General features: G+C 31.7%; 8 protein-coding genes across 8 annotated transcripts; 6 read left to right on the top strand and 2 right to left on the bottom strand.

The window, feature by feature from the left end:
- Window positions 1–2876: 2876 nt before the first annotated feature.
- On the bottom strand, window positions 2877–4785 carry LOTGIDRAFT_231221 (hypothetical protein). Its single transcript, XM_009052249.1, has 5 exons — window positions 4531–4785; window positions 4175–4325; window positions 3826–3935; window positions 3366–3469; window positions 2877–3083 (listed from the first exon to the last, which is right to left on the bottom strand). Exons 1-5 carry the CDS (start codon window positions 4538–4540, stop codon window positions 2970–2972), a joined length of 489 nt encoding a protein of 162 aa, XP_009050497.1. The 5' UTR covers window positions 4541–4785; the 3' UTR covers window positions 2877–2969.
- A 420-nt stretch (window positions 4786–5205) lies between these two features.
- Window positions 5206–12827, top strand: LOTGIDRAFT_187088 (hypothetical protein; the record flags this gene model as incomplete). Its single annotated transcript, XM_009052248.1, has 11 exons — window positions 5206–5228; window positions 8946–9047; window positions 9262–9333; window positions 9600–9698; window positions 10038–10136; window positions 10533–10605; window positions 10981–11060; window positions 11352–11569; window positions 11745–11823; window positions 12201–12340; window positions 12636–12827. Coding segments are annotated over exons 1-11 (1167 nt in total), but the record flags the coding sequence as incomplete, so codon positions are not given.
- A 1816-nt stretch (window positions 12828–14643) lies between these two features.
- Window positions 14644–20769, top strand: LOTGIDRAFT_187086 (hypothetical protein). Its single transcript, XM_009052247.1, has 10 exons — window positions 14644–14792; window positions 15489–15646; window positions 16805–16851; window positions 17168–17279; window positions 17558–17685; window positions 18172–18268; window positions 18392–18455; window positions 18814–18922; window positions 19377–19562; window positions 19921–20769. Exons 1-10 carry the CDS (start codon window positions 14755–14757, stop codon window positions 20008–20010), a joined length of 1029 nt encoding a protein of 342 aa, XP_009050495.1. The 5' UTR covers window positions 14644–14754; the 3' UTR covers window positions 20011–20769.
- Window positions 20770–29982: 9213 nt separating this feature from the next.
- Window positions 29983–31567, bottom strand: LOTGIDRAFT_231217 (hypothetical protein; the record flags this gene model as incomplete). The annotated part of the gene is made up of 4 exons (XM_009052246.1): window positions 29983–30223; window positions 30571–30646; window positions 30831–30996; window positions 31428–31567. The coding sequence occupies 4 exons, from the start codon at window positions 31562–31564 to the stop codon at window positions 30051–30053; spliced, it is 552 nt and encodes a 183-aa protein (XP_009050494.1). The 3' UTR covers window positions 29983–30050.
- Window positions 31568–34112: 2545 nt separating this feature from the next.
- LOTGIDRAFT_213657 (hypothetical protein) lies at window positions 34113–42694 on the top strand. The gene is made up of 7 exons (XM_009052245.1): window positions 34113–34188; window positions 37778–38249; window positions 39186–39329; window positions 39545–39780; window positions 39883–40669; window positions 41023–41148; window positions 41333–42694. The coding sequence occupies exons 2-7, from the start codon at window positions 37961–37963 to the stop codon at window positions 41551–41553; spliced, it is 1803 nt and encodes a 600-aa protein (XP_009050493.1). The 5' UTR covers window positions 34113–34188; window positions 37778–37960; the 3' UTR covers window positions 41554–42694.
- A 2953-nt stretch (window positions 42695–45647) lies between these two features.
- Window positions 45648–48837, top strand: LOTGIDRAFT_231215 (hypothetical protein). Its single transcript, XM_009052244.1, has 6 exons — window positions 45648–45813; window positions 46505–46612; window positions 46777–46891; window positions 47094–47157; window positions 47606–47727; window positions 48158–48837. Exons 1-6 carry the CDS (start codon window positions 45652–45654, stop codon window positions 48814–48816), a joined length of 1230 nt encoding a protein of 409 aa, XP_009050492.1. The 5' UTR covers window positions 45648–45651; the 3' UTR covers window positions 48817–48837.
- A 2197-nt stretch (window positions 48838–51034) lies between these two features.
- On the top strand, window positions 51035–53087 carry LOTGIDRAFT_113739 (hypothetical protein; the record flags this gene model as incomplete). The annotated part of the gene is made up of 4 exons (XM_009052243.1): window positions 51035–51173; window positions 52123–52329; window positions 52610–52774; window positions 52948–53087. The coding sequence occupies 4 exons, from the start codon at window positions 51035–51037 to the stop codon at window positions 53085–53087; spliced, it is 651 nt and encodes a 216-aa protein (XP_009050491.1).
- Window positions 53088–59186: 6099 nt separating this feature from the next.
- Window positions 59187–61886, top strand: LOTGIDRAFT_158812 (hypothetical protein; the record flags this gene model as incomplete). The annotated part of the gene is made up of 2 exons (XM_009052242.1): window positions 59187–59208; window positions 60646–61886. 2 exons carry the CDS (start codon window positions 59187–59189, stop codon window positions 61884–61886), a joined length of 1263 nt encoding a protein of 420 aa, XP_009050490.1.
- Window positions 61887–72089: the final 10203 nt, after the last annotated feature.

The raw sequence follows: 72089 nt of genomic DNA, 5'->3' as shown, positions 1-72089 counted from the left end.
ATTAGTCATAGTAATGTGGCCACAAGGTAAATTGGTCACAGTAATATGATAACTGTACTGTACTGGTCAAGATGGTGATGTAAGTAAGCATTCCAAATGCGTGATGCACATAATCATGAACCCCTACCACACATAAAATTCTATTTGTCCGAACAGGGATATTGGGCTTTTCCCAGTGACAAGATCAATTACTTTTAGCCTTTCTGTTTAAAATTATACAAAGCAGATATAACAAAAACACAAGACAATATTATGGAATATAACAAACTTCTTTAATAAGGTTTGGCACATAACGTTTCAACACAATATACACGTGTCGTCATCAGACCTTATGCCCAACATTATTAAAGAAGTTAGTTATATTCCATACTATTGTCTTGTGTTTTTGTTATATATGCGCTCCTCGCTTCTATATGTCGTTCAAATCTTGTATACAAAGCAGCTTTATAAACTGTTTAATACATAATAGATGTAGTCTAATTTCTATCTGAAAAACTGGAAACAAGTTATATCGGTCTTAAGATTATAATGTATTTTTTTACACAACAGTTCTACCCTAGATTTTCATTATTCATACCATACAATCATCGTATAATGTTTATTTTTCAAAGGTGTAGTATATGAATAAAACGTCGGATATGATTAAAATTTTGAGGTTCTTATTTTTTAGTTTTCATAAACAATGAACATTTCGTGTAAACTTTCTATTATGTGAATATGTGTTTTCTTATAACTGGGTGGTTTAATATTCATTAAAACTGCCTTTACTTGACCTTTCAGTATGGAACAGCTTTTTGTTTTGGCTGGCTCCAAACGACTCGCAAGCAAATAGTTTCGAGGGTGTCTGTGAAACTTCGAAGGATTGCGTTATAATCAATAAAATGAGAAATTGAAAGTCTGGAAAGGGGTACCAGGAGATAGTTATTGGGGCTGGCTAAAAAGTTTTTGCACCCATTTTGCAATAACTTTTGCCGTTCCCAATTTGTTGGTAATAATGTGCACAATCCTCTCATGAGAGATTACCACAACACGCAATATGTCGAGTAATCAATCGTCCATGCCATGCACTCGAGTTATGTTTTCCGGATTTAAAGGTTTTCTTGACCTCGGGTCATCGTCATGGCTCTCTCTGCATTATCCCCTAGAGTGGAGACCATGTCAGCATGTATCCTTGTTGGAGTTTCCCTGATAACTGTCCTATAGCCAGGTTTTGGCAATTTCTGGTGATTTCCATCGGTTGGTTCACAAGATGGTCTGGTACAAAGGCAATAATAACACTGCGGTGACTATGATTCATTAATTGATTGTTCTTGTTGGTGAAAACAGTTTGTGTCAATCAGATTGAGATATCCCATCCACCTCGTATTTACAGTAAGGTGCAGGAGGGTTTGAAAGGAATCCCATACTGAAGAAACCTACAACACCTGCATTTGAATTATAACTACATGAATACCACAAATTGAATTCAGGTCTTATAACTTTAGGCCTACATGTGTTCCCCCGCGAACAAGGAAATCTTACTATGTATGATGAAGACCACACAAGATGATATACAACATATGCAACCTAACCATATTCGTAACTAACAATGTAGAGTAGACTGGATATTTTACAATCCCTGCAATCTTTTTACCGAATCTATTACAGCCTTTCATCACATTATCTTCTGTGCCATCCATAACATGCCACTATTCTTCTGTCTCGTGATCCAAACTTGGGCATTTCCTCAGGAGGCCTACGATTACAACCACAGGTCGTCATCATGACAGCATACACTTATCGTACAATAACCATAAGGTCACTTACATCTACCACCCAACAACTTTATAAATATATACCTACAATTCGACAACCAAAGCACCACATACACTTACCACCCAGCAGCCATAACCCTTACTGTCTTAAGCCACACAGTCTTAGAACCGTGCAGACTGCAGACAATGAACAGCTTACCTGTACCACTCTACGACTAATAGATCTGACAGCCACAAGACCACTTCAACTTACCACCCAACAACATTTTAGCTGAATGTGGCTTTTTGGCTGTCGCCTGTGACTGATGACAATGTGGTAAGTGTATGTGACCTTATGGCTGTCGGGTGGTAAGTATTTGTGGTTGTAGGGCTGTTGGGTGGTAAGTGATTGTGACCTTATGGCTGTCAGGTGGTAAGTATTTGTGGTTGTAGGGCTGTTCGGTGGCAGGTGTATGTGGAGTTATTAATTATCGGATGACAAGTGTGTGTGTGACCTTATGCTTGTTGGGTGGTAGGTGTATGTGACCTTATGGCTGCTGGTTTGTAAGTGAATGTAGCGTTATGAGTTAACGGATGACAAGTATAATGTGACCTTATGGCTGTGAAGTAAGTGAATGTGACTTTTTGACTGTCGGGTGGTAATTGTTTGTGATATCTTGGCCGCTGGATGGTAAGTGTATGTAGCCTAATTGCTGTCTGGAGGTAAGTGTTTGTGGCATTATTTCTGACTAGTGGTAATAAGAGTATGTGACTGTCAGGTGGTAAGTGTATGTGGCTTTTATGGCCGTCGGGTGGTTAATGTATGTGACCTGATTGCTTTCACGTGTATGTAGTTTTATGGCTGTCAAGTGGATAAAGTGTATGTAGTTTTATGGCAGTCGAATGTCATGAGTATTTGACCTTACGACTGTCTTATGACTCTCGGATGATAAGTGCATTTGGCCTTATTGATGTTGGGTGGTAGGTGTATGTGGTTTTATGGCTGTCGGGTGGTAAGTGTATACAGGAATAAGCAGATATACTGTACATATACAGATTTGATAGACTGAAACAAGGTACCAATAGACAAAAATATACTGAAAAGACTCCTAGCATATAAAGGGAGGTAATAATAAGACAATATAAATATTGGACTTGTACTGATATAAACCACAAAATAGCTTGAATTTATAAAACTCCAAAGCTTTCTTCTTAAAACTCATGGTCACTTGTATTCTATTCCACACGTTTGTATCTAATTCGTAAATGTTCTGATAAAGGTGTATTGTTTGTTTCCATATAAACTATTTGTTCCAATTCATCTCCAACTTTCTTAATTACTCTTGATAACTGCAAAAAAAGAATATTTGAAATATTTCTCCCTTAGAAAAGAAAATGCAAGTTTTTAATGGTTCCAAGTTTTATGAACAATTTATTTCAGAAACATATGATAAAGATACATTTCAGATTACTAACATGGTCATCAACATTACTTACAATACTTATGGGATATAAAAAATTACTTAATGGCAGAATGGAAATCATAATTATTAGATGAAATTTCATTATAAAAAAAAATGCGTTTCCATAATTACTTGAAGATACTTTAAATCAAAGAAGAAAATCTTGTACCTTTTTAGTTTCTGGATCTGAACCAAATGTTAATCTACCAACTGTATGTGATTCAGTTTTTATTTCTTCATTGTTAACTTCTCCTTCTTCAACTGAGGTGACACCTGTAAGTTAATACAAGTATTTTATTGTCATGGCTCTGTTGTGGACAAAACAGTTCATGAGCTGATCTTCCACTTTAATGCAAATTTATTTGGAGCTTCAGCGCATAAAAAGTAAGTGCCATGTACAAATATATAATTGTTACATAATACAACATATATTTCTCTCCTACACCTTAATTTGTCTGAAATTCCTCATACTGCTCTGCATTTTGATGTTTCTTTAGGTGTTTTCAAAACAGACTGAAAATCTGTTGATGTTTTAAGGTGTCAGTTATATAGGTATCTCTATTCATGACACAAATTAAGCTATTATCATTCAATACAAACATAAACTTGCATTTAAATAAGATACTAACCATTGTTGTGTGCTGTTAAAAAACCTATTTTATTGGTACCTGGTTGAATACGAATAAATCCAATTTCTCTATGTAATGGCTTCTTCTTCTCTACATCATATGAATTATAGCTAGAAATAATAATAGAACTAGTAATAAAATTTATATACATATTCATGTCTAAAAACTAAACACATCCAGTCAAATCACAAAGTTTTTATGAGATTTGTCATCAGTGAATTAAAAAACTTTTTGTTCTTCTAATGTGTTTGAGCTCTAACAAGTACATATCCTATTTCAACTTTTAAATTGAAACTTCTAGACAATTGTTCATTATGAGTATTTTCTGGGAAAGATATTGTATTTTTACCTAAACTGTATGTTAGGCTGACCAACTTGAAAAAATTCAACATCCTCTGAATACTTGACCTCTTTCATAGTAGGAAATATACAAACACCATTCGTAGATGTCCATTTTCCTAATATCCATTTTAATGATTCTAACGTAGGGTGAACAGGAGCTGAAAAAAGAGTATTATCAAAGAGTCACAAGTGTGTTTCTTGTCCAGGCTCACGGCAAGGATTCACATTTTGGAAAGAATGATCAAAAGCCAAGTGGTTAAAACAAATTAATTTCACAGAAAAGACTGACAATTTTTACTTACTGATACAAGATGATAAGGTTGCTATTTAACTAACTATTTCAAGAAATAAACTTGAACAAACCTGAAGCCATGGTTGTATCAGAGCAGACCTGATGATAGAATATGTTTACAATTTGTGTCTTATATTTTTTTTACTTCTACTGAATCAATATCAATGAAATTCCTTTTCTGCTCAGCCACAATCATAAATGATAATGTTATTATCTATGTCAATGACAAATATTCAAGGATTAAGGTACTGCTATAATAGTTGGTATTGTTGCTGGCTAATGTTTTGTTTTCGTACCTTAATACTGATATCAACTGTGGTCAAATCGGGGGCACTGACACTTATAAGTGTCTGGTAAAAAATTTTGTCAATATCACATGCTCTGACAGTATCAATATGATGGAACAATCCATTCAATGTAGGTAAGATTTCTTCAATTGGAGCTTATTCCCCTTTCATTCTCACAAATGATTGATAATTTAGGGTATGTTTGGTCTGTCTGCACCTTATTATAGTCGAGAAATAATTATTACGACTTTGCTTTTAATTATGACAAAAAATAACCAGTAACAATAGTCTAGCATAACCCATCCAAGGACAATGGGATAATCCTTTCATGTTTACCGCAATGTTTTGGTTTGTAATGTTGGCATTTATTGGTTCAAAACTACTTCCGTTTAGAATTTCTACCAATCACTAAATCCGACAAAAACATTTTTTGGTCATGCGCAATCATATTGTTGTGATTCTGTAAGAAATGGAGTATGAAGGTAATCTTCGTTAATTTATTGGGAAATTTGGGCTTGTTTTATCTCTTGAACTCTGATATTTGAAAGATCAAATATTTAGTGACAGCATTTTATATTTAAAAAAAAAATAACACAGTCCGCTGAAAGAGAACAGAGATCTTAGCTCATTTTGCCTCGAAACCATTGTATTTCCTCAATAATTTGAATAGTTATCAGTTCTGTGACATATATGAGTAAAATCTTATGTCTTTTGTGGTATTTTACCTTTCCATACTCAAATAATGCCAAGATTTCAAGCTGTAAAGTGAGGAATGTAATTTGCTATCTGAAATATTGAAGCAGTCGACGTAATTTCATTTTACCGGAAGTAATATTTACGGAAGTAGAGTTACGTCCCCTTAGCTTTAACACCGCAAACACGAAATAAAAATTCTGAAGAAAAAACTTTGGTAAAACTAATGAAAAAAAGGTCGAAATGGCTGCTGCAGAAGGTTTGATACCTTCTTCAGATGCAATATTATCAAAAGGAGACGCTGGAAATGGACAGATCAAGTTAGAAAGCTCAGAAATTTCCAGACAAGTTTTGTCACAGCAACTTCAATATTCACAAGAGCCAGAGTGTGAAGGAGAGGCAGCAAATGAATCTCTTCAAGATGATCCAATTTTAGAAATCAATATAAACAATGTGGTGTGTTCATTCAGTACCAGATGCCATTTAAATCTTAGGAGAATTGCTTTAGAGGGATTTAATGTTGAATTTAAGAAAGAGAATGGAATGTGTAACATGAAATTAAGAGTTCCAAATGTTACAGCAAGCATTTGGTCATCGGGAAAAATCACATGTACTGGAGCAACAAGTGAAGAAGATTCTAAGATTGCTGCTCGCAGAATAGCAAGGCGTCTACAAGTCATGGGGTTTAATGTTCGTTTTTCAAACTTTCGTGTCGTTAATGTTTTGGGAACTTGTTCCCTTCCATTTGGAATAAAAATAACACTATTTTCTCGAGAACACAAAGATAAAGCCAGTTATGAGCCTGAACTTCATCCAGGAGTCACATATAGAATTAAAGATCCAAAGGCAACTTTGAAAATATTTTCTACAGGAAGTATTACTGTCACTGCTCCCTCTGTTTACAATGTCCAATGTGCTATAGAACATATTTACCCTCTTGTCAGTGAATTTAAAGCTGACAATATTGACAGAAAACAGCGTAAACTTGAACAAAAATATTTGAAGACTCATCATAATATAACGGACTCTCGTATTGTGATTCAAGATGAAGAAGAAGAGGCTGGAGTGTCTGAAGGAGATGACACTGATGAGGAGTCATTTGATAGTGATGAAAGTCAGGACTAAATTGTGTTATGAAAATGTTTGATTGGTTAAAACTGTAACTCAGAAAATGTTAAAACTTTCACTTTGTGTTACTTCTGAGTAGACTGATGACATTGTGTGTATTAAATGCAAAAGTGTGGTTCTAAAGTCAAAATTTATTCTATTATGCACATTAGTTTATAATATGTGTTTAGTAGATTTCTAGGTATAATTTGTTTGAAGGAAACTTACACTGGTATTTGATATTTTTGTATAAATTTAAGAAATTAAGACTATTGGTTTCAGGGTTTACTACTTAAAATAAACATTCAACCAACATAGGGTATCTTGGATTCGTATTTTGTAAGGATATAAGAATCTTTGATACATATGTGGATTTATAGTTATAAATGTTATGTGTTTGTGGTTCGTTTTTTTTTAACCAGTTCAAGTGCTATAATTGCTTATTTTTGAAATCCGTTTTTTCTTATAAGTTAAGCTTATGTGTGTTTAAAAGTTTAAATGTTAATGAAAGAACTTGAGTGAATATTAAATCATGGTGTGTACTAACTTTGATAACAATTATTTTCAAGCCTGAAACTAAAGTGCTACAAATGCTGTGCGACTGAACTTAGGCAGAAAAGGTCATAAGCTTAAACCTACATAGATATTAGTTAATGATTTGTTACATAACCTGCCACCTTGACACCAGCTTTAAGGATAGGTTAAGTAATGAAGGATTTGATACTGATATTTTGAACCATGTCACTTGTATTATGATTCTGTTTTGTTTAATTCTGTTGTAGTTTATTGAATAAAGATAAGTACTCTATTCTACTAGTGTTTTTTTGTGGTCCATTACACAAGGGCCAAGAAAGCATAGAGGGCCAATTCTTGAAAACACTAGCAATAATAAATCCATACAAGCAAGACAATTCCGTTAATGCCAAAGTATGGCAAAATCGAGAGTAAAAGTTGTGTATTAGTATCATGAGATACAACCATATCAATTCATGCTTGGTTTCCCTGAGAAACTGTTCATAATCAGTCAGAGGTTAATGATCTAAGTTGCTTCCAGTATACTGTCCCACTAAAATAACACTGATTAGGTTATTATGGCAAATAATTCATGGTTTCACATATACTACATACAAATTTGCCTTAATTTGGCATATATGTGCATCTTTGTTTAAATACAATATTTGGTTCAAGGAACGGTTCAGATATTCAAATAACACCTAGAGGTTCAAACAGCAAGTTATATTGAATGCTTTTTATGAAATATTTGAGAAGAGGCCATTTAAAGCAGAAACCTTAGATGAAACTCCAAAAAGATTATTAATTGAATTGACTAACACATATTATCACTTTAATTAGGATGTAAAACTTCACTTGATTCTTTTCCATTTCTATATTTATGGCCAATAATACTTTGGTCTCAGAAGCAGGAATTTTTTAGCTTGCCAGTCAATATGAGCCTTCATATCCATGAAAGTCAAGAATTATCCGCGTTTGAATAATGAAATGGCAACTCGTCATTTTAAGATACTCTGTGATAAATAGAAAAGGCATATATATATATATATAAATAATGAGTAAAATTTGTAATATATTTAAAGGAATTATGCTAGTTTCTAACATTTCTAGTACTTCTGAAGACTATTTACATATTCAAGACTAAAATCAACCCCCTTAAATGGCACATCTGTCCCTTTAAATGTACTCATATATGTATATTTCCAATTTGAACATTAATATTTAGACTTTCTATTGTGAATTGAATTTTAATATGAGATGATTAAGGGTGTATTATGTGTTCATTATTTCCCTCAAGCTGTTTCCCCTGTCTATTTTTTATCTGCATCCAATCATTTACAATGGTAATAAAATGATTCTTAATGTGTGTTTCAAGTATCACATTGTCTCAACATACACAAAATACATACATGAAGTTGAGACATAATCTAAAACATACAAGTTGTTGGGATGCATATTAAATCATTTCTTTGTCGATTTAAACAAAGAATACTGTCTGGTAAATCATAATTAGTGGACAAGAGTTTATTTTCTCATCAATTTGACCAGTTGACTAGTGATGATCAAGGCTGCTGCTTTGAACGTAAGGATTATGAATGCAGAATTTTGCTAGGAATAACAAACGTTATGCCTGTCTTACAGAACAGAACAATTGCATGAAGACTTGCAACTTGTCCCTCCTGGTAAAGGGATTGTAAAGAGGTTTTCTTGATTCTTTATGTGTAACTGGTACACTGATAGTATCAATTTGCACCATTCCAATTTTCAATCAAACATCTGCAGACCCTGCAGTTACACTAGAACTAAGTTTTTGATGATGTCACTAATCGCAAAATATGCTTTTTTACATAAAGCCCTTTGATATTATTGCATGATTATCTTTCCAGCAAGTTTAGGATCGTATGAAAATGGAGCATTATGTTATGAAGATTTTCCTACAACAAGTGAACCTCTCTATTTATTAGGTGAAAAATATAGTACCATATACGGTAAGATATATCATTTCTTATTAGAAAGTAATTTCATCAACAGGCTTTTAAAGAATGGCTATCCAATCCTAAAATAAGCAAGGAATAGTGTAATCAACAAGACCAAGACATACAGTTTGCACACATTTCAAATGGCAAAATCAAAACATATGATACAGAATGAGTCTGGTGATACCATTATAATTCTTACATGCTAAAAACTTATTATTTACAGATAGGGATGAGCTAAAACATGATATTTTATCAAGGATATGGTTCACTTATAGAAGAAACTATTCACATATAGGTATGAAATATTTTTTACAATTTTATTAAAGTCATCATTGTGAAAATTTGATTTGTGTGGTAATTACATGGAAGACTCTCTATAATACACCTTCATGCAAAGATCAAAGTTTCCTACTTGCATCAGTGTAGCTGCATAATTGCTTATGTTCTTATTTCCTTGATGACAATCTTAATAGTTGAAATTTTGTGTACATGTAAACCTAAAAACACTGTATGTTAAAATTATCACAATGTAAAAATTAATAGTCTAATTGCAATTTGCAGGTGGTTGTGGACCAAATAATGATACAGGATGGGGTTGTATGTTACGATGTGGACAGATGATGTTAGCTCAAGCTTTAGTGCTTAGACATCTTGGTAGAAGTAAGTAGTAATTTGAATATAGACAGTGGTGCATGTCCTTGACACCTGTATGAATTAGAATTAATATTAGATGTCAAATGCAGACAAACCACACTTGTAATTCAAAAATGATTTGGTAAACAATGTCTTGCATAATTTATATGAAATGGACCATTATTAGGAAATGGATACAAGAATTTTGAGTCATCTTGTTAATCACGTGAAACTTGTTTTGGGTTTGGAAATGTATGGACTCAATGGAAATATGAAAAGTTTTTTGCCCCACTTTGCTTGTTAGCAAGAATCAACCACATGAACCAACAAAATTTCAAAAGGTATTTTATTTGTCCTTTTCTACAGAATGGAGATGGAATCCTCAAGTATATGATCAAAATTATTGGAAGATATTAAAAATGTTTCAAGATAAAAAGACTAGTATTTATTCCATACATCAAATAGGTAGGTACCTAGTGAGTTTTTCTTTAAATATATTAGAAACACTATATTGCCCTTCCTTGAAAAAGATCATGTATATGCAGTACTATTTTTTGGTTTGAAATATAAGAATTATACGCAAAGAGATTGAAAGGCCCTATGTTGAGACGAAAAACCAGCAAAATTTGAAGAAACATTATATTGAATGAGTGTAAAATATGTATTATAATTTATATGTTAATCCTCGACATAGTTGCTTCATCAGACTGGTATAGAACTTTTTTTGTCTTTTAATATAAGTACTTAATACTTATTAAACATAGCAATACAGTGGATAAATATCTCCTAGGCTTATATCTCTTATGAATGTCCTTGTACAATATTTTGTTGTAATAATTTGTAACTTGACCCTATTTATAGCATCAATGGGTGATTCTGAAGGAAAAGCAGTAGGTCAGTGGTTTGGACCAAACACAATAGCTCAGGTTTTAAAGTAAGTAATGTCTGACAGAAAGATATCAATATTTTAAAACTAAGTTCCCAATGTTTTTAATCTAACATTTAGTACAATATAATTTAGAAAACCAACTCTGGTGATGCTTTATCACAAGGCTCAGAATCTGTCTTATACCTTGACTTCTATAGTCACTATTCTTGTATCACAAAATGGATTGATTTGATTGGATTGTATGCCAGCAAGTGCAGAAAAACATACTGTTTACAGATTTACTATTAAGGACTTTAATTTGCTGAATTTGCTAGAGTAAAATCCAATCAAATCAGATTTACAAATTTTCGTGTTAAAAGAATAGGACATTGGGTGAAACTGAAAAATAAATGTTATTCCCCATTCATTGTAATATTACAGAAAGATATCAATATATGATGGTTGGAGTAATTTAGTAGTACATGTAGCAATGGATAATACAGTAATAGAAAGTGATATACGTAAGTCAATTATACTTATCACTATTACATCACGGTGTTCTTTTTCACCGACATGAAGTAATGTATTATATGAAACTGATAATATGATATTAAATCTGTAGACAAAGCTAGTAAAAGAACCGTTTCTTCACTTTCTCCAATTAGATCTGAACGGAAGGCTTTATCATGTTTTGAATCTGACTGTTTAGCATGAAAATTGATATACGTAATATGACTACAGTATTCACTCATTTATAATTTCAACTTTCTATACATAAGATACCTGATGGAATTTATCATATATATTTGTAGGTGATCTATGCCAATGTGATAGTAAAAAATCAAAACAGTCAGATATTAATGGTACAGATAAAGAAGGTTTTACAAACTGTGATTTTGAATCCCACCCCTCAAGTTATATAGCACCTGACAGAATATTGAAATCAGAAAGATGGAAACCATTACTATTGATAATTCCACTGAGATTAGGATTAACTGATATAAATCCTGTTTATTTTGATAGTTTAAAGGTATGTCAAGTCTCTAGTTTAATCATTTTGTCTATTATGCTGTGAAATATCTTTCAAGAGATAACAAGTTTTGCACAACTAAATGAGTTGTATCAATTCGCACTTTTTATTATGTAATTGAAATTGATGAGGCATGTTTTATTTTAAACTATGTGAAATTATTATTGTTTTGTAGAGTTGTTTAGGATTAAAACAGTCAGTTGGTATTATTGGAGGTAAACCTAATCATGCCCATTATTTCGTAGGTTATTTAGGTAAGTATAATAGTAATTATCAGAGGTTTAGATACCCACATTACTATATATTTACAGTAAATACCACATTGTTTTACTGAACTCAATATCATCCAACCAAAATTCTAGTACACATATAATTATGTTCTTGTGTGGTTGAAACATAACTTTTGAGAAATATTTAAAGCATATCAATGCTAGATGTAGAATTTTTCAATAGCGCTACTGTAATAAATTAATCATTTATATCTTTTATTACCAGATATGTAAAAGGATGGATGGATGTTATTTGATGAGCTTATAGTATTATTATCATGATAATATTATTGTTTTATAGTTTAATAATTAAATATATAAGTATTGTTATTTAAGAAATAATTAAAGTTAATTTTTTGTAGGAGATGAACTAATATATTTAGATCCTCACACTACACAAGTTTATGTCGATTTAGAGGCCAAAAGTTCTACAGATGTAACGTATCATTGTCCTTTTCCTGGTCGAATGAAATTAACTCAATTAGATCCTTCAGTTGCTGTTGTAAGTGTTTGTATTATTAATTTCAGTCAGTACTGATAATTGTAGTGTTTCTGTAGTAAAGAGGTGTTTTGACTTTGAAATATTATAACTTATGCCTTCAAAAAACAATCTGTTTGTACACACAAACAAATTCGAACTTGACTGAGATCTTATCCATTCCAATGCTAACACCAAATCTCACATATATATTTCTTCAAATAAGTTATTTTAGTCATTTGTGTTTTGTGATAAAGGGGAGTCAATTTGTTCTCTTTGTTTTGTCTCATAGCTTACCTCATCAGTTTAATATTTCCAGGGTTTTTATTGTGGTACAGAAGAAGAATTTGATGATTTATGTTTAACTTTTAGTAAATTTATAATTGAAAAAAGTAAAAATCCTATGTTTGAATTACATAAAGTGCGACCAGCTCATCTTCCAGCTAGTGATAGTGATTTTTATACTCATTATTCTTCACATAGTACAGGTTTGTTTTCTTTTTATTCTTCAAGTTCCATTTTATTCAGTTTCTTTTTCACAGTAATCACATCAAGGGTAATATTTGCTTGTGAGACAAATCAATTTTGTAGGAATGTTGGTCCTGAATTGAAAGCGTTGGTGCTTGGTGGTTTATTGTAACAGAACCTGATGTCATATTTTTATCTGAATAGTGCTATAAATAGCTAACTCATAATACTTATAATTGTATCTATGTATGCTGCATTGTGATATTGAATGATTTCATTTTTTATATTGTAGAGTATACAGTGTTACAAGGAGCAGAAGGTGGAGGGTCCACTGATAGTGATGAAGAATTTGAAATTTTATAATGATTCTATTCAAATGCTTTTGATTTATATTGCAACAGACATTCAGTGATTTTATTTAAGGGTATTTAACAGAGTCACAAGTATGTGTTCATCAGTCAGCTTTTTACCCATTGTTACATGGATCATAACCTTTACATAGTTAGCAACTATCATTATGGTTACCAGTTGATTAAAGCTGTCCATTGGTTATCAATGGTTATTACCTCTGGACAGGTTACAATATATGGTTAGACATTTCCAGTTACCAATGGTCTTATATTTATGATTATTAGTTACCAGTCATAATAGCTTTTACCAACCTGTTGGCATTATGTATGAAAATATTAAATATTGTATCTTTTTTTTTTTGTAAACAATATTTTATTCAAAAAGAATAGGATTGGGGAACAGGCTTTCACCTATATCACCCCTTTCCCAATATATCTATGTATGTTATTCTCATAAATATATCAATATAAATACAGCATCATCTTATTAATAAGAAATTTATTGTGCCAGCTTGAGCTTCTTGTTTTTTGTAAGTGTTAAGATTACAAGTCATATAAACAATGCTTTTCCAATGTCAAGCTTCAGACCAATTTATTATATAACAATGCACTATATAGATACGATTTTAAGAAGATGAAATGTACAGCTTATTTATTTCATAGCTTGCCTATTGGCTGAAATAGGTTTAAAATAAAAATGACATATATAATTGATAAAATAATAGGGTGTGTGCTAAGTATATATTTTGTATTGTGATTTGGGAATAGAGAATGAACTTGTTATGTTTTTATGATGCCTGATTATTAAAAGGTTGATGAGTTATCTTTATCTGTATATTCTATTTCACCATGTTGAATACTGTATTTGTTGAAAAAATGTTCCTGCGATTCCTAATAATTGCAGTATTCAATATATGTGACTTGTGTGTAATACTAGAGGTACAATCAGCATCCTGGTTTTTATGCTATGTGATATAAGAAGTGTATAATAATGTATGATAATAATTAAATAATCATTTTAAATATCATTGTTATCATAATTGTTACAATCAATAAAAGTTAAAATTTCACATTTTCTTGTAACTAATTGACTAAACTCATCTCAAGCTGCTGACCCAGTCTCGTGACTGCTTGTTTTGGAAATGAAAGACTTTCATACGAGAAAAGTTTGAAACTTACTATTACATGGGTGAGAGGGCAATAACAATAACAAATACAATGTGCAGACTCTTGACATATCTAATTCATAATAGATTATCTCTTGCACAGGTTTCAGATACAAAACAAAAAAACAAAACAGCTCTGTTTTATAGTGCAGGTAATCTTTCCAATATAGGACTGATGGCAAATAAACAAAGTAAGAATACAGTAGGGAGAAGTCAACAATGAGATTTATCTACAAAACAACTGTTAATTGTGATGTCATCACAGTTGAATTTAAATGTTGTCTTGCAACATTGTAATACAGAGTTCAGTACCTTTATATTATAGATGGCGTTGAAACGAATGTCTCTAATAGCAGACAGCAAGAAATATTTTGTTTATAAGTCATCAGGTGATCAATATTCTTGCTATTTAATGACATATGCAAGAAATATTTTGCTGAGATCTTGAAATAAAATGGCTAATGCCAATGGTACTGAACAGTTTGGACACAGGTAAACACATTTTTCAGAACAGATGTACAGTCAGAGTAAACATGATGAATCAATTCTTGTTATTGAGTAATAAGACACCTGACTAAACTTTATTTTATCAACAATCTAAATATAAATTTAAAGTTAATTTCAGAAAATTTAAGTTGGCCTTTACTTTATGATGCCTGGATATAGTCTTCATATTTCTTTCATGGCTACGAATTGGACGAAAAGAACAGGGAATTTTGACTAATGCCAATGTGCTAAAAGCTCAATATCAGGAGCTTGTAGGACCTTTCAAAGTGAATAGCTAATGTTCAATTGCAATTCCAATCAAACATAATGAAAGTGACTACTGTCTCAATACCCATACCTTTTCAACAAACGGTAATGACCAATGCATATATTAATGTTGTAATGATGATCTTCTTAGAGCTTAGTTACTATTTTCTCCTCAGTGCAGAGAAATCATACTTCTGATTCTTATTCTGAAAAGGGATACAGATGTCTTGAATCTACTTTAACACCTGAGAAATAGAATATTTAGATATTTAGATTACTATAGAGTATAATGTGTTCAAACATTAATTGCTATTGTCTGGCACAACTCTCTTGTAGCTTATTCGAATCACTGAGATAGGTGTTTCTTGATTAGTCTATTACAAACCTATCTTACAAAGAACAAGAAAGCGCCTTATCATTTTATTATAATTTTAGTTCTGTTGATGGTTATGGGTTTAAGTTAGATGAAGATGCAGATTATCATACCTATGAAGAGTTTATGTCAGGGTATATTTATGTATTGGCAAGAAGAGCTTCACGATGGAAAAATGTTATTGGTTCAGATCAAGAAACACTTTCGAAGACAACTAAAGGTACAGTAGGCCTTACACATTTTCATAAAACATATTACGTTTATTTTATTAATAATCTTAAAAAAAGTTTTAAGACAGAATGTATATCAGTCTGTTTGAGCATTAGAATTTGACATCATTTGCTTGGTAACTTCCAATAAATGGTTGTCATTAGTTCTAATCTTGGTCACTGATCTTGAATAAGTCATCTCTCCTCAATCAACCCAGCTGTAAATAGGTAGAAATAAACTGAGAAAGATCCACACCAAGAGGTTTGGTCAAGGGCCAAGACAGGACAGGATTCTCATGAACTTAAGTTGTGGGTTTTTTTTTCTCTTAAAGTGCATCTGGTTAACACATATAAGTTTTGCTTTTGTAGACCAATTTTAGACATCATAGTTAGGATACTTATATACTTATATCAGGAAATGATTGCAACTGCAACTACACCAGCATGTATGATTATATTGATTTTCTTGTAATATTAATTTTTTTAGACACATGTAGCCTAGACAATATTTGATATCTTATTCAAGGCTGATAGAATTATATTGAGTTATAACTTATGAAAAATACAAATATCCAGTGAACTATAAAATATCATTACTGATAATGAAAATAGTTATTTTGATTAAACATGTATTTCTGTGGAAGAATTGATTTTTTTGAGTGAAATGAGATCCATATTACGAACATCTGTTACCATTGAGAATAAAAACTGATATTAAAAAAAACTACTAGAGAATATACATACAGCCTATATGAAACAGTCTAGTAGTCTTCTGGCCTCAGATATTATGTTGACTTAAAAACAATGTGAACAGCAAAAATAAAATACTGTGAAATCATAATTTTTGTGGATTGAATGAATGATAAACCCAAAGGTTACAGCCAATAGCATGCATAGTATTAATAATTTTGAGAAGTATTAACAGACAATGGTAGTGAACAAATTTACACATATCACTACCTACTGTCATCTATTTGTCTGTTAATAGATTTGAAATATCAGGTTCAAATAGTAATGATAGTTACATTAGACAAAGGAATATATTAAAAATATAATTTAGGGAAGAAATTTTATTTATATATCGAGTGCAAACTTACTATACTTTAATTTTTTGTGAGATCAGATTGCAGTACACTTATTTATTTTACCATCATATATTTGTTTTGTAGTAAAAAGATTTTGTAGAAAAGGAATTCCAACAGAACACAGACCATCAGTAAATATTAGTTTTTTTTACAAACTAAATTCTCAGATTTACAAGTATTGGAAATATTGAATATATATGAGTACCATAGCTCTCTGATGTTTATTTCTGGTGAAAGATTAAGTCTTTTTAGTCAACCAAACTTGGGTGGTTCCTTTTTAAAAATTTGTAGAATTTTTTCAGATTTTCATTGTCCCCCATCAAATTTCTGCCTTCAAATAGAATAATTAAATAATTACCTTTAATTACAAACTGATTAAAATTTGGCATGTATTGTAAGATATGTTGATACTATTTTTAATGATATTATGGTGAATATTTGAAATAGGTATGGATGGGTTTAACCAATGCAGAATTATATTTACGTGATAATCCCAGAATGTATGATAAACTGATAAATGAAAAAGCTGATCCTAAAGTTGAAGAATCCATTAAACTTGGTAAATTTGTTTTTATATTCCTTAAACTTTTTTCCACGTTCCATGTGAAAACATTTTATGACCAATATTTCTGTGAGATAATTAAAAGTTTGTTGCAAAGGGGAGCTGCTTCTCATGTTCCTCAGTTATAATTTCTGCTGTACAAACGTAATAATGAAATAATTCACAAAAGAATCTATAAGAATAAAAGAGGAATTAAATTTTAGGTGTTTGTGATGATCATATATGGAAAAAAATCTTTGTTTGAGTATATTTATGCTACAAGAGTGTTTTTTCAGATATACATCGTACCTTTCCTGATAATATATATTTTGCTGATATAACTGATCCTCAAGCTATGAGATTACCATTAAAACATGTTCTATCTGCTGTTGCTATCAAAAATTCAAGAGTTGGCTATTGTCAGGTAGGTTTATTTTACTCTATAGCATATTTGTCCTTCAAGAAATTTTCCCCTGGTTTAAAGAGAGTTTCTGAAATTTTTTTTGTGTACTCTTATAGCCTTTTTGCACAATTATTGTTATTTAAGCTATGTCTATTGTGCCTGGTGCAAGATTTGTAATAGTACTTTTTCTACTGTACACAATCAGATATTACAAGTTGATTTTCGATACCATTTGAGCAGCATTGACAGCATTTTTGGTCTCATCTTGGACAATATGATAATGATTACAGACACTATTTTAAACAGTCTCACATATGTCTTTAAGTATATTAGATCTTATTTTCCCCAATCTGGCTGAGGCCATATCTAAATGTCAGGGTCAGGTATTATGTAATAAGTTTTGATACAGTGTTATTATTGAGTTATTTATCTTGTAGTATATGATGTACTAAATAATATTAATGAAATTTGAACACTGAAGCTAATATTAATTGTACATTTATCTAGGGGTTAAATTTTGTTGCTGGATTATTATTATTAGCTGTTAAAAACGAAGAGAAGGCATTTTGGTTACTAGACACCCTGATAAATGACATTCTGCCAGGTATATTTTAGGATATCTTTGACATTTTATTTTCTCGTTTGCATTTTCAATGACAATGATCAATTTATTTCTGATTCCATTGTGTAGTATATTATTTCTGTGAAATTGATGTGTTATTTTTAGATTTCTATGCTCCTGATATGATAGCTCTCAAAACAGAACAGGAATTACTTGGTGAAGTTGTTAGGTAGGTGAGATGAAGGTGCAATTTGCAAATATGAATATGATATAGTTTAACATAGATCTTTCTACATATGGCATTAATAGAAATTCATCTTTTCCATAGACTGCCATAGTACAGTACAGTGCGTATGTAGGCGTCATTTATAGTTCTGAACTGGCTTATTGAAAATATTTTTTAAAGTTAAGATGATAAGCTGATATCAGTGTATGCAACTGTAGTTGTTGACATAAGAATATGTACCATATAACATTTTCTTGATGATTTTTTCAACCTTTGATGTCTAAGGGCTTTTACAAAAACATGACTGCCTATATTTTGTTCTAAAGTTCTTATTTAACTGATACCGGAACTTTTTTTTCAGATGGAAGCTACCAGCTGTACATGCACATTTAGAAGTATTAGGTGTACAGTGGATGTTAATTGGTATGAAATGGTTTATATGTTTATATGCTGATGTTATGCCAGTAGAGGTGAGTATTGAATTGTTACTTACCCATAGCCCATTTAATTTGAAAATTGATTGGGAATTCACTGAAACAATACAGACAAATAATGTACATTTTGTCAATCATATAATGATTTATACATCATTATAACTTCCTCTTAGTTTATAATAATAGCAATTATTTCCCTTTGAAAGTCTTTATCAAATACAAGCAGGACCTATAGAGTACTAAGAGTTTGTGTTTCTCAACTCAATACTGATAGAAATTATCTAATAACCTTATGGAGACTCTGAGGAATCATGATGATATACCAAACTATTAAAAGTTAAAAGGTTATTTGACAGAAGTATCAATACTTGGGCATGTACTTATTTGAACCCGGCTCTAAAGATTACACATGGTGTCATTAATTACAATATCATAATTGTTGTTACATGTTATGAAGATAATTTATAAGTTGATTAATTTGTCTTTCCAGACAGTATTAAGAATATGGGATTGTTTGTTCCTGGAAGGACCTAAAATATTATTGAGAGTTGCGCTGACTCTTATTAAATTAAATAAAGACAAGATATTGGCCTGTAAATCATTTCCTGATGCTGTTAATTTATTCCGAGATCTTGTTAAAGATCCTTCTACATTACAATGTCACAGTTTCCTTGAGGTAAGTTATAAAGACAAAACTGTTACTTACCTGATTTTAAAAAGTTTGAACATTAATGCTTTCTGAATATTAACCTGTCTGTCTCACATGTTAAAAATGTTCATTTTTTTACTAATTTTCATTAGACATGGTATGTAGGTATATGATCCAAAAAAATGAAGTTCGATAGTTTGTGACAATTTTAATTTAATCCCCTTGTTAACCCTCTTGGTCTCGAATAGTGAAAGTGCAACAGCACTAACTGTTTGAACTGAAGATCAAATTATTTCACATGCCAAGTATGAATTTTTGGAAGCTGTCACATCTTCTGACTACAATAGCATGAGAAATATTTTGGGAACTTGTTTGTTTTTTTTAGAGTATATTTAAGGAAACTGGAAGTTTTCCTACAGCAAGAATAAAGAAGATGAGAGAAGATTGTCACAAGAGAGTTCTGAGAAATTCCTAATTTCTCTACTACTGATATTTTTATTGTTATATTTTGCAAGGAGTTGTTTACATGCTGTATTCCATGGAAATATTTTGCTTATGATTGTCACAATACACATATATACAATACATTAGGTGAAAAGTATCATGTTGATAGTGTTTAAGTGGTTACTGTCTCATATCATTCAATTAAACATGTTCTATTATTGTGTTAGTCTTTAACTATTGATCACAAATAGGACCAAAATTTAATATTAGATCATGAAACTCATTGTAACTATTCAATAAATATACTAGATACTTGATCAAACAAGTAATTTCTTTATGATATATATGGTTACTTGTTTGAGTCCTAAAATCTAATACCTTTTGATAGATAAATATTTAGAAATGTATAATTGCTAAGCTGAAATAATAACCTATGTCTATTTCTTTGTTAACATTCATACTTTTCTAGTCATTTTTACCTTCTTTCTACCTATATAATGACCTAGTCTATATCCGCATATTGATTATTATATTATTATATTATTTAACAAGCAGTGACCCATGCTCGATTAAACTTGCTTCCAGCAATACCAGTACTCAAAGGGACAAGTTTGCCATCCATCTGACCAATTATATCTTAGTCTCAGAATCAGGAATTTTTTGCTCAATTTACCAGTACTTGATTTCACAGCTCACTGCCAAAATTTGAACCTTTAAATCCTAGTTAATCTAGAATTATTGGTGTTTGAAAGTTAAAAAGACGTCTCATCTTTTTTTGAGACTCTACCATAAAAAGAAAAGACACATATATAGAAATAGAAAGTGAAATCAATAGTTTGAGGTATTTTATAAGAAAGTATGCAATTTTCATACATTACTAGTACTTCTGAAGACTATTTATAAATATTTAAGATCAAAGATCAAAAATGGCGAATCTGACCCTTCAAGAGAAGTTAAGTTGATTTTATCAAGTAAGCATAAGCAATAACCAAACCAATATTTCAGTGTGGATTTATAAAGGTAGTTATTGTTGATGACATTAACACTCATATGTTGTAAATGAATTAGATGTATTCCAAAGTAAATAAATGTTAGTATATCAGATGGAAAAGTGTAAGCATAAAAAGTTCAATAGTTTAAGGGTTATCAATGATTTGCTGGCACACAACTAACTGGCACATGCTGACGTAAGCTTATATTTGATATTTTGAACAAGCTACTGTGATAGTGTAAGAGATGAATGTATTTGATGTATGAGTTTTCTATCTTATCTGTAATTATGATTTATTGTCTTGATAGTATTAGATAACCTATTATTATAAATCTTATACAGTAGCTACACTTGACATCTTTTCTCCTATTTACATGTTCTGATAAAGTTAAATGTAATATTTATTGTATCAATACCATTCAACTGATAATTTGAAAGATGAATTTATAGTAGCTCGTAATTGGAAACTGCTCTGAACACAAGACCTGGATATGGTCTGTAAAGCTTTGAATTCTAATTTCATTTCAATTTGTTAAAATATGCCCATCATTGACCTCTCAATCAAACTTTCTGGGTGTAAAATCTGCTAAAACTGTATGAATAATATATGGTGAAGAGTTACTTGATAATCCCAGCCCCAGTCCCCTCCCTTATATACAGTATATGGAGTTAGCTGCTCAAATATTCAAAATATATTTATCTAACTTATTAACATTATTTATATCAGTATTAACATAAAGACCAGTATTTTTAATTTATTTTATATCATTGGTGGACCATTGACCATGTTTTTGTATGTGTATGTGCATGTAGTGTCTTTTACAACTAAAAAAAAGTGCTGCTCAGTTTCAAAGTGTACTGGTACTAATGATAACTACAGTTACTGTGAATTTTGATTTAATACGTAAAATTTGTAAAAAAAAATTTTGATCCATGGTACATATACTAGTACACCAATGACAACTTTTTGTTTACATTCTGTTTCTTCCCACTCTTCCCAAGTGGCAAAGTAGGCTGACTTAAGTACCGGTAGTGATTGGACCAAGAATGAAATATTTCAGCATTGAATTCATATATTCCTATACTTTGGCCATCACAGGTCACAAGAATTCATTTGTAACAGTATATTTATAAGTAAAAATTCCATTTCAATTACATGGGTCCACATTTTTGTATCTTTTAGCATCCAAAGAAGTCCGAAGCAATATATTGTAAGTCTAATCATTTTAATCATATAGTAATTTCATTTTTGGAAGTTGAGCTTCAAATTTAATTATCAGTTTATTATAATCAGTTATTTGTTTGTTGTTATTATTTATTTTTATGTCATATTGTGTATATTGGTTGTCCATTTGTCCATTCCATATAAAGTCAATGTAATTTATTAACAATTATAATAAAGGTGATGTATCATTTATATCTCTGTTCATATTCTACCTAACACACATCATCAATGGTCACATTCATTTGACCCATAGAGTCCAGGACATATGGACATAAAAAACTTAGAACAAGTTTGGCCACCATTATTGCCCAAAATATGACTGGAATTAGATTAAAGCTCTACTACTCTTTTCGAATTAATTACAGCCAGTTTTATTTGCGTCTGTTTTATTTCCTGAGCTTTCAAAACTTTGAAATTTTCTAGAAATTTTTGGATGGAAGGCATTGTTTAAATTATATTGAAATTTATGGACTATTGACTATTTGCCTTAAATAGTAGCTAAAATAAAATGGCATATTATGTAAACTATTAAAAATATTTTGGCATTGTTTGATATTACTCATAAATGATCTCATAAAAGTAAGAAAACTGAGACTTAAATTTGACCTATAGACGAAGTACATTTAGTAATTTAAGAAATTGTAAGTACTTGACCAAGTTAACATTGTACTGTACATCATGATAAAAGTTCAATTACTTTATATTCTGTCCTCTTAAATTAAATTACAATCCAGTTTGAAATATAACACTATTATACTACAAACCCTTATCATCTAGATATTTTAAATAACTTAAAGTCCTAGTGGACTTTTGACAGATACCAAATTTAGTTGTTTTTCCCAAACCTCAAAAAACTTATGCAGAGATTTGAACATTCATCTATTTCCAGATAGTCAGGCAATCCATGAGAGAAACGAAATTTGAAAATTTGATAGAAAATGACATGAAAATGAATTATATCGTTTTTGTGACCTAAAAATCTTTCCAGCTTTGGATTTTCTTGAACTGCAGGTTGGATAAAACAAGTAACAATTGAGACAGGTCATGCTGACCCTGCTGTAAGTACTGATGCCACTGTGGTATGGTCATCTCTTAATAATGTTTGTGTGATTTTCTAATAACACACCATTTACATCCTCTTAATCTGAAGCTCTGGAGACCAAAAACGTTATTGTACTAAAGCTAAAGTGTAGCCAAAGTTACTATGATTGCTTGGCCAGTAGAAATGAAATGAATGCAGGTTTACGTCCTACTTTTCTGCACCATGTGGGCTTCCCCAGTAGAAAAAGGGCATGCTCACAACTCTGGAACCTGATATACCACTATCAAGAGGGTTTCTCGATTAATTATAGACAGTATACAAATTTAAGCACTGAAGGGAATTCAAGTATCTTTATTTATGGTTAACGGATCTCTCAAACAATGTATAACAAATAGTTAATATCATATTAATATCTGTTGTATAATTTATAAACTAAAAAATAATGTTACACAATCAATCTAGATAATAACTTATTATTCTATAAATTTAATATCCAGTAAAATAATTTAGATCCGTGCACTCTTCTAATTGGCTTTGACATCACCAAGATATTTCCAAAGCCAATGTAGCTGAAGCGTTCATATTCTGACCCTTAATATAAGTGTACACATCTGTCCTCAATATTGGAGTCGTACAGCTTGTAAAAAATAACCTAGTCTTCCTGATGCCATATTGACAGGCAGCGGTGCCATAGAGTACGATCATTGTCAATGCCTTGACACAAAAGACAGCCTATTCAGTGTAAATTCTACAGTGATCAAACAATTGGTTGAACAACATAATCACATTTAATTTCTTGCACTTTAAAGGAAAAAAGTCATCATAAGTTTAAAGCATCACGCAGAAGTAAAGTGTGTTTTTGAATGGAAATATTTGTGTGTTTTAAAAATTCGTTGCCAATATTTCTATTTTTAACTTCAAGTGCACGGAAAAAACCCGTAATATACGATGGTAATACTGGAGCAAAAGGTGCGAGGAAATTATACAATTATATAACACTGTGCATAGATCATTCAACTTGTACAGTTTCTAATCTACGGTGCATACAATGCAAACAATTGAAAATGTTTGGTTGAGATATTGGCCTATTTCTCTGCGTGGAGAACAATTACACGGCCTTGAGATCAGCTGATTCAACCGTTATATCTGATCACGTGATCAGTTCGTCTGCTATATTCAGTTATTGCGATGATTCCTTTGTTGAGAGATGATCATTTCGTTTTTTCATCTCAATTTCTGTCTTTATAGGAATTATTGTGAGTAGAATACACAGATAAACGGAATTGTTAAAATACATTGTGTCACTAGTAGTCACAAGAAAGTACTAAGCTCATGATTGGTAAGTATAAATTGCATTTATATTTCATCAAAGTAATGATATTTTTCATCAACATGTTTAGCCATTGACATATTGTTAGTGATTGGATCGAACAAAAATCGATGAGAACCTAATGGAGGACATCTGTGTTTACTGTCCATCATTAGTCTTTCTTTTGAATCAAATTTGATTAAGATAGTTGTGTTTAAAGAAGACCGGAGACTGTGTAAGCCAATTTTTAAAAGAATTTTGAACATAGGATTTTTAAATTGTTGTAGCTAATATGCTTATTCCTCTAACTGTATTAAATTTGGACATATTAATGTTTAATTATACCTCTATTGGATGCTTATTTCAGAATAGCCCTACTAAATATATTATTCAATAGATCATTCAGACATAGCCAAGCATTTATCACTTCAAAGGAATAATTCATGAATAAAGGTTTTGATGATATCACATGTACATGTGTGGTTTTGTCATTTTGCCATGATGTCATCAAATTAGTAATGAAAAGATATATATTATGAGAGAGCAGGTTCTTTTATTTAAATTTAGATTATGTTACTTACAAAATGTAGGCTTTGTTGACGAATAATCTAGAATATAGTTTTATCTAGAAGATTCATGAATATAGTGTATTGAATACTGTATAGTATAGGTACAGACTTTGATTGGTAAGTTATATAATGTCAGGTTTGGTCAGATAAAAATTTTGCATTTTTATATGCAAAGAATATTCTAGATAAATGTACGTGACAGTTTAAAAATTATTATCTTTTTGTGTCCGCTGTCTGTTGTAAGTAAAAAGAAAGAGTAATAGAATTGGCAATATTGATCACCTTTTTGAATTGAATTCAGGAATTTACCAATACCAGTATGTAAATTTAGATTGTGGTTCTTCAATATTAACTAAACATAAATTGTCTATCACTAGTATAAAAAATATCTGTTCCTGCTCTGGCACTTGCCCCGTCTCCTAGGCTTAAGTGTTCATAGAAATGTTTAAGATCTGATATTGATTTGGGTTGTACATCCTGACATGTACAGTCCATTATGAAAGAATGTCCTTTTTTGGCTGAGTGACAGTTTGTATTTTGGACATGACAGAAAAATAATAGTAGGCTATACTTGACACATGTGGCTTATATGGCATCATAATGTTGTTGTTATTTACCAGTACATGTATTTGTATATATTATAACACTAATCATATGATCATGTTACCCTACTTAATGGTATATAAATAAATTTTAAGACAACACCATTAAATTTAAGTCATAAGGAAGGTATTGTTCAATAGGATACTAATATAACTTTATTCATGGATCATTTCTGATCTAGTTATGTTTTTATTACCTTAAATCCCTCAACAAACAGTGATAATTGATACATTTTATATGAAAACCATATCAAAAATTTATCAAGTCTAGTACTTTTTGACCTGACTACATATATTTTTAATAACAAGATTAGCAAATAGAGTTATCAGGTGTATATCTTAATTAATCTTGCACTTGTTATCCTATATCTCTGTTCTTGTTATTAATGTATATATATACCAGTCTAAATGACCTCTTTCCTCAATTGCAATATCCATGATTTAAATAGTTTCATTTATTCGATACTGGTTCGATGTTGGAACCCTGTTTGCCATCAAATAATAACCACAATACACATAAACAACAAGAGAGAGGATTTACCCTAGCTCTTATATTACTAAACTAGACTGCAAATGTCCCCTTTAAATGTGAACAGTAAACAGATGTCACAAGGACTAATTTTCACCTTGTCTCATGAAAGTCAGAGGGAAAATTATCACCATGGTAAAGAGTTTCGTGTGATCAATTATCACTATATCAGTATGATTTATTAACTAATGCACACTGGACTGTGGTTTCTCACAATTTTCACCTACCTTTTTTATACGCCCACATGGAAATGTGGACGTATATTGCCGTTGGTCCGTCAACATTTCTTGTGAACACAATAAACACTACAGTTTTCAACTGATTTTAATGAAATTTAGTGTGATCATTTATATTGATGATATCTTGGTCAAGTTCGAAATTGACAATCTTTCAATGAACGGTTTTTGAGTTATTGCCCTTGACTTAGGAAAATCGCGTCAAAATTTGTTTGTGAACACAATAGAGACTACAGTTTTCAACTGATTTTAATGAAATTGGGTGTGAGCATTCATATTGATGAGATCTTGATCAAGTTCAAATTTGACGATTTTTCAATGAACAGTTTTTGAGTTATTGCCCTTGATTTAGGAAAAACGCATCAAAATTTGTTTGTGAACACAATAGAGACTACAGTTTTCAACTGATTTGAATGAAATTTGGGGTGATCATGTATATTGATGCGATAATTTCATGTGTTTGTATTATTGATATTAATTTTTAGAAATTTGGTGGAATTTCTCAGCATAAATAACTGGCAGTAAATATATATATCAATAATGAATTCAAAATATTAAAATTTCTTTAATATGAGAAAATTCATACTTTAGTCACTGTTTTATCATTTCTGACAGCTGCCAGTGGGCGTATGTTACCTTGCCTGGCAAGCTATCTTGATTGTAAGAATCAGAAACTATTTAAAACCAAATTATTATATTGTAGTCAAACCTAATTCTTAATGGAATAATGTTGATCTTGTGACTGGTTTAAATCTGAGAGAACTATACTATATTTTTAATGACTGATAGTAACTGGTGGCATCTGGAAGAATTTTATGATCAATCACTGGATTTACTCAACATGAGAACATCTTCAAAATCTCATTTTCCATCAGTTGCTAATGTACTTGCTAAAAAAAATTGGATTTGTTCATTGAATTTATGGAAGGAATTAAGAAAAAGCCATTCATCCTCCCATAGGAATTGAGCAGGAGGAATCTATGACTAGCCAGTTGACCATAGTTGCTAGTAGACTGTCAATTTTTCTTTTTTGAGTGTTATTTTGAAGTGTGAATATAATATACATGCACCATTTGGTTGTCATTATGCAAGATCATTCATGAATATGATCTATGATGAATAACTTGGGTGTCAAATCAATATCACATAATACATCATTGGGCTTGTAATCACTATTACAATCCATTGTCAAGTCAGTTTGTTAAAAATCAATAGGTTACATCAGTGGACACATAATACTTAGATCATTTGCAGCCATGCCCTCTTCTTAACCACCAAAATATTACTAATAGTGATCTCACTTACTTAAAAGTTAGTTGTCAGTCAGTGTGTCACATTATTGTGGAATTCTTTGAAGAGCATCTTAACTAAAATTTTAGCCAATGCCGATTGTGGGTAAGAAAAGTTATTTCTGATATGAATTTGAGGATCATGATGAGCATACAGTTGGATTAATATTTTATTATCTTATCAATTAAAGGTCAGTCACTCTTGAGTTAACTTGATCGAAAAGTCAATGATAAAGGAAATCCATTTCTTGATTGATCTTGCATTACTTGAAACGTTACTTTGACAAAAACTTGATTTCTTGTTCTGTACTGTTAAAACTTGAAAAAAAAAACCCATATACAGCCAATTTTTGAGAAACAACAAATTTAAATAACATTATTCTATCCTTGACCAGATAGAATTCTTGACAGATTATTTTCAATTTTGATGTGTATGTTTTTATTAAAGTAAAGTGGACCTAACATCTGTTCCATGTGGTTGCAAATAAGGATACCGGTCATAAGTTTTAAAAGGATGTTTCATACAACTGACTTGTGAGTTGCATTCAGAACTCATGATCACTTTCAACTTTCAATCACGCAACTGTTAATCGCTATGGTGTAAGGGCACCTAAAGGGTGATCCCTGACAACTGGGTAAACTTTTGAAAGGACTCCTGAGCTGCGAATTTTGTTGTTGTATACTAACATAGCCAACTGTTCCTTGCTATTTTAAAGAGGAGAAATGAGATAAATATGTTTAAGATATGACTGGGTAAACTTGAAACTCAGTGAAGATCATCAGCCTTGTATTATTCATTGTCACATTTTCCAGTTGTTTAAAACAATAATAAACTTTTATAGTTAGTCATAGACTCCGCTTTATACTGGTATTATTTGAGAGTAATATTTACCTTATTATTCTACAGATAACAGATCAAATTCTATCTATGAAAAGTCTTATCTCTTAAACTATGATCTAAAAAAGTATGGAGAATATAGGACACGTTTGTAAATTAACCACCACTTTTTATGCCTGTTGTTGCTAAAGCATCATTGACATGGTTGAGACCAACAATGGAGGGGAGCAATCTATCTCTATCTTGATATCAGCACCTAAGATTAGCCAGGCTCTGGCCAAACTCAGGGATTAAATTCAAGTTCACATCCTCGTCAGTGTGTAACTGAGAATATCTCATTTTGTGATTTATCATACACCCCATTTCAAATATATATACCACTTGACCAATCTTGTGGTCATTGACAATGCTTTGTTATATAATGTTCAGTATGAGTACTAGAGTGAAATCAGAATTAACTCATAAAAAGCAAGATCAAGTGAGTGTTATCTTTATGTTGATAATTTCCTTAACCATAAAATTGAATTTCTATTAATATCTGGATTGGGTATCTTGGTGGTATAAACTTTTCAATCAGGATATTTTTACTATGATTCTAGATATTGAATGGGGTACAGGAAATGTTTTATTTATAAAGTACTTGAACATATTGATGTGAAGTCAACTAGAAATTTGTTTCATCTCAAGACCATTGTAAGCTTATCCACTGTATTGTTATTGTCTGTGCAGTAAATAGCCTGTGGTGTTATATGTCATTACATAGATTTAAATATGCCATAGGAAGGTTAAAAAATTATTATCACTCCAAGATAGGTATCAAATTATATTGTTTTGATGGTAATAAAATTATTATGTGTTTTTTTTTATTATCATTATATATGAACCTGCTTCAACTTGCTTGTATTATATTATTGATCCTTGATTAATGTTTAATGCAGCATTCAGTGAAATTTATTATGCATAAATCCCTTCAATTGATATATTCAAGCCCAACAATTAAATTCTACTTGATAGAAAATAAAAATAAAATAAAGGCCCTGCAATTGAATAAAAGCAATATATGGCCTAAGGGAGGTTATATTATTAAAATTTGTGGAAATGTTTTTATAAGAGTTTTACTTATTCAGGTAGTATTGGGTTTAATAGAAGATATTCATCTGAAGAATGACTTGCCAAGGTCATCAGAAGAGAACATCTTTTCAACCACATACAATCTTTCAAGTTTGAAAGAATTCCCCTAGGGTTAAATATTCCAAACCATTTCACTCAAATATAACATAGGAGGAATAAATAGAATGCAGAAGTAAATCAGATACTTAACAACACAATTCACTATATACCATAAACATTTTCAAAATGAACAAAGCATGGAATAAGATTCTTACAACTGAAAACTTAGTTGTACTACTTTAATATAAATATACTATTACTAATATTAATATTAACACATGAGTTTTGTTCTAATTTTAAAGTGAGCTTGAGAAATATCAGACTTTATATGTTCAAACATAGGCATGGGTTGAGTAACTGTTTTATCGCAGACAATGTAAATATTGGACATGTATTTCTGCCAGTGGTTAATCTTGTCTCCGTGGAACATCTGTAAGAACACACCTGTAACGAAAAATCCATAATCTTAAGCTGTATAAAGAAATTAAAATGATATACTAAAACTATCAAAATGTTAAAGAAAAGTTAATAATATGACTTAAGACTAACGCACTCGGACATTATTCATAAATATATGGGATTTACGTTACTCTTGCAAGTTTGTAAGTGAAACACCCAAAGTTTAGTCATAAATAAATTCCTTATTTGCATTTAAATTAATAAAAACATTTTGTTTTTCATATAATTTTGACAGTCTTAAAGATCAAACTACTGTACTGCCTAACCATCTTATTCTTTTGAAATTAAACAATATATTATCATATTTATTTGGAGTAATAAATAAGGCTTACCATCCTTAAATGGCACAACATCAAATGCTGCAGCTGTAGCTTGTCCCCAGTTGATACATCCATTCTTCATATCATACTGAAACAATGTTATCAGTTCTTATTTCAAAAAACATATAGAACGTTTAAAACTACTGTCGGTTTCCTGTCAGATTTAATTGGTTTATTGTCCATGAAGAGGATTGAAAACTTCAGTGTCGATAAAGCAAATATTCCTATTATGTTTCAAGTACAAATTCTACTGTCTTAAAATAATAACTCACAGAATATGCTGCACCAGTACTGTTACACCCTTTAAAGATTGGCTGAATATCTTTACACAGTTGTAACTGGAAAGAGACATTGACCTGGACATCATTGCTCAAGCTGTCCAGAGAGTATCCCCCAATAGACCAAATTGTCTGATTCCATGTATAACCTGCTGGATTACTACAAATAAATGATAAAAGAAAATTAACTATATTTTACAAGGATAACTTAGGTTCATGGTTAAGGATCTTTTCTACCATCTGCATTGTCCTTTGCCAAACCTCTTTTCTTGGATTTTCCGTACCCTTTTACAGCTGGGTTGACTGGAATTATGAATGAAGATGACTTATTCATTGGACTATCACACATTGAAAGAGAATTGAACCCACAGCCACCATTTGCTCAACATAACCATGCAAATGACATCATCTTAGGAACTGTGCTATAAAAGTATATTGTAGTTATGAATTTTTATAATAGAAAGAAATATTTTGAAAATGGTATCTTGTGTTTTCGTTGATTATGATTACACACGGAATGATTTGAAAAGGAAAATCCATTACGTTAAAACAGAATATGCTGACATAATTTGGAATAACAGTTCTACATACCTGGATATGAGAGGTCTCAGATCATATTTTTTACCAGTAGTAGGATCCATATACTGACAGTCAGTAGACAGAAAACGTCCAAAAACAGACATGAAACATGCCAACATCAATATTAAAAAAATACCTGTTCTCAACATTTTAGGAAATGGTCGTTGAATAGTGATAGTATCCCTTCTGTTTGACCAATTAAACAGATCATGTGATTGATTATCCCTGTTATCTGATATTATCTTTGTGTCTCGAGATGTTGAGATAATAATTAACATTGATAGATTAGTGACAAGGCATATCTTTGGATATTTCTTTCAATTTAACACTATCTAATTCCTTAATACTATCAGGTTTCTTTAGATTGTTATCTTAAAATCTCATCTTCTAGCCTTGATATGAATCAATTTTGGGAGTGAGAGCAGCAAGCTTGTAGCATGGCGAGCTTCTTTCGAAGTATGTAATTTTAAATGAATGTACATGTATTTGATCTGACATATTTCTTATAATATCTTATTATGTGCTTATAAAGAATCACACATCCCAATTAATAGATATAGTACTTAACGAATTCGCTTGATCAATCTCGTGGTCATTGATAGATAGTTTGTACTGCTAGATTAAACTTATTCATACCCTTGCCTTTATTCTTTCCTTTGACCATTATTTAATGATCTTAGTTCCCAGTGTCTATCATGTTTCACTGAGTTTATTATCTGCTAAAGGCTAATTTACAGCTAATTATACATTCAAACAATAAAAATTCCTTCAGTTTTATAGTCAATATTTTATAGAGATTTGTCAATTATTTACTGGTGTGTTTCAAGTTTACAAGTTTCTTAATGATCTTCCGTTAGACACAATCTAAGGATGTGAGAGTTCAGAGGTAAGGAAATCTGAGTATAATAATTTTAGTTCAATGTACAAAATAGGTTGATCTATCTTTAAAAAAAAAATTGAATAACAATTGGTAGATTCTAGTTGAATTGTAATATATTGTTCAAAACATGCTCTACCAACAGTAAAGATATATAATCTCAAAATATTACTTTTTAAATTATATATTATATTCTTACCGAAAAGACAAAAATTTGTGTTTTTCAAGAGATGACCTTATTGTTTCTTAAAAGTGTAATTTGTATGTTGATATTCTCTTAAAGAATTACCTTAACCCTTAATAAACCATCAAATTGAATTTATATAATGATGGATATGTTGATGATTGGGACTTTCTTATGAGGATATATTTACTGTGATTCGAGATATTGTATGGGGTACAGGAAATGATTTATTAATAAAGTACTTTAACATATTAATGTGAAGTCAGCTAGAAATTTGTTTCATCTCAAGACCATTATATGCTTTGTCATTGTGCAGTAAAAACCTGTGGTGTAGTGTACCATTGAGGAGAGTCCATTGAGTCCAAGATAGGTATCAACTTAAATTTATTTTTGGGCAATATTCATCATCAAATTTGCAAGTTGTTGTTGTCTATGTTAATGCTTATATATTTATAGTAGAAATGACAACTGTTGAACAAAGGACAAAGGTTCATAAAGAGGCATAAATGCTTGAGCTTCTTCATTGATTTTGTAAAAGGATTTTAGATTGTAAACATGACATTCTGAGTTACAACATGTTTTTGGTTCTGTTCTAATATTTCTATATCGCTCACTATTGATGTATTGTGCATTATATTGTAACAATGAGAATTTTGTATATTCTATCATGTTGAAAGATCATTGAACTCATTTAAATTGATTTGACTTATAATGTGCTTTTTGTTTTGTCTCTGTAATTTTATGAATCATGTATTTACTGCATGTCTTTAATCTGCAGTTGAGTCATACTTATATTCTTGTTTTTGTATTTTAGTACATTCAAATTGTGTCATAGTCATAGTCTGATTGGCTTTATATTATTTGTGTATTGAATAAGAATGCTTCAACTTGGTCTTATTTATGGATTTCTTCATTCTCATAGTATTCAGTTTACTTCGTTTTGCATAGTTTTAGATGAGTTCCTTAATGTATTATTTGTCTCTAAAAGATGTTACGGAGAGAAAATTGGAGATCTGGATCCTTTGATATTTACATTATTTGAACGTATGTTTTGATATTATATTTTTGCAAAATATGCCAAGCCTCCATCATCTCTTTCCAAAATTATCAATATTTATCTCATTTAACATTTACATTAAACCAGAAAACACAGATTCTTTATTGTGGTGCCGAGCTCATCTATACACATGGTTCTCATTTTCAGAGTTAAAGTAGTGGTAGATAATTCATTTGATCTTCAAAAATCATGAAATTTTCTTTTAACATGAAATTTCTTTGTATGTGAAAATCTAGATTCTCAATGATTTTTGAGGTAGTAGGGACCATGCCTACACTTTTTACATCTGATATATGTAGAATAAGGCTTGGCATTAGCTGTAATAGTTTTGTTGGCATATTGTCATGTTTTTTTTTATTCCAGCTATTAGTCTAGTTTTGGTACCACTCAAAATTTTGTGATTCAGTTTGGTACTAAAATACATTTGATTCCATCATAGATTTGGTGTAGAAATCTTCTTGTTTATTCCAGACAAATCTATAAATATTCAAGAACTGAAATAGTTTCACATGATGATGCAATGTTACTAGTATATAAACATAGACTGTATGTTATTGTTAGATTGAAAACTGAAAGGAAAATAGCTATAGTGTCTGAGTGAATATATGAATGAATTTCTGGGAAGTACATACTTTTCTTTGATTGAAATATAAAGGTAATTTATAAGAAGTATCTGTAAATTTGCTGATACATTTATAGATCACATCAGCTTATAGATTATATCAGTTTATAGATCACATCAGTTTATTGATTATATCAGTTTATAGATCACATCTGTTTATAGATAATATTAGTATATAGATCACATCAGTTTATAGATAATATTAGTTTACAGATCACATCAGTGTCAGTTTATAGATCACATTAGTTATCAATAATATTAGTTTATAGATCAAATCGATTATCAATAATATTAGTTTATTGATCACATTACTTCACAGAAACTATAAATTGTTTGAACATCACATCAGTTTATATATGAAATTAGTGTTTATTAATACTGTTAATTGTTATCAGTAATATTATTTTATAGATCACATTAGTTTATAGATACTGTGATTGTTAGCCTATAGATAAGTAATTTATAGATCACATCAGTTTATAGGTAAATAAGATTATAGACGTGACCATGTCACAGGGAATTTGTCCAGTTTATGTCTGTTATAAATCAATAGACTTACATGTACCATACCTTGAGTGGGAATAATAGTGCTTAGCAGAAGTAAGGCATTTATCATAAGTAATCCCAGTGAATAGAATTTGATATAGGATTGGGATTGTAATTATTAGCAATAAAGCCAAGAAAATATATCAAGTATATTTGAAAGGTATTCTACTATGAGTCTAATGGTTGCAGTTATATTCTTAAGATAATAAACTTGGCTGATTAGTTGGCTAATATGATAAATCTTAGAGTAAATGTCAGTTTGATCTGTCTGTTTGTGTGTGATGGAATATAGTATATTTCTTAATCTTGCATAGTAATACTAGATTGTCACCACATTATCTTGTTTGGAAACTGGTTTACTTATACAATCTACCTAAATCTAATTGATATTCACACACTTTTTTTCTCAATGGAGGAAGCTGATTAATTCAACATTAATCTCCAATGTAGTCAACTTTCAATGATATTGTGGGTTTTGTACAAAAGCTCAAATGTATCCTATTATAAGCTTGGTCTTCCTGAATATGTTTTAAATAGGTCACAAAATCTGTTACACACAGGAGTTCAGATAATATTTCATGTGTGGAACTTTCAAGTTCAAAGCCAGAAATCTTACATGGCTGTTTTCTCTAAAAATTTTGCTTGATGAAGGTCTAATTGTGTGTCAGCACCATTATAACATGCAAATCTCTTTCCTAACAGAGGAAATGAGTGGAAATTGACATAGATTTAAAAGAATGTTCCAATTATAATTATTGTACAACAGTAGACAATTAAATAACAAAATATTGACCGTAATAAATCAGGTGGATCTGTATGAGTTAATTTGTTATGTTTTATTATTTAGAGGTTAATCTATATGAATGTAGGTAGAAGTCGACTGTGAGAAGACAGCCTGACCTTCAGGTGTTTATTATTCACTCCACAAGATGTTTACTGGTTATTTATAAGAATAAAGGTCAGGTCAAAAGATGGTTGGAGATAGCTTTAAAGATACCATTCCAGATATAATATTCTAAATGAATATAGAGATATTCATTATTCTAAAGACATTTGGTTGTTCAGTTCGGATGAGATGAAAACTCTGGTGACCATTAACTATATATATATATATATATAGTCATTTCCCTACTATTTTCAGTCAAGTTATTTGTGACATCCGTCAAATATGGAAACTTTATAAACTATTTTCAAGAGGTTTTAGACAATAATTATTAAAAGAATCCACAAACTGTAATTGATATTTTTCAACTTCTATTTCTAATGCAAAATATAAAAATTAAAGAATATAAAGACACGGACCAAGTGAATAACGGGTGACTGAATAGTACTGAAAACTATTGCATGTATTCATTCTTTGGCACATTATCAGAACAAATTTACTAGAATTTGAATTTAATTCTAATTTGAAGCATATGTTACTTGATTCAAGAAAGAATAGAATGATCTTGGCTTTACACTCAGGATAATATAGTGATATAGGTAAATCCTATCCTGGCTAGGACAAGCAAGTATAATTACTAGTAATTGAACCAGAATCATTGATAGTTTATCAAACCAATTATTGTTGTTTGAATGGTCAGTTGATCAATCAATATTTATTTTGATCTCATGGAACGCAGTAAGTAAGATAATAAGAGTGGTTATTTTTTTTTTTTTAATAAAGGTTAAAAAAAAAAACCACTATTTAAAATTTAAAGTTTCATGATTTTTGTAAAAATTGTGGAATAGCTAATAATTTGTGTGAAATTTTCAAATCTAGTTATTAGAATGTTGGATTAGTCTACATGCTGCTTGGGTGTTGTATTGGTTTATCTATTTGGTTACAATGTTATCTTGTATCTATGCATTTTGTGGCTCAATGTTATCTTGTATCTGTGCATTTTGTGTCTCAATGTCATCTTGTATCTATGAATTTTGTGTTTCAAATGTCAATCTAATTCCATGTCTGACATTAACTTAAATCACAGTTAATGATTAAATTTGAATTTCACAATAAAGCTAAAGTTCCTTATTTGAACATTTCATGAGGAAATCGTCAAATTGAACTGCGTATTGTCTGCGTGATGAAACATAACATCAGACATGATTTATTGCACAATCTTCTGTTCAATAACATTTATTTTCAATTTGAGATGTCCTTGACTGTACTTTTAATGAATAATTAAAGTATTTATTGGAAACTTGATTATTTTCTGTCTGACAATATTGATTAAACAACAAGATTTATTGATATTGTTTAATTAAATTTTTGCTTGAAAAATCAGTTTTATAAATGTACATATTTATCTGTTATTTTGCTGTATCAACATGTTATATAATTTTTATGCTCATATATTGTGTAGCAAGGTTGGAAGTATACTGAATGGTTTAAGAATCATCACTTTTAAAAATACTGATAAATCTGGCACTGGCAGTAACATGTTGTGGTTGATAAACACATTTTATGTTCTCTTTTTATTGCCGTAAGTCTAAAACTGACTGTCTTGGGTGTCTTCTTACATACAAATTTGAAAATAAATATATATATATGATATATTGACAATATAAGGGTATATGACATATGGCTTATGTTATATGTATATGATTCCATGTGATCTTTATCTCTTCTTATTTTCTGGCATTTGTCAAGTTATTTTTTAGTTATTACCCAAGTTGTGAGATATAGTTTTATGAAGGTATTACATGATAACTTGCTAAATAAACAATATTTCACTTACAGTTTTATTGTTATGCTCTGTTAATCTAACAATTCATGGCGACATTAGTCAACAAAACAAGAAATGAAGTAAAAACTACACCCAGGGCTGTAATTGAATTGTTGAAAGTTATCTAAGCCTTCAACTGGATAGTAAAATAAGATAAAAATTTTATAATTGAACATTATTTGACTCATAAGGTATCATAAGCAAGAATAGGATGAAACTAGCTGTCCTTTAAAGAGTGGTAGCCATTTGAGGTCTAGCATCAAAGATTGTAGCCTATTTGTGAAATCTGATAGATTGTAATTTTGAACTGATGTTTCAGACTAATGTATAGATATTGTTCTTTAATCTCTATTTTTTTCATTTTTCAGATCGAGAGCTGGTCCATTATTAGGAACCAGATCAAATATATTATAGTAAATCCTACTTACACAGAATTGATTAAAGATAGCAGAATAGGAGTCCTCCAGTGATGCAGACTGGCAATAAGAGATTAATAAACGCTTTAGAAACAGTTCAGACAGAAAATACCTCAAAAGACTACATTAGAATCTATGAAGGAGGTTAAAGATATGGGTAAAGGACAGCACATCAAGAAAGACTCAGGAGAGTTAGCAGCTGGTGATGCTGAAGTAAATGATGTACAAGAGGATGTTCCTCATTTACCAGATGGTGGTTGGGGGTGGATGGTGGTTTTCTCATCATTTGTGGTTCATATTATAGCTGATGGTATTGTTTACTCATTTGGAGTATTTTTTATTGAATTTTTAGAGTATTTTAAAGGAGGAAAAGGAGAAACAGCATGGGTTGGTTCATTAGTTCCAGCAGTCACTTATTCTGTTGGTAAGTTAGAATTCTGTTTGTTAGATCAATAATATTTAGATGGTTTATATTTTCGAAACATCCTAGAAACATCTCAGATATAAACAACTAATAAGTAAATACATGTATAATTGAAGTTCTTGATAATACAAGAGAAACATAGTTTCCATGCAGTGTTTTTCTTCTTCTAATTTTCTTTAGGACCTTGTGTTTTTAACAACAGACATTGGTTGTAATTCTAATCTTTTTTATCATAATTAAGTCAAAGAATCTGATCTTTAAAAACAAGGTGTATGATAAGATAAAAAGATAATTTTCGGATATAAATTTTAATGAACAACCTATTTGATGAAATACAAGATCCTCTTAAATGTGTTAGATAATGTTATTGTGTTTATATGTCATGTTTTTAACATATTTATATATTCAACGAAAATTGACATGCTGAAATAAGCTTAAGCTTTAGCCTATTGGCTGACGAAGCAAATGTTTATTCCTTTAACTCTTCTCAAAATACACTATATGATAACAATGAAATATTGATAAAATATATTTTAACATTAAGCTGACTATTTGAATATCCAACACAAAACAGTATTTACCAGAATGATCATTTATTTCGGTTTTTATACGCCCACATCTCTCTATGTCCTTCCATCAGTCCGTCCGTCCATCCAACATTTGCTTGTAAACGCTCTAAAAACTAGATTTTTTAACCGAATCAAATGAAATTAGGTACGTGCATATATATTCATAAAAAAATCAAGTTCGAATTTGAGCTATTTTCAACCGTCAAAAGAGTTAGAGTTATTGCCCTTGCCCCATAATCTTGAATATGCTATTATTCTCTTAGTTTTCAACTGATTTTGATGAAACTTAAAAAGGATGTTTCATTTTTACCATGCGCATGCCGTGAAGGGCGTATATGGCTGTGGTCCACTATCTTTATTTTTTCAGGACCTTTAGCAAGTGCTTTGACAAACCGTTATGGTTGCAGAGTTGTTACTATGTTGGGTGCAGTCATAGCAGCACTTGGATTCATTATAAGTTTATTTGCACCTAATATATATTATTTGTATTTTTCATTTGGAATAATGGCAGGTAATAACATTGAATATTTTTTTGAATTTTTAAGAAAAATGCATCTTTATGTGTCTAGTGCATCTTTATGTGTCTAGTGCATCTTTATGTGTCTAGTGCTGTTGAGAATTCACATGGTGGCTTGTGATGAGTTTAGAGGCTAGATGACAATTTATCTACATGTATCTGTTTTGATGTACATGTATGAATACAGGCTTTAATTTGTCTTTTTACAGGAGTTGGATTTGGGTTAATCTATTTACCAGCTATTGTATGTGTTTCTAATTATTTTGAGAAGAAAAGATCATTTGCTACAGGATTGGCAGTATGTGGATCTGGTTTTGGTACCTTCATCTTTGCTCCGTTTTCAAAATGGCTTGTGGATACATACACCTGGAAAGGAGCAGTCTTGATTCAAGGAGGATTGATTCTAAATATTGTTATTTGTGGTGCTCTATTTCGACCTTTAGAAGTTCCAGAAGAAAAGGAGGAGATTTTAATGAAAAAATTGGAAAAAGAAGCATCAGAGTTGGAGAAAAGTAACAAACCTGAGAAAAAAGCTGGTACTGTGAAGGTTGAAGAATTAAAAGAACTACTGACAGATAAATCAAGTGCAATTTATAAACCTCGAAAGTTTGCTCCCCATTTGAATTCTGTTGCCTTATCAAATAGTCATCATCATCTTCATGTTCCTAATACGAATGGTTCCATTAATAATAGTAATCTTGCCAGGAGTGAAGGAGCAATTCATAAAGTTTCCAATTCAATTACAAACTTACATCATATTCGCTATCAGAGACAAACCTCTCATGGTTCTACAATGGTTCATCCTATGATGAGAAAAGATGTGTTTTATCAAGCTAGTTTACAGAATATACCAATGTTCAAATCACATCCTGATCTGTATATATCTAGTGTAGTCTCATTACCAGAATCACTAGCCGACAATACAGCTGACTGGAAATTCTGTAACTGTTGTAAACCTTCATTAGAATTTCGAGATACAATTCATCAAATGTTAGACCTTTCCCTTCTCAAAGATCCAGTCTTTGTAATGTTTGCCATTTCTAATTTTTTCACCAGTATTGGATTTAATATGCCTTTCATATATATTCCTGATAGAGCAATAGAATCAGGAATTGGAGATAGCCAAGCTGCCTTTTTATTGTCTGTGATAGGTATTGCTAATACTATTGGTCGAGTGTTATTTGGATGGCTGTCAGATCGTCAGGAAGTGAATCGTTTAATGTTATATAACACAGCTTTAACGATCTGTGGTGTTGCTACAGCTTTGAGTCCATTTTGTGGTGGAAGTTACCCATGGTTGGTTGCATATTGTGCTGTTTTTGGATTATTTATTGGTAAGTTATCAAAAGAAACTGTCAAAGTGACAGGTTATTGAATACAGATATAGATTTTATATAGCAGTTTGATAATTATGTGTATGTGAGCCTTCCTATGATACAAGATATATATTTGTATCTATGTAAATCAATTATGTACAGCACAGTATAAAAATAATTGTTAATATCATTGTGATACTGTATAATTCTGAGTATAGTGCGCATCAACATAATATGTAAATATATATATATATTCAGATGTTGGTTATTCTTTTCATATCCATCAAATATCTAGGATATATACATCAATTGTTATAAATCATGTTTTATGAAAATGTTAAGATACTTACTTATAATTCTCTTTATTTCAGGTGTGTATGTGTCATTGACGTCTGTTGTATTAGTTGATTTGTTGGGTTTAGATAAATTAACCAACTCCTTTGGTTTACTTCTCTTATTTCAAGGAGCTGCTACATTTATTGGACCGCCTATGGCAGGTAATGCTTTTTCATAATTATTTATTGAAGGACTAGAAGAATGCAGTTTAGTGGGAAAATTTTTGTCCCTGCACCCATTAATCTTTTAGAAAATACTGCTGTTATTTGACATTATTAAATATTAAAATCTACAAATTATCTCTTTTTTTTGCCTTCGACCACATAAATAACTATTATATTGCAGGGTGGATGTATGATTGGACTGGTAGTTATGATATAAGTTTTAATGTCAATGGAGCAATGATAGCATTTAGTGGGGCCATGTTATATTTCATTCCTCTCTTAATTCGTCAACAAGGTAGACATCAAGCTGTTAGTACTGTACAAGAGATTAATATAGAAGATGGTGAAGTGATTCCCCCACCAGAGTCACATGAATTACGTGAACGTACTATATCTGTATAACATATCACTCAATACTTTCACTGAACTCCAATATTTTGAATTGTCTTACTATATAAATATTTTATTCTGTTTGATATTGAATAGATCCCACCAGATAAATGATTTGGTTCTGTCAGTATTTATTTCATATGTTATGAGGAATATAGGAAGAGTTTACAAGTTTTCAACTATGGTACCAAAAGTGATATTTTAGTTTGGTTGCTTCTGTATCAGAAACTGATTTCCAATCAAAACTTCATGACCAGTCTTTAACACGACTTTTGAATCGTATGTTGGGATTTCTTATTACAAAATCTAGAAGTTGATAACTGGTTCATCCTCTTCAACAAAACCCTGGGTAATATATGGGGTCATTATTATCTAAGTGGATTCTTAACGTTTATAGCCAAATAGAAATACTTGGACGTCTTTTAAATTTTCTTTTACTTCTTTCTCTAGTATTGATGTAAATACTTTAAATCTTTATTATATAGGCGTTTATTAACGGATATATTTTAACAATGGCAATTATATATATTTTTATATTGTTTAAATGTTCTCATAGACTAATCTATATTTAATTATTCTGGACGTTTCCCAGTGGAATCTTGAAGTATTGAATACTTGTGTCTGGTATTTGACTAGTTTAACATTGTATTAAGAAAAGTCTAGAATAATTGTTACCAGTATGTCAATGTGATCTTGATTCTTATAGAATTGATAATGATCAGAACAGCAATGATTGTTTTAATGTTAGTATATATATAGAAATCTATATATATATTATGTGATGTATTATTTTTTTCATTCTATCTGCACCATAGACATATTAGGCAACAATCTGTTATTTTACATGCAGTATATTGAGCTGTGTGATTATCATTTGCTGCTTCAATCAAAGATTTTCAAACATTTACACTATATTTTCTTACTTCCCTTTATATAACAACATTTCAGTTGTGATTTGGATGTGAAAATGTTTTTGTTTTTTGTCACGAATATACTACAGTCCTTTAGCAATATATCCCATTATAAAATTAGGGGTTATATCCCTATGTATGGGTTTAAACTAAATATGTTTTCACTGTTTGTTACAGTTTATTGTAGATGTAATGTTGTTGTTCATTATTATACTGAATAAAATTTAAGCTTTTTATTCCAGACAGATGGGTTTATGGATATACCCAAAAAATGATTTAGCCCTATTTTATAGCCTTTGTAATTCAAAAGACGGCTGTTGATGACTCGTGATCACCTCATGGTACTTTCAATTAATGCCTTGGTCTGCAATGCCAATGAGTCAAAATGGATTCTTCAACAGTTTCTTCCTTATCTTGATGACGTGTTAACACAGATTTAAACTGATTTTCAAATCGTTTATTCGATCGTGAAAAATTTTCTTCGTTGAAGAAAATACCACGATCAGTCATCATCATAGCCACCAGCATCACGTAAGAATCTATAGAAAAAATTTCACAACTTTTGGCAAATGGCAATGGATTGATGGTCTTAAGGAGCCGCGTATGATTCTTGGCGCCAATTTTGCGCTTTCTTTTATCCGGCAGGATGCATATAATATATGCTGTAGAAATTTATTTTTACCATTAGCAACCACCTTTCCCATATACGACTTGTTGTACTGACACACATGTTCTTTGATAATGTTAACATTTTAACATTTAAGTAATGTTTCGTCCTTTAGTTTTCCGCTAGACTTTTCCCCGCAGTGTTCAAATCCTAGCAATGTAGCAGATCATGAGAGGTATTACAAATTCACCAAAGTCATCAGGCCAGAACTTGCTCCCATTTCTATTTTGTCTGATTACGTGAGAATAAAACTATTTGTTGATGCCATTCCACTTCTGTGTAATATGCAATATTCTTCATTTACAATTACAATAAATTAGAATTAACTCTCCCGCTACGAATTGATTAAACTCAAGATTTCCAAATTCAATCTTTGATACGGCATATTCGAACTGTAAACGAGATTGTGGTCATGTCTGCTTGTGGTCAGAAGGGTGGCCCAAAACTTTCGGTAATATTTCTGACGGGGAATAGGGATCTTGGTTCTAACGCTATCAGAATTAGAGAAGCTACAGTCTTTCTCAGACTCATTAGATAATCTGACATCAAGCTGCCATATCTTCCGAAACGATTTCTCTGTATGCCTGCTAATGGTGATTAGATCATTGAAGTTAAACTTACAGTTAGGAACTGTCTGATTTTCTGCTCCTATTTATCGTCTGATGTTGTCTTTTCTACACCACAGATCTCTTGATATTTTTAAACTCTCAACTCCTTTCTGGGTCGTACGAGATTCTCACCGTTATCATTCTGTGAATAACAGTAACAGTTAAATATCAATCTTTCATCTGAAGAGAAATAAGAATATCTTGAGCAAAGATGGAGCAAGATTGTGGAATAAAAATTTTGCAGCTTATTGTTGAATTCCATGTTAACCAATTATATCAAATATCAAAAGTATATTTTCAAAGTGTTAAACTAATGAAAGATATAAAAGTAATAGACCGACTCTCAAGTTTAATTTCTAATTGATAAATGGTAACTGGATAACTACATTCGAATATATACGAACTTTCTTCAGCCAATAAGAGAGAAGATAACAAAACCAATTAGTGGTTCAATGATGTCAACAAAAATATATACCAGGTCTCCAATATCCTAAAATAGATATATATATAGTAGAAGTCCCGTTATTACAATCAGACCTACCTCACCACATTGTTAATTACTCATTTTTTAAAACGACATACCAAACTGGCACAGCGCTGTTTTTGATTTTAAAGGGACACATTCGATTGCCATCGGCTTATACGGCTTGATTAATCGTTCATTTGTCTTAGAAAAGGAAAATTTAGTTAAGCTAATCAGTAATCACAGCTCACCGTTTAAAATTGAACCTTCTAATCCATGTGGAGAATTATCAGCGTTTGAAAGTAAATGAGACGACTCGTATTTTCTTGTTATTCCGTAATTTAAAGAGAAAACATATAGAAAAAAGGTCAAGTTTATATTCTGAAGTATATCTGAAGAGATCATGCGATTTCAATACAGTTCTATAGTAACTCAACCGAAAAGGTGATCTAATATCTTTTTATGTGATAAATCAATGGTTGGTAAGTAAAACTAGGCCCGAATAGATGCTAAAATCATCCAATGTTTATGAACGAGACTCAATGGATACCTGACTGACTGTTGAGTAGTTGATATGTTCCCGAATGATCTAGCCTAGTTCGGTTGTTGTTTCGGCAAAATTTGAATACGATCATTAGGGTAGTTTCCCTGGGGCGTTTCTCTTATCAATGTAGCCCACCCAACAATCTACTAAGATCTTTTTTTGTAAATGATATAAAAGTTTCTATTGTATAATAATATGTCAACAATGGTCCACCATATAGACAATAATGGTCATTGAAGCACAACAAACTTTAGTCATTTGCAGCTAGTGTTCTGGCTCGTAAGTATGATGTCTATCTTCCCTTTATGATTTCCTTCATTCCGGGTTTTGTTTATTTTGAATTATGGTTAAACTACAGTAACAAAGGACGAACTGATAATTTGTGTGTCATTTGACATTTCACTATGAAACACAAAACATCTACTCAAGTTCACAGAAAATCTTTAAAATCAAAGTATTATCAACACCATTCGGTTATTCTGCACTTGCTATATGAAAATATTCAAGTTATATCTACAAGATGACAAGAACATTCTTCTATGTCATGGTTAGATTATGTTTTCTATGCTGGCCTAATATAATTATAGGCCTATTGCATGTATGTGTATGACCCACTTATTTATGATGTATGGAAGCTCACGGAGGTCACACTTATTGTGAATTCATACACGTAAATTGGGGTTATGTTCGCAAGTGAATATTATCATTTAAACTTTTATATAACAGAAATTTGATCAAAAGATGATGTATATTTGGTTCTATATACAGTGAGATTTGCCATACTAACAAGGATCTATATTTCGGAAGTATAACCGGTGATATTAATTATCTCCTAATAACAATGTTAAACAGACCTCTAACAGATTTACAATGCATCCACCTGTTTGATATTGAACTTGAATTGTATTTCAGTCAAAATGTCCAATAGAAAGAGAATATTAAAACAAGGGGTGGTGATATTATCGGCTCTAGCTGTAGCCTTTCTAGGTGTAATACTATACACACCCCTTCCTGATGGTATGGAACAACCATGGAACCTTCGACTATATTACGCTAAATCCAAATTGGCTATAATAACAGTAAGTTTTGATTTTGATTGTCCGTTTGTTTTACTTTCATTATTACCTTGTACTTGATAAATGCAATGGTTAGGTACTTTACATCACATTTACAAAATGTAATTGTTAATTAATAATTCATTTTATATTTAATCATATATGGCAGTATCTTGCCTTTCTATTGCATCTTCACAATGTCAAGCTAGGTAGGTAAGTAGATGACAAGTTAACGTTCGCTTCCAGCGGATGCTGATATCGCAAACTAGGTAGTTGTTGGTAGTCGTAGTAGTTGGTAGTTGGATTGGTTCAAATTGGATGATTCTGTGTTGTTGGTTTGGTTGTTGATTCTTCGTTAGATCTGGTCGAGCTATTACGAACTTCGTATTTATACCTTGACTGCAATAACCACTATTCTTGTTCACGGAATGCAACGATTTGATTGGATTGCTACCAGCGAATACATCCAATCACTGCCCTCAATAGAAAGGCTGTAAACATTATAGCTTTGTGTTCACAGACTCTCTGTTGAGTATCAGATCTGCAACGTAATAAAACCACTTCATTTACAAACTTCCATGATACAAGAAAGGTGACTGTTGCAGTCAAGGTATAAATACGAAGTTCAATAGCTTGATATTGTGAAGATGTTATATTACCTCTTATCCAAAACGAGATTACTAGCCTACATGATTTAATTTCTCAATAATTTCAGGGTGAATTATGTGGTTTATTTGGATATCGAAGTATACATATATCGCGGTACTTATTAGATAGTATTTTATTGACTCATGGAACATCTATTAATAATCCATATTTAGACGTAAGTACTTCTTTTGTATAAGTATATTATGCCCGGTTCTATAATACAAGACGTATGTTGTGACGTCACCAAACCCAATAGCAATCCTATCATGTATGTCCCCTTCCTATATATTTGGATCACAATTGAATTTAAAAAAAATAAATTTTTTATGCTCTTTCCAGGTTAAAAACGTAACATTAGATGGAATTCCAGCCAGAATCTATAAACCTAAAGATAAACACGATTATCTCCCTTGCTTTATTTTTATACATGGTGGTGGATTTGTATACAGTATAGGTAAATATATTTTGTCTCTGTTAGAAAGGTATGAAACAATTACTATCAGCGCTGCCCCAGTGCAGTGTTGACCGCTGACCGACCAAAGCCCCGCACCCTCCTATGCCTCCACTATTATCCGTGCCAACTACACTACACAGACTGGTCGCTTATAGCATTTATCTCGCTATAAAATTATATACCTTATTTGAATTAATTTTAGATTCCTATGACGGAGTAGCTGCAAAAATAGCACAAGATACAAATATGACAGTTATTGCTGTCGAGTAAGTGTTAAATTCTAGCTTCTAATAAACAGCTACAATTCTGTATTCTGAAGTTAGGTAGCAGTCGGCATCTGGTTATTTTATGATTTTTTGTATATTTGTATGCGTTAATCCGGTTTGTCAATTTTGACTTTTTTTTTCCGCACCACCTACTTTTCAGTACCTTTTTAAGAATCCCTTGATTTACTTTTATGTCGTATCACCTCCCTTGATCTTTCCGCTTCGGATGGGACAATAAATCGAGGCCCCTGCGCTACAGTCTGTGGACGTTAAAGATCCCTCGACAGTTGGAAATCGAAAAAAAGCAGGCGAATGCGGCTGTCCTGGCAAAATTCCCTCATTGTACCTTGCATGGCGTTGCCCGTCTTCATTAGTCCACGTGGTGCAGAAAAGTACGACGTAAAACCACATTTCATTTCATTTGATCTTTCCGCATTTGATATTTCAGATATCGACTTATACCAGAGTTTCCTTATCCTGCAGCCTTAAATGACGTTTATAGAGCTACTCGTTTTATTTTACAGAACGCAATATCATTAGGAATAGATCCATTAAAAGTTTCCATTGGAGGTATGGCATCTTCAAAATGATATAATATATATCCTCTGCCTGAAAATTTTTGGTCTTGTTAGGGAAATAGGGTGTGTGGATAAGCTGCTAACACATCAAGGTATGATTGACCCCCGAAAATGGTCAATCTTGACCTTTAAGTTACCAGATGCTGCACGCTTGAATATGTCTTGTCCCTCAATGAAGTCAGTGATCTTTGTGGGTTGGGGTATTAGGCTGAAATCGCTGATTCTACACGCGGGAAGCTGTCTTTGCCATTTTCTCCCTTCTGGAATTACCCAGGTTAGCTATATGACTCGTTTCATATTTACCTATTGATTTTCTCGGCTTGTTCATCTTTACTTATGGATATCGATTAGGATAATAAACGATTTTCTATCATCTCCTTGGATTCACGTCAAGAGCATACCATATTGTATTTTTGTTACAGGAGATAGTGCTGGTGGTAATACAGCTGCTGCAGTAGCTTTAAAACTGAGAGATGATAACATACAACCTAAACTACTAGGACAAGTATTAATCTACCCTGTTTTACAGGCCTGTGATTTATATACACCCAGTAATCTATTGGGTACACGGTATCTATTTGATGGAAGAGCTTTCGCTGCTGAAATGGCCGTCATGGCTTTAGGTATACCTGATCGGTTTCGAGACTTTATAGCAAAGGGAAACTACTCTTCACCAGAACTGACTAAAAAATGTAAACGATTTGTAAATTACAACTATTTACCTCACCAACTTATTCCTCATGGATATAAAAGGACTGACATAACATCAGATCCAGCTCATGAAGACGCCAAATATTTAGAAGAGAAATATTCCGATCCATATTTTGTACCCCTCATGTCTGAAATTCTCTCTAATTTACCACAGACCTTAGTTGTGACAACTCAGTTAGACCATCTTCGCGATGATGGTATTATCTACCATAAACGTTTATTGAAAGCAGGCGTGAAAAGTGACTGGCGCCATCTACCGGACAGTTTTCATGGTGTTTTAACTATGATAGGTGATGGTGGTTTTGATGCTGGTTTAACTATGATCGATCATATTACAACATTTTTAAAACAAATATCTTTTGAATCTTGAATAAAATATAGTTTTACAGTTTGTTATTAATCAAAAGCAGTTTCCAGAACTTAATTTGGCCTTGCGACTGGCAGAGTTTGCGAGCAACTGGATTTCAACAACTGCAATTTAGTTTACCTGGGCTTTTCGTGTACATCAATTTCGATAGGATGCTTTGAATCGCTCGCCAGTCGACGACCTGACAATTCATCCAGCGACACTGGGCATAATATTTTCATCCTGAACTGTTAAATGATACTTAAAATCAAGTTATATCAGCTGACAATACGCATGACCATTTCACATTTCTGATTTATCGAAAATTCCAACTGTGACATAAAAACTTTAAGAAAAGTCGAGAAACGATAACGACAAAATCAGAGGAAGATGTAAGTTCTTGGCATTACAATAATAATCTATTCAAATCTAGTATCTGTTATCGGATCAAGCATGCAACATTTTATCAACTAGAACAATAAATAAAACCAGGTGTCAAATACATTGATACTTTATTATTTTGCTCGTATAAAAATCTGTTTGAAAGATGGAAATGACTTGAATCACGTAGCCCAGACGATTTCAATGTGGAGTCTGTTTATTTTGAAACTAAGCCTACAGGATTGTCTATTTGTCATATAGGCGTAACCGTACTGATCTATCCTTGATATGGGACTATTTTATACCCCCATCTCAATTTGAAATCATTTCGAATCCAGTCACTATGACAGGTCAATTTCTCATTCAATACATATTTTAAAGGGATACACTTTTTAATATTTCATTGTCAGTTTTCAGAACTCGATTTCAACTATGTGCAATACTTTTAGCAGAATTTTAATTCAATGCCTCGAAAAGATTAGACTGTCGCTACATAATATGGGACTCCACGAAGGGGACTACAGTTTAAATTTCTAAAGTACGTTTTATAAGATGGTAGGGGAACTAGAATTCGTATTTTTCTTTTCATTTTGCCATTCCCAACCTTACTTTTCTACTCTTGCTGAAATAAGAGTCTCCAGCTAAATATTGAGATAGGGGCGTCATAATCTGATCAGGATTTTCTAGAATTTCAAGAAATCAATATTTGGGAAATTAAGTGTATACACCATAAACATTATTTACACCAGGTAACATCTTACCCATCCAAAATCGATGGTGGTAATATGGAATCGAAATAGGCCACTATAATCAGTGGAATCTTCGAGTGGTTAGAAAATATTTTTAATGCCACAAAAAATTAGTTTCTCTTCTTAAATGAGATGCATTGGTTTTCATATAAGTCAAAACCATTCATTATAATTATACTAGATAATTTAATATACCCACATCCTTATTATTTTTATAAATTTAATAATTATCTACAGACGAATCATTTCTCATGTAGGATGTGTTATGACATTTACAATTTAGTCATAGTATTTATGGGTCAACAAAACTGTGGTCTTTATATAGTCCTGATTATTAATCCATTCTAACTTTTGATATTTCCTTTGACAATTGACTCAGCCCACTATAAATTTGTTATAGTGGTTGGAAAGGCCAAATTCAGCTGCCTTTAACAAAAAGTTTAAGAAATTTGAATTCAAAGATAAATTGATACGTACATTATTTTCAAAATCATGAAGTTATAATCTTAATATTCATTTACTGAAATTGTTTGAAAATTGCATATTTTGATTTACTACTGGCCGTTGTTTGAAGGATTTAACTGAATAAGGATGACCGCTCATACAAATTTAAAAGTCGATATCTATAGCTCAATGAAAGGAAATTTATTAGAATATTTACTACATTACTATAGACAATGTTAATCAAACATATCAATGAGATTTGTCAATACCTAATGTAACAAGTAACTACTTATATTGTATATATATATCATTAAAAATTGAAATCAATAATGGACTTTTAAAACATTAGTGAATTTTATGATAACAATTGAACACCTAGTAATTAGCTGATTGATTTATTTCCTAAATGCCTCTAAGTATGCATCCTAGAGAAAACAGATGAAAACATACTGTATAGTTGCAAAGACTGTATTTAATGTTTATTGTTTCATACAATTGTATAAATAAACATAATATGAACTGTTTTATCTATTAACGTTTCGGCGGTATAGGACCACGTGATCACCATATGATTGAATCGTTTACACCATTTACTTTTATATAAGAACTTCGTTAATATACATGTAGTTGGATTTCATCAGTGAAATTATAGTCCACAGTCACTTATTATGAAATTAGCTATTTTAGGAGCGACGGGTCCTTCTGGACAAGCTTTGGTTCAACAATCTTTAGAAGCTGGTCATGAGGTACTGGCTTTAGTGCGTAATCCTGATGGTATTTCAACTAAACATGAACAGTTAAGGGTAAGTTATCTTTTTTTTTAGTTTAATTTTAGGTAAGAAACAGATTTTAAGAGATAACCTACACATTTTACATTTACAATGTAATAGACCCATAGCAAATATAGAGCTCACGACACACTTTATGACAAATTATTGGAGCGACATATTATATTGTGACACTCGTTTATAGGCGTATAAATATAGAAATATATGTATTCAAGAACCTCCGCATCAAAACTGCTATATCAAAAAATACATATATACAGCAAAATACTAATAAATGTAGCTGAAGTAAAACCAGACTCAAATTGTATGAATTCACATTATTATTAACAATATTAGAAAATGTATTTAGTGCTGTATTTGTAAGGCTGTACACCGTGGACTGAGATTGGGTGGAATATAATCGGCTATTTGTATTTGTTAAAGGACAGAAAAGGGCTGTTAAAATTACATATTTCTCCCATGAAATATTTATAGATCTCCGTTTTGCTTTGTATTATATACTGTAATATTTATGATAGCTTGGCCCGAATCCATTTTTCTGTGAACCGAATCATGGTTACTTTGTCCACAGAATCAGAATTCGGTGAATGTAAAAACGCCCAATTCAAATCACACCATTGACGTAAATGCACTAAGAGTGATAACCATAAGGATGCTCGGTATCTTCCTACCAACCCAAACATCTGACCCCTGGACACGATGGTCATTAGCCTATCATCCGGTGAGATAAAACCAGGAAGTATGTGTGCTTTATCATCAAGAGAAAAAAATCGGCCACAAATTGGAATATCATGGAATAATTATTAACCTTCTCGTTGCCCGTCTTGATCATCCCAATTCAGCAAGGAACAGTATGGAGTAAAACTCTATATTTATTATTTTCATATTAGCATACGCTTTGAAGACAACAAAATAAGAAGCGTAGCATTAATGCATTCAGAATTTCAGAATTATTGTGTTGTAGGTAGAAAAGGTAGATGTAACAAAGGAAGAAGATCTGGCGCCATTTTTTAAACAATGTGATGCTGTGATGTCATGCTTAGGTTCCAGACCTTCCTTCCTTACCACTGTTACGTTGTACACCGATACTACACGTGCCATGGTGGCCGCCATGAGAAAGACAGGTGTTACTAGATTGGTCTGTATGACAGCGTGGGGAACAAAACGTAAGTCCTGTAAAACAACGATTAAGTTGATCTTTAAGGCAATGAGATCATATACAGTATAGATTTAATTCCAAATGGTGGCTGACTGTTCATCGCCAAAGGTCTTTTAAAGCCAACGTCATATTGGTTCATCAAAGCCGATCGTTAGATTTGGACCAAACTTTATGAGCGAAGATGGAGCAATGTTACAAAATTGACATCGTCTTTTAATGTCTAGACATATTTGAAAATGGAAGAAATTATTACAATTCTAAAAACTCGTATAAACATATTGTTTTGATTTATCCAGCTGCAGAAGGTGAACCATGGGCTATTGCCTGGATTCTTCGACCACTGTTTCTGAGACAAGTTTTAGCAGATATGTCAAGAATGGAGGATTATTTACTGTCAGAATGTCAAGATATTAATTATACTGTTGTAAGACCACCCAAATTGTTGAATACAGAAGCTACAGGTTTGTTTATTATTTATATATCCCTCAATTTCGCTTCGTGATCGTCTAGTTCAAGGGAGGTTATTGAAAAAAAATAATTTTAGATGAGGCAACTAGATTCCATATTTGCACCGTTTCATTTCATTTAAAATTACTCTCAAGCACATATCATATGTGCCTCTTCCTACTTTCAGGCAAAGATATAAAGACTAATGAAGGACAGTTTGTACCCGATGCACGTGGTGGTATGCCCAGAGCTGATGTAGCAAGATTTATGTTACAGTGTTTACAATCAAAAGAATGGGACAGAAAAATGATAGCAGTAATGATTTGATCTGTTGATAAATTGGTATACAAACATTGCGATAGTCCAAAATATTCCTTGGGTTCGTTTGCCAATTGACTGCGTACAATTTTTCATAGAAATAGATGTGCCTTAAAAGCTGTCTATCTTGAATCCTGAACAATTTACTTCATCGATTTAGCTTTTTTGACAGGTGTGAAAATACTGTTTGAAATATGTTCACAAATATTTTGGTATGATTACAACTTGAAGTTCTTCTGCTGTGACCTGGTTAAAGAAATTGTATCAGATCCTGATCCTGGATTCTGCTGGACAGCCTTAGAGTCATTGAAAAACTAATTTATGGTGACAAATTAGGTGCATTATTGGGAAAACGATATTTTCAGCTCAACCAGCAGGCTAAACTGATATAAAATTATCTCCATACCTCATTTTTTAGAATACTGTTTTACTTCATCACTATCATTAATTATAGTTGTTAGCTATTTTAAAAATTCTCCACTGCGGTTAATCTCAAATCTTTATTTGTATACACTACATGCACATGTGCATATTCTATACTCGATCGGCATATTTATTGACAAAATGGTTAGTATGATACCAACTAAACCATATATAGCTTATATACTGTAATTTACATTTTGACCATTAAAATATGACATGAATGAAAACGAGTAATTGATTTACGTTACTATTCACATAATATCGCTTTCTTATTAACGTTTGGACCATTATTTTAACAATGAGCATCGTCAGACCAAAACACTGGTTACACATTATGAAATTACTTTTAATGATTTAAAATTTACTCATATTACTTCGGTTTCTATGGATCAAAAATTGCACCCACTTTCCAAAGACTGTGGTACAATTTATATATGTAACTTGTAGCTCTGTTCAGGTTTTCAGCTAGTTGATATAGCTTCAATATCATACTCAAAGAAAACATAAAATGTTATGAAACAGAATGATAAAAATTTATATTATTATGTGGGTAATCAGATGAAACAATGGTCATTTGTAATGTCAGTGTCAGATATAAATAAATGTCAATTATCTGGCCTACTTCTTGACTGATTTCATATCCATTATTTGTAATTGATTGCTGTGGGTTGGACCTTCCATACATAATAGATAATGCCAATAAAAAGTGGTGAAAGTTTGTGTTACATATGCAGCCATAAGTTGACGTAAGAGTTTCTTACATACTATTACACTGTGTCCACTGGATCTTTTAAGGTGCAAGAATAAGATTATTGAAAAATACACTGAAGGCCAAAAGAAATTTTACCACATTAAAAGTAGGAATTATACCCGAGTGTCATGGTGTGGGGAGGAATCTGTGGGCAGGACATAACTCCATTGGTTATCGTTAATGGCAACTTAACGGCCCAGGCTTACATCGATGACATTCTTCCATTTCTCCAACATGTCACAAAATATCAAAGGTTTTGCCGATACCATGGTTCTCCCGACATGTCCCGATTGAACGACTCTGGGGTATCAGGGATCGGCGTGTTCGTCAGCCCTCCTATCAATCGACAAGAACTCATCCAGGTTCTCCAGGAGGAAAGGCGACTATCCATTTTGACCTAATCAGACGATTAACTTTTATGTGTTTGGCCTCTGAAGCTCTGAGTGGTCAAACACGCTACTAATGTGAACTTGCAGCAGTTTTCCGTTTGCATTGTAAAGTTGAAAGCCCGTTTTTTGTACCCCATTTCACTCTGTTAAACTTTGACGCCATAACCGGAAACTTGACGTTTGCCATTTATTCTTCGTTTCGCTGATTTATCAATCTGTTTAAAACATTTCAATGCAATCATTTATATTGTGTTGTTTTTATCTTAGGTGTTTTCAAACCTTGGTAAACTTTCTTTTAGCCTTCAGTTTATATTGTTCGTGAGAGTTCTTTAATGTCTTGTTAACGAAAAGATAGGACAGTTCCGGTGGTAAAGGGTTTGTGTTTTTCATATATTGTTAATCAAACAATTCTGTGCCATTTTACATTTTTAGAGTGGAGAAGGTTATTTGTTATGAGCTATTGTACCGGGAATTGGAATGTCTGCTACTGTATTTCAACCAATACATCATTATTGGTCTACAGTTACATATCAATACTAATGACTTCTGGGTTAAATACCTCGAACTCTGTTTCATTGTGGAAATAATATGATGTAGGTCTAACGACAAAAGGAAGGCCCGAAAGCATTGTCCTATGTCGATTGAATGCATAAAGCCTCATAAGAGACCGCTATATAGTGCATGTCGTCTCTCGGGATTATATTGATACCAGAATCACGGTGACAACTGGTCGTCGAAGCAACTTCAAAACACCTTCTCCCCCCCTCCCCCTCCCCCCTCCCCCCAACAAGTGGACACCTTCCACCCTAGACAATAAATGGTGCTTTTTACAAATGAAAGTTAAAATCTGTAATATTCAGATGATTTGCAGCACTATGTGTTTACAATTTGTTTCGAAATCTGCTATTGAATATTCTCACAAACCGCTTCAGTCAAAAGTCATTAGAAGGCTGATCATTCATTTATTCGTTGTCAATACTGTGAAGCCCTGTTTCATTACACAGTCACTGGGCAGTAACCGACAGAAGTAATGATGCGCGGCAGTCAATAATTCATATTCAAAGTTTCAAGCCAGTTTGATTCACATTCATTAAAACTTCTAAGATTTTTGAGTTGAAAAGATTTTCAGATTTTCTTCATGGAACATTTCTGGAATCGGATGCCAAGAACATATCAATTTTTTACTTGAAATATGACAAGCGTTGAAAGTTGACCTTTGTGTACGGTGCATAGGTGACTAAAAATGCTGCACATATTATATAAAATAACTTCCTCCTATATGATATTGAATCTTGTGGGAATCGTCCAGATCAAATGATCAATTATGAATATTATTAAAGCAAAACAACATTGATAAATGGTACAGAATGAAATGATGTATGAAATCATTCCATTGTTATGAAATTCCAAGATATTAATTTGCTAGATCATGAAGTTGATTTAAAAGATCTGAATACACCCGTCTTGAAGATCAATTTATACATAATGTCCTCGATCAATAGGACTTATTTATATACAATTTAAAATACTGGAAATACGATATGGGTAATTAGCATCAGAATGTCAGAAACAATTTCTCCCTACAAGAAATTCATTATTAAATATTTCATTTCCTATACGTCTTGTATAATCTAATTATATCAATTTACTGGTTCCATATTTGGAGAAAATAATTACTGTAATCTCAAGCTTCAAGGGTTAAAACCAACAACAAAATGATTGCGACTCTATATTGCTTGTCTCAAGGCTACTGCATTAAATATATGGTACTTTCTATCCAGTGATGAAATGAAAACGGGACACTGATGTAACATAGTATAAAGGTAATGAAGTTTTACATTTTGGGGCAGGGTGGTTGTCAGTAAAACGGCGTCATCACGGCATCCGGGATTCAATCTCCGGGGAGAGATGGCACCGTGTTATTATTCTACAGAAGTCAGTTCAATTGGTTAAGCGTAGGAAAATATCTGTTATTTTGAGACAATGAAGCAGTGTGGATGTACAACTTTCATTTGATTCTGCTGCGAGCAAATAAGCTACTTCACATACTTGACAAATTCAAAATATCATTCAAGTTACCCCGATAAAAGCTTGTTCCAAACATATTTTAACATAGCTTAGTATTCTATTATATGTTTATTTCGTAATTAAGGTAGACCTTACTCTTTCCACCAGAACTTCTACAGAATATCATTATATCATTTGATCAATGTATTGTCCTTTTTCCAATTTCAACTTCTTTCCACTGAAAGCATTTTTATAAATATGTCGACACCCATTTCACGCCATTATGCTTCTTGAGCAAGGTATTCTTCAGCCTACATCATAACATTGAATAATGCAGCACGATTTCACACCATAAAAACTTTGGTTATTTAAAACAGGAGATAATATTATGTCGTATCAGGACGATTTGTTCTCTAAAACACCCTTATTTGGATATATCTGTTTTACAAAATTCAATCTGAATATGAGTCTTGGCGCCATTGTATCAACAACTTAAGAAATTCAATATTGTTCCGCTCCAACTGTTTTTTTTTTTTTTTTTTCCGCTTTTTTTTTCCGCTCCAACTGTTGCCGAAAATAAAATCCTTTGTTGTTATACTTTTACGCGGAGCTTATTCTTTGAAGGCACTTTATATAAGCATACAAGAGCTTTACAACATTTCCGCTCGTAAAATAATAATTACAAATTCTCTTAAGATGTTGTTTGCATGGAATGGTCTGTTAATCTACTAAGATCTGAAAACAAATCAAATCGTGCCAATATCATCTCATCAAAGGAACTTAAAAGCAAATGAAATGATGAGTTTGGCCCAGACGACAAAAGTAATCTAGTCGTGTTATTTTAATGTTTGAGAGCAGATATTGAGCTAGAGTAATCTTCTAATCCATGTTCAATCATTATTCTTCATCAGGTAATTATTTTTAACTTGCTTTTTTCTCATCTAATGATGACACTATATTTGATACGGTGGTAAAAGAACTGAAAGATTCTGTTTGAAGTTTCGACCTCGTATGTCAATTATATTCATAAAGCAGATTCCTTTTTTAGGCGTGAAAGATAAACCGATATTTAATTATATCCAATCTGAAGGCTGAAATCCTCATTTGCGATAGATACAAATTCCGCGTGTTATTCACTTCTGGAACGTTAGCCAACTTCCGGTTGTATCTTAAAGTCGTCAAGTAGGATTATAATAGGCCCTTCTTCAGCAAAAAAGGATACACCAAGGACCTTTCGATACCTAATGGTTACCTGTTTGGTTAAGAGGTTAATGAAATGTCTCCCTTGTCAACTGAACACTGTTGAAAGTGTTGCTAGAGAGAATACAAGTTATAACTCATCATTAATTCTGTCTGTATATCAATAAAAAATGAATATTTATCAAGTGTTGCATTTTTATATATTTCTGGGAATTCGATAGAAGTAGAATGGTATCATTAAGCCTAAAAAATGATTTCAGATTCACATTGTTCCGTTTCCTTCTCATGTATAACCACCAAGATTCTTCCTTTGCCACTTGGTGGTTTTTTTGTTTTCCTTGGTTTTCACATGATGATATTTCCATAAGAAGCCAACAAATGGTTAACGTAAGGCTTATTTATAAAGTTTTGTGGTCGACATCTTAAATCATTATGCAATCAGCGTACATTGACTTAAGAATTTCCGATTCACAGCAGCAATAAAAGTTAACCTCTAATTAGGTTGAATTGATCTTAAATGGAATTTAAGTTTTCCTATACATTTTGCACAGGTTACAAATCTTGCAGTGAAAATAACCGGTTTCCTCTTGTCAGTGACACTAGGGACAATAAACCGAGGCCCCGTTTGCTACAGACCGTACACGTTAGACAGTACTGGATCTTCAGATTTGAATTTACGTTTTTTGCTCGAAAATTATGTTACCAACGATTGAAAGCAAGTTGACAAGCAGTTATGATTAATACCTAGTTTACATTTAAATTCCTCACTGTCTCTTCTATCTATAAATAGATGTATATATCCGGCAGCTTATAAATGTCATGATTGTGTCGAACATTATTTAATAATAAAATATATGCCACAAGTCTAGAGAGCTAATAAAAACTTAACAAGTACCAGGTTAAAAGCTCTCTATATAAAACTTTGCCAATATACCATCAGGTTGTACCATCTTCTATATTGAATTAATACCCATTCTATTGTTTTTATAGCTCTCTTCAAACAGTCGATTTATGCCATCTGAAGTAACACATCATCAAAGCTTATCGAATTATTCTGAGATCGGCAATGACAAGCTATTAGTCGAGTTGAAACCCGTGACCAGTTGATTTCAACACATCATCTAAAAGACTGGCAACTTTTCACCCAGTTAATAACATCATCTTTATAACGATACTTTATGGACTGAGTGATACACTGCTATTATTGGTGTTTCTACCAGTAGCAACCTGAAATGTGCTGTATTTGATCAGGAGGTTGATGTGTTTGTTGGCAAAAAAATTCAGATAATTTTGGTAAACTATCCAGCTTTTTTAAAAAAAGGAACGGAAATTTACGAAATGGAATTGGAAAAATCGTCACGTAAGTGATTAAATAGACAATTCAAAATGTTATGAAATATTTGTGTAATGCTAATTCATTATTATTTTAATTGTAACTCTAAAAAGGATTGAGAAAATTTCAATTTACTTCAATATACAGCCTGCAAAAATATATTCCAGCTGTATCCACTGTATTTTGTGATCTGGAACTGGGGTTAGTTGTTCCCGAATACAAGTGTAGAACCAATGGTGCTTTTTGTGATCGAAATTAAGACATATTCTCTTTATTGAATACTGATCTTATGTTGTGAAATGTGATTTCATGTACTTCATGCAATACAAAAATGACGGGAACTTTTATCTCAAACACCGGTTCAGGTATGCTATAACTTTTTGTATGATTTCAACTGCACACTCTCATGATCATTTGTGACAAAGCTCAAAGAAAGCTTGATTTTGCAATTTATTTACCATTTACAGGAATTTCTGTAACAAAAAGTAACAAATTATTTCCCCGAGTTATAACCCCGAACAAGAGAAGCTTAATATGAAATCTTTCATAGTATTATCACACATTTCCACAGAAACAACTGACTAAACACTATTTAACACTATATCAACTGAGACTGCTAATTGAAACAAACTACAGTACCCAGCTATAAAACCTCGTCAATGTTAGCGGAAGTGTTAAATATAAAAAAGTGTCACTATGTAATGTGTTTTTCTGTCTTGTTTCTAATTCTAGTTCCCAGTATCAACAACAATAGAATATAAGGTGTTACTTTAACATTTTCTACCTTCCTTCATCAATACCGTTTTCTACATGGATGATTCTATCGTCAGTCTGGCTCCAATTCTTATTCTCTTCAACCAATTACGATGGAAACACAATTAAAAAATCACCAGAGATAAGTAGGAATACTTTGGCTTGAAAAACAGACTCGCTTCCCAATATAATAATTAAATAATAAAAACAAAAGACTTAGAAGAATTTATCTTAGTCTGGTTTGGTTGAAAGGAAGAATTAATGTAGTGTAGAGGAATCTAGTGAATGATTTGATAGATAAAACAAGTTAAACATATCGCCTGATACTCTGGTTATTGGTTCCAAGCACCTTGTTAATTGGATACGTTTAAAATCTAATTAACATTGTACTCTTGTGATCGCTTGTAAGAACATATACCATTTCTTCTAAGTTGGGCTAACAGAGCGGACGATGTCTGGTGGTGTTTGAAATCGTGTGTTAGTCTGGATAGATGATTGCATTCGAACTGTAAAGTTGTTGGTAACAGTCGCTACGGGATTACTACAAGGTAACTTGGTTCAGAATTTAGGATAATTCTTATACAATACTGACTGTTCTGACAGTAATACGGTTATTTATTTCTTGTTATACGTAGTGCTCATCACCCCCAGGAGTATTGTTCATAATGAGGGACCGGACTAAAGGTCTCGTGTTGGTTCTTGTCTTTCCAGCCTTGGGTTACATATTCGTCATGTATTTGGCTGTGTTTCGAGTGTGTCCTATTGGGACTTATGCCGAGGATTACTCTTCAATGAATGGTCGTTTTAATGGAATTAGATTACAGAAAATCCCTCGGGACTCCCCTTCTTATCCGTTCGATTCAACCTATCAATTATTACTTAAAAGCAAGCAGCACGCAGAAAACAAGGCCCAATATCAATTTGGTTCAAACATTGAGGATGATTTGTCTAATAATCAGGAGAACAGGGGAAGGAAAAGATCATCAAATCTTTACTTTCAGTCCTCCAGGGATTTAAAAGCAGAAAGTGGCCATCTTGTTTCTAATGATGTTTACAATGGTATTACATACAATGAGAAATACAATTATATCCAGAGACCACGATATCCCTTCAACTGTTCAAATATACACGATATTAAAATCAAAAAGAAAATTGGACATGGAGTTTCCAAGCAGACATTCCTCGGTGATTACCAAGGTCAACATGTGGCGGTAAAGATGGTCACCCGACATTTGCGTGACGTTCGCGAATGTTTCGAGGATTTGAAGAAAAGGAAAGCGGATACTCCTCAAATGAAATCAAAATGCTTTGCCATTCCAACAATGAAATTAATGAAGGAAATTCTGTTATTAGAACAGATCAATCACCCAAATTTAGTTCAATTATTAGGTTATTGTGTACGTAGTGAAGAAAGTGACTCAACAGATATCTCCGAACACGGAGTCGTAGCCGTTTACGAATACGGACAACGTTTTGTTGTAGACAGTTTACAACTGGAATCATGGCAACTCCGTCTTCAACAAGCTATAGAATTAGCAAACTTTCTAGATTATTTGGAGAATTCCCCACTCGGGTCCCTTATCGTGCCTGACTTTAAAGAGGGACATTTTCTGTTTGTAGACAATTCAATAAAAATGATTGATTTAGACGATATAAATAATATAGAACCGCAGTGTGGTTTACAACCAAAACACCAATCTGATTGTGAATATGATTTGAAATGCCAGCGAGCTCAATGTTTAGGTTTCAATGCTAAAACGAATATGAAACATATGAATAGGTTGTTATTTAAAAGACTGCTATTTCCCCTCACATTTCCAGATAGTATTATTAAAGACATTGGACAAGTGAATGCAGAACTTGATTCCTTGAATTATAGTGGTAGGCAATTATTTTATGAACTAAAAACTTTACAGACCGTGGCTGAAAATGTTGAACATAAACAATCATAGCGTTTCATTGCTCACGATACATCAATTATTACAATCATCTTGAATTAACTTCATATTGATTTCAACTACTTTATTCCTACAAAATACCATCTTATTGTTAAAATGTATGTCTTTATTTATTTGTCTGTCAATCTTTTTTGTTTAATGGCAAGATTTTTAAGTGCCAAATATGTATGCAATAAGAAAAGTAGTACATGATTTTCTCAATTTGACTTTTAAGATATATTTATTCCATAGACGCAAAGCTTCAATTGGTTATTGTCTCGTATCAATGTCTATGTAATATCATTGTTAGATATACATGTATAGTGTGACTAAACCTTATTGAATTTCCTTAACATTTTTTTGTCGATATTAAATTCCTTTGCTATCAAATATTTATATTTTTGTCTTTGATATTGTATATTATTCAGAGATAAAATTTTGAGACATTACAACTAGTATATGAAAATGACAAAGTTACAGAAATATGTAGGGTTAAAACAGCTATGCCACACAGTTCAAACTGAATAGAGACTAATTTCAGTTTGAGAGACTGGAAAGAATTATTTAATAGGTTAAGCTCAGATTCTTGCTTGTTTTTGCACTTTGACTCGATCAGATCAACATGTTTTATGGTGGTATTGAATTAATGTGTGTTATTAAGGTATTCTCTAATCAGAATTCTGCACTAGAAAAAAAACCCTGTATGGACCAGTACGATCAGATTCTCTAATTTAATCTGTTTGAAATATTATTATACTTAACAGAAAAAAACATGAAATATTTATTAAGAATTATATCTCATGGATAAATCTATTGTGTTATATTCTATAATGATGATGTTTTGAATTGGGTATATATGTATGTCAGGTATATCATTGGTAACCATAATATAATTTGTCTATGGACAAACAATACAAGGACACAGCAACTATCTTCTTCATAAATTACAAGTAACTTTGGCTTTGTTCAATGACAATTAGTGTCTGTTTATAGAGAAAACTTGTGGAGAAGATTAAATTACAAGGCTGGAGTTGGTTTAGATGAAACTATACCCTTCCGACTCTTGTGACATGACCGTCAGCAAACCAGATCTTCTCATCAGTCTTCAATTCTAACTTCAAGACAATATCTCAACTTGATCATTTTACTGCTTGTCAACTTGCCAACATTGTCCGTCTTTTAAACCTTGATCTTTACCACTACATGTCAATCAAACAGAATAGAGACAAATGATAAGCTTATTGATTCTGGCTTGGTCTCTTTAAGCTTCTTATTCACTGTATACATGACACCAACATCAAATATTCACATATTGCATGTTGACAATTTTAATATTAGAGTTAATTCCACTACTAGCTTACAACATGTACCCTTTAAGAAGGATTCTCTGGTGGTATAAAACAACTACCCTGTTTAAAGTTTGGTGTTTGGTGTGCAGTCAATTAAAATTTACAAATGACATGAATGAAATGTTTTACGCAATACTTTTCTGCAATTTATGGGCTAAGACAGAATTAAAATTTGCACAGTTCTTATTCATACGCTCTGAAAATCTTCTCTCCCCCCCCACCCCCTGAAGATTACTATTCTGTTCATCATATTTGAAGAAATTATCATTGTTGTGTGTATATCAAAATTTTGACCTGTTGGCGTCATAAACCTCCCATTGCAGCCAGATGCATGTGGGACGCAAGAATAATAAAATTATCCAAGAACAGAAAAAAAACTATTTGTTATTTCCTAAGTTATGTATTGCTGTGTATAGTGTTTCTTATACCATTGAAGCTATAAGATTATATAGAAAGTGTAAAGGCTGTAAGGAAGTTTGAAGTGGAGAAGAGGAAATGAAGGGAAAGTGTTATTAATTTTAACTTTAATCAATATTCTACAATTACTATAATATAGAGAAAATAAAATATTAATAACATCTTGATTGCTTTTACATTAATCTTACTAAATAGAAATTTAATTATCACCAACACCATATTGTCCAACTGATCATCTGAAATTGATTGCTTTTACTAAATGCCGCATTCTAAATGATACAAGGATTAGATTAGACTGGGAAAATATTGCCGACTTTTAGTCAAATGATATCACAACATTATTAAATGAAAATTCTAGATAGGATGAAGGGGTGTCATTAAGATTCACATCATTTTGGTCCATTTGCGAATGACTTTTTTACAGGGAAAATTCACACTTGAAAAGAAAGTAAAATTGAACGGCAAATGTTTCATTGTATTATCCTAAAGAGAAAAGGTTCGCCAAACGAAGTAAAGTCATTAAGGTAAAAAAGAATAAAAGTAAAAAAAGAAAGAAGATATATGGGTTGTCTCAATAGAATCTATCTAGTCTCAATAGAATCTATCTAGTCTCAATTGAATCTATCTAGTCTCAATTGAATCTATCTAGTCTCAATTGAATCTATCTAGTCTCAATTGAATCTATCTAGTCTCAATAGAATCTATCTAGTCTCAATCGAATCTATCTAGTCTCAATAGAATCTATCTAGTCTCAATCGAATCTATCTAGTCTCAATATAATCTATCTAGTCTCAATCGAATCTATCTAGTCCTAGTAGAATCTATCTAGTCTCAAAAGAATTTATCTAGTCCTAATAGAATTTATCTAGTCTCAATAGAATCTATCTAGTCTCAATAGAATCTATCTAGTCTCAATAGAATCTATCTAGTCCTAGTAGAATCTAGCTAGTCTCAATAGAATCTATCTAGTCTCAATCGAATCTATCTAGTCTCAGTAGAATCTATCTTGTCTCAATAGAATCTATCTTGTCTCAAAAGAATCTATCTTGTCTCAATAGAATCTATCTATTCCTAGTAAAATCTATCTAGTCTCAATAGAATCTATCTAGTCTCAATAGAATCTATCTAGTCCTAATAGAATCTATCTAGTCTCAATAGAATCTATCTAGTCTCAATAGAATCTTTCTTGTCTAAATAGAACATATCTAGTCGCAATAGAATCTATCTAATTTCAATAGAATCTATCTAGTCTCAATAGAATCTATCTAGTCTCAATAGAATCTATCTAATCTCAATAGAATCTATCTAGTCTCAATAGAATCTATCTAGTCCCAATCGAATCTATCGAATCTATCTAGTCTCAATCGAATCTATCTAGTCTCAATCGAATCTATCTAGTCTCAATCGAATCTATCTAGTCTCAATAGAATCACTTGATATATCTAGCCTCAATTCATTTAGAATCTGTCTAGTTTTAGTAGAATTTATATATTTTCAATATAATCTATCTAGTCCTAGTAGAATCTGTCTAGTCTTAGTAGAATCTAACTAGTCTCAGTAGAATCTAACTAGTCTCAGTAGAATTTATATAGTCTCAGTAGAATCTATCTAGTGTTAGTAGAATCTAACTAGTCTTGGAAGAATCTATCTAGTCTCAGAAGAATCTATCTCGTCCCAGTAGAATTTATATAGTCTCAGTAGAATCTAACTAGTCTCAGAAGAATCTATCTAGTCCTAGTAGAATCTATCTAGTCCCAGTAGAATCTATCTAGTCTCAGTAGAATCTATCTAGTCCCAGTAGAATCTAACTAGTCTCAGTAGAATCTATCTAGTCTCAGTAGAATCTATCTAGTCTTAGTAGAATCCATCTAGTCTTAGTAGAATCTAACTAGTCTCAGTAGAATTTATATAGTCTCAGTAGAATCTATCTAGTGTCAGTAGAATTTATATAGTCTCAGTAGAATCTATCTAGTCTTAGTAGAATCTAACTAGTCTCAGTAGAATTTATATAGTCTCAGTAGAATCTATCTAGTCTTAGTAGAATCTATCTAGTCTTAGTAGAATCTAACTAGTCTCAGTAGAATTTATATAGTCTCAGTAGAATCTATCTAGTCTCAGTAGAATTTATATAGTCTCAGTAGAATCTATCTAGTCTTAGTAGAATCTAACTAGTCTCAGTAGAATTGATATAGTCTCAGTAGAATCTATCTAGTCTTAGTAGAATCTATCTAGTCTTGGAAGAATCTATCTAGTCTCAGAAGAATCTATCTAGTCTTAGTAGAATCTATCTAGTCTTGGAAGAATCTATCTAGTCTCAGAAGAATCTATCTAGTCTCAGAAGAATCTATCTAGTCTTAGTAGAATCTATTTAGTCTTGGAAGAATCTATCTAGTCTCAGTAGAATCTATCTTGTATCAGTAGTATCTGTCTAATCCCAATTATCTTTTAAGTAACCCAAATGTAAACAGAGGACACGTAAATGACAAGCAAAAATTTATTTTGGCCGAGAAAACATAATGTAATAACACATAAACTGAACAGATATATAAATACAAATTATCAATTCTTTACACATTCCAAAATTATATACAAAAACGCCATTTAAAAAAAACTATAAAATCAAAAATTAAACAAAAGAAGAAGAGGGATAGGATGGGTGGGTAAAAAAGATAACTATGTTGTCAAGTCGCTGTCGAATTTAAAATGACATTGACACTAACCTTTTTCAAAAGTGTTCAATTTAAAACAGACCAAAAACAGTTCAGAAATGAAGATCACTAGGTGAAAACTAATCAATGAGAGAGAAACAAACAAAGATAGGAAGTCACTAACAATGATTAAAACTAAACAGCTATTCATGTTACTAGATGATAATTAACTATTTTATAGATAAACTTTAACAATAGAATCTATCTAGTCTCTATTGAATCTATAAAGTCTCAAAAGAATCTATTTATTTTGGTAGAATCCATATATCTAGTCTATATGGATTCTACATAGTCTCAATGGAATCCATCTAGTTTCAGTAGAATCTATCTAGTCTCAGTAGAATCTATCAAGTCTCAATAGAATATATCTAGTCTCAGTAGAATCTATATAGTCTCAATAGAATCTATCTAGTCTCAGTAGAATCTATCTTGTCTCAATAGAATTTATCTTGTCTCAATAGAATTTATCTAGTCTCAATCGAATCTATCTTGTCTCAATCAAATCTATCTAGTCTCAATCAAATCTATCTAGTCTCAGTAGAACTATCTAGTCTCAATAGAATCTATCTCGTCTCAGTAGAATCTATCTAGTCTCAGTAGAATCTAACTAGTTCTAGTATGATCTTTCTGGTCTCAGTAGAATCTATCTAGTCAAAGTAGAATCTATCTAGTCTCAGTAGAATCTATCTAGTCTCAGTAGAATCTATATAGTCTCAATAGAATCTATCTAGTCTCGGTAGAATCTATATAGTCTCAATAGAATCTATCTAGTCTCAGTAGAATCTATCTAGTCTCAGTAGAATCTATCTAGTCTCAGTAGAATCTATCTAGTCTCAATCGAATCTATCTAGTCTCAATAGAATCTATTTATTTTGGTAGACTCAATATATCTAGTCTCTATGGATTCTACCTAGTCTCAATGGAATCCATCTAGTTTCAGTAGAATCTATCTAGTCTCAGTAGAATCTATCTTGTCTCGATAGAATTTATCTTGTCTCAATAGAATTTATCTAGTCTCAATCGAATCTATCTTGTCTCAATAGAATCTATCTAGTCTCAATCGAATCTATCTAGTCTCAGTAGAACTATCTAGTCTCAATAGAATCTATCTAGTCTCAGTAGAATCTATCTAGTCTCAGTAGAATCTAACTAGTCCTAGTATGATCTTTCTGGTCTCAGTAGAATCTATCTAGTCTCAGTAGAATCTATCTAGTCTCAGTAGAATCTATCTTGTCTCAATATAACTTATCTTGTCTCAGTAGAATATATCTAGTCTCAATATAATCTATCTAGTCTCAGTAGAATCTATATAGTCTCAATAGAATCTATCTAGTCTCAGTAGAACTATCTAGTCTCGGTAGAATCTATCTAGTCTCAGTAGAATCTATCTAGTCTCAGTAGAATCTATCTAGTCTCAGAAGAATCTATCTAGTCTCAGTAGAATCTATCTAGTCTCAGTAGAATCTATCTAGTCGCAGTAGAATTTATATAGTCTCGGTAGAATCTATCTAGTCCCAGTAGAATCTATCTAGTCCTGGTAGAATCTATCGAGTCTCAATGGAATCTGTCTAGTCTCAGTGGAATCTATCTAGTCTCAGTAGAATCTTTCTACTCTTCGTAGAATCTATCTACCCTCAGGCGAATCTATCTAGTCTCAATCTTCTCTCAGGGGAATCCAACATGGTTAAGCATGATTTCTGCTTTTGTTCATGGTAAATTATCGAAAAATATGTCTTTGAAAACTTTACTGATTAACATTATCTTAATTATCTGCGTCATATTTTATATAAGTATCGAGACAATAAGCCAAACTTGTTTATTTTAGATGCCTGATGATTTGGATCTAGTAAAATTTAGATCGACTTTGGTTGTATATGGTTAGAGACAGTTTAATTAGAAAATGTATGACATTCTCGTGATTTGGACGAGTAAGCAGGTGCAAGTTCAATCATACATTTTCAGAATGAACTAGTTGTCAGTATAGTGATCAGGAGTGAAATTGATTACTAAGAATGGTTTTTATTTATCACGCCAATGGGGACAATAACTTCTCTAACCTACTCATACCATTCACTTCTACAAGAATTAACTCGTGTAATCACACTTTTACAAGTTCAAAACTCCTGGGAACATCTTTCTTAGACTCAATATCTCAATTGATTTCTTCTATACTGTTTTATAACATCATTACCTTTGTGAGAAGACATATTACTCGCTTGCTCTGATCTTACTTGGAGTAAACTGGCTCCAATATTCCATCCATACATATTCCATAGGTTATATAAGATATACAGCGTGCCAAACAAAAAGTTTTATGACATTAGAAAAAAACAACAAATATCACCAAACTGAAATCTTTACAAAATTATTCTAAAGCTATGTGATCGTGGGGTTTACTTTCAATTGGAAGTATGAATGCCACTGTTCTGGGAAACTGCAAAGTACGGAAAAGGAGGACAAAAAACTCATTAGGTTTCTATTACAGAATGATTGAAATGTTCAATACATGTTGGAGGAGATATTTGCTTGAAATATTGAGTAGATAGAAAACAATAGAATTTAAAAGTTAACCTAATAATTGTCTTATGAGACATGTTCTGTTTTTCTTCCTCTCTCTTATTTCTGAAATAATGACTTTAAACCAAGTCCATTACAAATTAACTTGTTTTTATTTAAAAGTAGGAGGAACGAAAATGGATTTGAAAGTCTTAAATAGTCTGGAATATTAAAAGAATTAATACTTGTATGCCACGGCTGGGTAGTTTTCTTTATGTAGGCCTAATGGGGAATATTTAAAGGATTGTTAAAGAACAACTGTGCTTCTATTTTCATTGTGGTTTAAAAGATTTATCAAAAATATTGGGTTGATTATTATGCGAAATGAAAGAGTGTTTTTATACTTAGCTTTAATTAATTAGGCCCATATCATGAATATGTCTTGATAGTAATTTATGGTCAGAATTTGGGTCCGGAGGCTTTTGTTAAAGAGGTATGAGGGACTGGATTCCTAAGATTAAGGACTCAAAAGTTTCTTTAATGCTGATTCGTTGTTGATTTGGAATATTATACAGATGGCCGATTTGACGAGTGGTCGATATGTCTTAATACCATTGGGAGTTATGTTTCCTTGAAGGTCAAACATCCGGGATACTGTAACCTAAGCAATAATGTAAACATTGTGGCGGTCAAAACATAATTTTATCTGCACAGTGAAACTTTTATTGAATTTGTACATCGAAGAAAATCTTTCAAAATGAGTTTACGGGGGACAAATAGCATTCTTACAGACCTAGAATGGGATGAAGGGTTGAGTATGCCAGTTGCAAACACAGAAAACAAGATACTCGAAGAAGACGTGAGTGATTTAATTTCTGTTTTCATTTTCATTCCTCAATCAATAATAAAAGGCCTATGCGGAATTCCTGAAAAGGGAATAATAAGTATTAAATAATTTTGTATTACCAGTTGTTAACAGTATAACAATTCCAACTGTACCTAATGTATTTCAGTGTAAAAATAATCATTTATTCTTGATGCCTCAGAACAATTTTAAAATTATAGGCAGAGAAAAGCTAAGTAGCCTAGTTTTTCACTTACTTCAACCACATTATATTTTTATGGCATAAATCAGTCCATTTTGTGTTTCAGGTACAAACTAAACAAAGACAAGTTGTAGTGAATCAAAATGAATTATCCGAAACAGAAGATCGAGTTCACGCTATGTCTGAACATTTACGTAATGTCAGACAGGAACTTCAACATACACAGGTTAGTTTTAACAGTTTCTGTATTAAAACATTAATTAGGAATGGTTTTACCTAAATGCTGAGAATGACTTTGGGTTTTAACATGGCATTGAAGAGAGTAGTAACTCAGATTTTCAAATCCAGTTACCCAAATCAGAATAAAAAACAACATGGCATGATTTAATATGTGCTAGGGTACATGTTGTTTTCTGTAAAAACTAACATCCAAACAGTTAGATAAAACATAAGACTGTGCAGTAGAATGTAAAAGGTCATTTCAATTCAATAAACAGTTAGAAATAGTGTGCATGAGACTGTTGTTTATATATGTATAAATCATTTAAAATGTGTATTCTATTTATATAGGGATTGGTTAATGCTAGGAAGAAAGAAATTGGAACTGAGGAACATTTATTAGTCATAGCTCAAAGAGAAGCAGGCAGATTAAAACAAGAAATTACCAGAGTTAATAAAGAATACGAAGATTTGAAAGAAAAGAAGAATGTATATGAGGTAAGATACAGTTGATATATTATTTGTTATGGCTGGCAATAATCCTTGATTTTATGTTGAAAAAATACCTGTGAACCTCAGCCTCCATCGTAATGATTTATAGATGTGCCACTGGTAAGATAGTTTTTATGGTACTGGTAGCTGGTAATATGTCTAATTGTTACAATTAACCAAATGTAGCAAATCAGTATACATAACTCAATGCCTCATTCTGCAATCAATTCAAAATGACCCAAAATTTAGTTAGTATCTTTTCCAAGAAATGAGACTAATTGTATTCCTTGAAATATGGTGATGTTTTGAATTTTTTTTTTAGAATAATATATTTCGTCAAGCTCAACGTTTAGAAGAAATGAAATCACAGATGAACTGGGATCAACAGGCACTGGAGGCCTGGCTAGAGGAGTCAGCTAGAAAAGATGAAGATTCTATGACTCTACAGAAATATACTAGGCAAGATGAAAGCAAAATAAAGGTAAAATAAATTTCCTTATAAGCATAGTATGACATAGGCAAAGGACTGGAAAGAGAACATTTATATCTTCTATATTTATTGCATCATTCTGAGTTCTTGTTTGATATCTTGACTGTGTTACCAGGATACATGATTTGTATCTTATATTTGTCATTTTATTTCAGGAATTATCTTTAAGAATGGAAAAATTAACAGAAGATGCCAGAAATAAACGGCGGCAATTAGATCATGAGATGACTGATACTTTGACTGCTCAGGTATATTTTCTTTATTTCCTTTTGATGAACTATGATTTATACAAAATGCACCTTTAGAGTAACATGTTTTATAAAGGAATTATAATAATGGTTCTCATTTGTTTCCGAAAAAATCAACTTCACTTCCAAAACTTCAATGATACAAATGATGAAAAATACTTACTATATCTGTGTACAAGATTTGAATTCAGTTATTCTGTGATCTTGTAGAGTTTGATGATAACTAAGAAAAGATTTCGGATAAGAAAGATGTCTTGAAAGATCAAATGATGACTACCTGTACATCAAGAAATTTAACTTTAAAAAAACTGTGAAAATCTAACTAACAATGCTAATTCTTTTAGATTGAGTTAGATAAAACAGCAGAAGATTTCCGTAAAGCTCATATTGAACGTCAAGATTTAATCAGTCAATGGGAACATACTATAGAACAGATGCAGAAAAGAGATAAAGATATGGATTTATTAGCTACAGTAAGTAGAATCTAGAGTAAGATATTCATGAGAAAAAGTCATATTCTGATTGTTAGAATCAGGACTTGAAAATTTATCAGAACAAGTCATTCAATAATATATTTAGTGGTTGAAATCAGGTCATTTCTGATCAATTTTTATTAAACTTTCAGGACAATCTAAAAATTGAAACCTATTGTCCATAACATATGCATATGATTACGGATTAGCATAACTTCAGTTTTGTTTCACTATGAATACTGCATATCAATGATCAATGTTTCAACTTTCTGGTATAAAT

Source organism: Lottia gigantea (genome assembly GCF_000327385.1).
Source record: "Lottia gigantea unplaced genomic scaffold LOTGIsca_18, whole genome shotgun sequence".
In the NCBI taxonomy this organism is placed as follows: domain Eukaryota; kingdom Metazoa; phylum Mollusca; class Gastropoda; family Lottiidae; genus Lottia; species Lottia gigantea.
The sequence above is the reverse complement of the archived record's forward strand: the minus strand, read 5'-3'. Positions and strand labels throughout refer to the sequence as shown.

Coding starts and splice junctions, on each gene's coding strand:
- LOTGIDRAFT_213657 (XM_009052245.1), top strand. CDS start 37,961: ATGAAGGAGGTTAAAGATATGGGTAAAGGACAGCACATCAAGAAAGAC. Junction 38,250..39,185: donor AGCAGTCACTTATTCTGTTG/GTAAGTTAGAAT, acceptor TTATTTTTTCAG/GACCTTTAGCAAGTGCTTTG. Junction 39,330..39,544: donor TTCATTTGGAATAATGGCAG/GTAATAACATTG, acceptor GTCTTTTTACAG/GAGTTGGATTTGGGTTAATC.
- LOTGIDRAFT_187086 (XM_009052247.1), top strand. CDS start 14,755: ATGGCTAATGCCAATGGTACTGAACAGTTTGGACACAG. Junction 15,647..16,804: donor ACTTTCGAAGACAACTAAAG/GTACAGTAGGCC, acceptor TTTGTTTTGTAG/TAAAAAGATTTTGTAGAAAA. Junction 17,686..18,171: donor CAAGAGTTGGCTATTGTCAG/GTAGGTTTATTT, acceptor ACATTTATCTAG/GGGTTAAATTTTGTTGCTGG.
- LOTGIDRAFT_231215 (XM_009052244.1), top strand. CDS start 45,652: ATGTCCAATAGAAAGAGAATATTAAAACAAGGGGTGGTGATATTATCG. Junction 46,613..46,776: donor TTAATAATCCATATTTAGAC/GTAAGTACTTCT, acceptor TGCTCTTTCCAG/GTTAAAAACGTAACATTAGA. Junction 46,892..47,093: donor TGGATTTGTATACAGTATAG/GTAAATATATTT, acceptor AATTAATTTTAG/ATTCCTATGACGGAGTAGCT.
- LOTGIDRAFT_231221 (XM_009052249.1), bottom strand. Junction 3,470..3,825: donor TTTAACAGCACACAACAATG/GTTAGTATCTTA, acceptor ATTAACTTACAG/GTGTCACCTCAGTTGAAGAA. Junction 3,084..3,365: donor CAGATCCAGAAACTAAAAAG/GTACAAGATTTT, acceptor CTTTTTTTGCAG/TTATCAAGAGTAATTAAGAA.